The sequence below is a fragment of the Carassius gibelio genome, chromosome B23 (genome assembly GCF_023724105.1).
Source record: "Carassius gibelio isolate Cgi1373 ecotype wild population from Czech Republic chromosome B23, carGib1.2-hapl.c, whole genome shotgun sequence".
Lineage (NCBI taxonomy): Eukaryota > Metazoa > Chordata > Actinopteri > Cypriniformes > Cyprinidae > Carassius > Carassius gibelio.
Genome location: NC_068418.1, coordinates 8,294,114 through 8,354,097, shown reverse-complemented (window position 1 = coordinate 8,354,097; position 59,984 = coordinate 8,294,114). Strand labels below are relative to the sequence as shown.

Here is a 59,984-nt window from a genome sequence, read left to right as displayed (position 1 = left end):
GAAAAAAATATCATTATTATATATATTTTTTTAATAAAATGTTGTAAAAAGTGTATAGTGGATGTTTTCCTTCAACTAGTCCTAAAAACACTTTATAAGAAGAATTTTACAAGTGCTAAAATGTGAAAGCTATGTGGATTCCAGATTTAACCAGCTCCTGAAAAACAACCCCAAAGTGACTTTGCCCACTCATTTGAGTCTCTGACACAGCACTGATTGACACAGCTTGATCTGTGAGCGTCTGGTGTCTGTGTGGCCTGTGAACGCTGGTGGAGTCACGCTCAGCCCTTGTGCGGCAGCTGTTCTGCCTGATTTAGCTGCTAAATCACATCTGCAAACAAGCCCCAACAAACCATTAGATAAGAGCTGAGCCCGGCCACACAGCTGTTACTTCTCCGCTACCACTTCACTCTCATCAGCACATATACAAGGTCAGAAAATCAGTAATTGAGCCTGATTAACCATATTATACTATATCAAGTGTTGTTTTTTTCTTTTCTTGCCAAACATGTTAAATTGAGTTTCCAATTTTAGTCGTTTCCTTGAATGTTATAATGAAGGGCTTACTGCACTGCACAGGGGAAATAATAAAGAGGAAGGGCGAGTGCTGGGCATTGCCAATTGGCTCAAACAAACATGTCTGCATGAATTAAAACCTTCACAGGAATTGTACAGAAAAATTGCATGGCAGAGGCATTAGTACGATTAACAGTACGAGCAGGACTTAAGTCATGTGAAAATGATGTGAAATGTCTTCTGGAGGAAACTGTAAAGTGATGTGTAAAGGTCACAGACTCATTAGATGAAGGTCTGCAGGGAAACCCCTTCAAAAAAATGGACACTTAAAATACCCTGAAAAAACTTAAGGGTTAGGTTTACACTAGGGTTACATACTGATGAAGAACAGGCGGTGACTGAGATGAATGCTGGTCAAGGAAGAGAACGTCCTTTCCTCTAAACTGATGCAGCAGTGGTTTTAAAGGAGGACGCTGGCCTGGATGATGTAGAAGATGTCACATGATGTCCTGATGGGCTTTTTCATGACTACATCAATTATGCTAAAGAGATCATGAAAATTGACAGTGATGCATGATCTGTATTCAGGGCCAGATTAAGACCAAACTGGGCCTGATGCAGCAGTGTCATTCAACACTCAACGTACACGCGCACTCTGGACTGACCAAAAAGTGACGCAACCAGACAGACTTTATTGAACATGAATAATAATAACGACGTATTATCGTAACAACTCGAAATTAACATCAAGCTTTATCAACATTCAATAGCAATTGTCTGAAAAATTAAACTTAATCTAAACCAGATCAACTACTCTTACTACTGCGCTAGTGCTGCTTAGGCCTACATACACTGCTGTTTTTCGAGCCCAAGCGCAAATTCTTCGATCGTGAAGTCAAGGCTGCGCAGCAGCTCATGCTCATAAGCACCAGCATGCTTTTCTGCATTTCTTCTTACATGTTACTTTTTGACTGTTTTCTCTTGTTTTTAATAAATATTTACCTTTTGATAGTTATTATTTGTGTGTAAAAGTGATTTTAAAACGAACAAGATTTGTAGGTTCATTTTGGGTTCATTTTAGCCTAGCAATGTAATTTTAAACCATAAAAAAGCAACCCAGCATGCTGAGTTAAACACAATAACCCAACAAAAAGAGACGAACCCAACGCTGGGTTGCCAAAATAACCCAAGTTATTAGAGTGTATGTATGCATGTATGTATTTACTTATTTAATATGTGCGTGTTATTATTTTAAAAACAAACCAAGCTAAACTGATTTTGACACCTAGTGATTATCTATTTTATGGAAAAGAGCTTTTACATTTTCTTTACATTGCAACAGGTTGGTGGAAACCTGGCAAACACAAGTTGACAAATTGATTATGACAGCTGTCCCTTTTTACGTTATAAAATTGTTTGTCACAACATGTCAGAAACATAATTATTGAATTTTTAATCAGGTTAACTGGTCTCCATGCAATATTTTGAAGATGTACTGTAGCCTACATTCAAGCTTTTACTTCACATATGGTCATTAACGGTCATATATATATATATATATATATATATATGTGTGTGTGTGTGTGTGTGTGTGTGTGTGCTGTTTCAAAAACGTTGTACTGCAACACTAGTTACAAACGAAATAAAATGTAAAATAGACATTTTGGGTTTAAAGAAATCACACTCTTAAAAAATGCTGGGTTAATGTGGACAAACCCAGTGATTGTGTTGTTTTCCATCACCAGTTGGGTTAAATGTTTAACCCAATCCTCTGGGCAGTAACCAAACCGCTGGGTTTGTCCATATTTTACTCAGCAATTTAAAGAGCGCCAAGACTTCGGCGCCACTCAAATAATACAAATCTGAAGTACTACTGTTCTTTACACACCTCTCTGCGATAAATTCACACAAAACTGACTTCTACAGCTCGAAGAAACAATGAAATCTGGCTTGAATGAGTTTTGTCCAGGTGTAAATGCTGTGATTACCTGTTGCTGCGTGATCAGTGATGTGTCGCTGAGGCGAACGGAAACACAGCAGACTCTTCACATTCGCCAAGAAATGACGGAGAAAGTCGTCGTAAAATGAGCTCTGAGTAAACGATAGCCGGTCAGTAGCATGCAAAGTGTGTGAACGGTGTTTCCAGCACTGTTGGTGGAGTTTGCTGACATCCTGAATCCCAGCAGACCCGCAGTGGTTAGTGTGTACTGTGGAGAGTTAGATCTGTAAGCTGCTGTTGGGGGCAGGACAGATGTGCTGCTGTCATTCTCAATGTCTCTACTCATACCTTACTGTCTGAAAGGTTAATGAAAGCATGCAATACTCAATGTGTGGGTGACAGGACTACCAAAAAAGGTTTTGAGTCACACTTTTATTGGGGCAAGTTGTCAGCAGGTTTTAGACGCTATACATGTATACATTATAATACGTTTTTTCCCAAATATTTTTCCTTAATTGTTTCATATTTGCCAAAAAAAAAAAAAAGCTGGTATTGCTGTGCATTGCTAAAATGTCAATCTGTTAAATGAACAGTATTTTATTTAGCGATAACTGAAAATGTGGCAATATAAATTGTATTTAATAATAATAATAATAATAATAATAATAATAATAATAATAATAATAATACGGTCTAATAATAAAATAAAAATAAATATACCATGAGCATCAATCAATTAATGAGTTGTTTTCACTTAATGCATAGTGTGTGTGTGTGTGTGTGTGTGTGTGTGTGTGTGTGTGTGTGTGTGTGTGTGTGTGTGTGTGTGTGTGTGTGTGTGTGAGTGTGTGTGTGTGCGTGCGTGTGTGTAAACGTGTATAAATCAATATATTCTTTAGACTCATCCCCAGGTCTTCTGTCCTGTGTGGAGCACACGCCCCCTGCAGGCCGCTGAGAGATGCTGCATCTGAAAATACTGCCCTCTTTAATCAAGAACCGAGTATGAATTCATGCATTTGACGTGAACTGAATTTCACTGAGAGCAGCACTGCTATATTAAGTCTAGCGACTTGAATTATATGATTCTTAATGGTTTTCCTATTTTGAATATAAAGTGAATAAAGTCATGTTAAGATGACATGTTTGTTTAAAGGGAATTATTAAAGGAGACGAATTGTTGAATTAACTCGTTATTTCTGTTTTCTTCACGTGCAAAAAGTATTCTCGTAGCTTGGTAAAATTAGGTTTGAACCGCATTTAAGACCGCATTGTGAGACAAGAGGATGAATAAGTATGACATTAATAATAAAAATAATGCTCTTGAGTTGTTGATGTTTCTTCTTCTTCTTCTTCTTCTTCTTCTTCTTCTTCTTCTTCTTCTTCTTCTTCTTTTTCTTCTTCTTCTTCTTCTTTTCTCGTAGACCCTGTCAAGATGCATTTCTAATACATTTCAAAAACTTTTGTCATTGTGGGGGTCTCCATGAGGGATGAAAAATATAAAAAATAGTAAATTATGTTTATCTGAAAGTGTAACAATGCAAACAGGTTTTCTGCAAGGGTTTAGGGGATCGAAAATATATTGTTTGGTCAGTATAAAAGTAATAGAAGTCTATGTAAAGTCCCCACAATTCACAGAAACAAACGTTTGTGTGTGATTCAATAAGGATTCAAGTAAAGTGTTATATATTGTAAGAGAATACTATGAGAAATAAATGTAAGAACATCCATTGTTTTCATGCAGGTTTTATTCTCCGCATGAATATAGCCTGTAAAAAAGGTAAATGTATAAGAGCATTGAATATTCTGGCCTACTGGTTGCAGGAGCTGAGGTGTCACTCAGCATCAGTCCAAACAGATAAACACACACATTCACACCAAAGGTTTGGTCTGGCTCATTTCAGGAGGAGGAGGTCTTGATTTACAGTGTGTGACAGAGAATATGACGGCACAAAGTCATTTCATATATTCTCATCTCATCCCAGCAGACAGGACGGGTCCAAAAATATCCTAGTCCATGAATATTTTACAGCAGCGTACTTTCTTCTGTGATGACTTGCTCTCTATTGTTCTCTCTTATTCATTCTATCTTTGCCAGTTTTCCCATGTATGGTGATAAAATAAAGAGGGAAAAGCTGACACTTTAACAAAACAAACCTGTATGACATTGCATTTTCCAGCTTTCCCAGCCTCAGTGTTTCTCTGACAGGATACTGATAGTGTGTCTATCTTCTCAATGCAGACTCATCCATTCTTTCAGAGTGGAGCAACACAATCCATCATGTCTAATTCGATCCATTAAGAGGTGTGTTCTGTGTTTCTCTCCTCACTGAGCTCTCAGATGCTTATTAGATCTGAAGTGGATGATGTGCTGAGTGACCATTAGCAGTCAATGACTGTTTTATTCTAGCAATTTCCACTCTGGCTGAAGCACTCTTCGCTTTGCTCTGCTGTCTGCTTTTTACCTCCAAATGTTTCATAACTTTTAAAAAATATATATATATATATTCTGTGGCAGAAATTGAGACCTCTTTTAAAAACTTTGAATATTAGTGTAACAATCAGTCAAAACATTTTTGTAGGTCCAAAATGTATCTAGAATGTATATATATATATATATATATATATATATATATATATATATATATATATATATATATATATATATATATATATATATATATATATATATAATTAAAATGAAAGGGTTAAAATTGTAAAATAGTTAATGCAGATTATGACTTTTGAGCATGTGAGTAATAATAATAATCATAATAATAAATGAAGGTAAGAGAAGTTTACAAAACTAACATTGAATTAAAAGAAGAATCAAAAAGACAATCTACATTCACCATTTTTAGGTCATATGACATTAAGACAAAATAAAACATATTATAAAGCATGCTTCCCATTTTCGGTTGGTTGGACAAAAAAAGTGGAAAAATGAATAAGAAAACAACAAAGAAAATGAAAAAAGGAAAGAGGAAAATATAAAAAGGAACAAAAAGATGCATCAATCAAACCGTGGTTTGCTTTATCAGTTTATCAGAGCTCTTTCTTCAGTGTCAGTGTTTAAAAAAGAAACATTAAGGGCCTTACAGAACCAAAAAATTAATTAATGAATTCATCTTGGAGCTTTTTTCATATATGCATGACAAGATTATTTATCCAGTATTATACATTTAGTTAAATATTCATGGCACATGCTTCTAAATATATAGGCCAGGAACTATTATGCTGATCCTATTATATTTCTGATCCTTTGTTCTGTATCCGGAGAATTAAAAATATCTTACCTTACATCTATAGATACAGGAAAGTCACATGTTGGGTTTAACTGCAAGTCATCCTATCTCAACAAACGTTAATTTAATACATTGTACTTCCACATCCAAACCAAACATTTCTGTTGTAGTAAGGCACTGGGTCACAGGCAGAAATGAAGAGTAGTTTGTCTGAGCTATCACTGACTCTTCTGCTGTGCTAGAGGTGAAAGGGGAGTAAAGGCCAGAGCCTTTATCAATTACCATCGACTCTCAGCTATATTGATCCACTGTGGTTTCAGCACTTCCTCACCAGACTCGAATAATCTTGAGCAGCTGCATTAGGGTTATATGCAGGTTTTGTGGAGCCATGACCAAGACAGCATGCAGAAAGACAGTTTTTCTAGCCCTGTGGAGGACTGTCATGCACCTGTTTTATTTGAGGGGGCGCTAGTCTGGTAATCGAGTGAAATGGCACAGTGAGCAAGAAATGTGAAGTTTGAATGGCCTCGACATATCCAGCAAGCTACCCTTTTGATCAATTACTCAACTAATTAAGATGCTGCTAATTAACATATTTGCATATGAGTGTAACATTACCCACCCACTGTTCAAAGGACTTGGTTCTGGAAGTATCTGGAAGAACATTTGTTTTCCCCCATAAATCCTAGAGTTATAATCCATGGACCAGCTCAACCAGCCACTAGGTGAATCACAACATTACAAACTTGTATCGGACAAAAAGGCAATGGTTAGGTACATGACTTTATACTATATAACTATAAATATACTATATAACAGCCTTAATGTGGACAAAAACTACAAATCTTACAAGCATTGCTAGGGACATAATAGAATTTAAAACGTTAACACTATTAATTATATATGATTAGTGAGGGAGACTGAATATATACATTATTTACAGAGCTTCATGGGAGTGGGCAGGCCCTAAAGAGTTAATTTTGCTTTAATTTGCTAGTAGCGATTTTCTGATTGGATTTTTTTTTTTTTCAGAATCATGGGTGATGTAGTTTTTCACCACACTGAAGAAAAAAAGATTAATTGAATTGACTTATTTATTTTTTAATTAATAAACTAATTTATTTTAACTACATTTAAATATACAAATTTAGATGATTAACTTTCAACCGTTTCTTTTTTTTTAATGTAGCAAAACATCTAATAATAATAATAATAATAAATAAATAATAATAATAATTGTTTGCAACCACTTACCTTAAAACTATTTTGTATAATTATTATTATTATTTTCAATGCAGTGATTCCTCTGCTTAACATGCTTATTGTAAACGTAAACTGAAATCATGCTGGCTGGTGGCGAAGGATATACGGTAACGTCACTTAACAACATTATCACAGGTTTGTTATAAACGATGTATATCTTATCATCTAAAATCATTCCCACAATAGCTAAAATTTATCTTTAGTTTTAAAGCCCTACTGTTGCACTATAGGACACACATTTAACACACATATTTAAAGAAAAGTGCTCATCAGCGCCCCCTATGCCTAATATGTCATACTAATAATCAACAGACAATTCAAATTATGTATCATTAACATAACCAATGCCAGCATGAAAATCAAAACAATATGGAAGACAGATTAATCCTGCATGTATGGTAAATAAATAACTTGATTAATAAATGAGGCTTGTGTTGAGAGATGCAAGTGAAAAGTCCTTTGCTCTCGAGCGAAGAAGGCATAGTACAAACTGTAATCAGTGTTATTTTACTATAACTTTTATCTAATGTTATTTATTAATATTTTTTATACTTCAGTTTTAATTTTAGTTTAGGTTTGTGCAATGTTTCATTATTTGCTTTTGTGATTATTATTATTTGTAATTATATAAATAATTATTTAAAAATATATATAATATGTATTTAATATTTCTGTAGAGATTTAATATATTTTAATGTCATTTCCATTTATTTCAGTACCTTAAAATTATTTATCAGTTTTAACTATTATTATTATTATTATAGGTTTGTTTCATTCAGTTTTTATACTTTATTGCAATTTTATTTCAATTGACAAAATTGATTTTAATAGTTGTAGTTAATTGTAAGATCACTGGCTGTAATTAATTATGATCAGATCATCTCTCACACCTTCTGTTGCCGGTTTCTTTACTGAGCTGACGAGGAACACAAGATGATGGTTTGCTCTTAACAAGGTGTTAGAAGCTACACCTGCTCTCACAGACTCATTCATCTAGCTGTAAGTTTCAATGTACTGTATTTGATCTATGTCTGATAGGTAACACTTGTGGGGAAAGCATCATAACTCTTCATATGAATGACTCAAGTAACTCATATATTCTAATAATGACGTAATGACTCAAAAAGTGAGTCTCCCTCAGATGGTGTTTTTGGATCAATAGCCATCAGCTGCCAGGACTCCTGTCTACTGCATGCCATCTCATCTCAGACAGTCTGTCGGTCCTCCTCACTAACAACAGGAGAACAGAGGTGTTTGCAGCAGAGTGAGCTCCTGTGGCGGTGACAGTGGGGTGCTAATGGTGTTGGCCAGGTTTGGAGCAGCTGAGATGAACAGATGAGAGAGACGGGCCGGTGGAAGGTGAGATCTCCACCTGTCACGGGAAGCTGAAAATGTTTGCTCTCCCACAGGTTATGCATTGCTCCATAAGGAGTGGATTATAAATAGATGACTTTGCTCTCTCTGTGCAACATAGAGTGCATTTAGCTTCACTTAGGAGCACAACACAATGCATTTGGATCATGGATCTTTCTGCTCGCTAGCATTCAATAGCAAGAGAAAGATGCATGATGGCCTGGTGTACAGCAAAGAGCACCGCCTTTTTAAAACTTTGTAGAAACTCGTATACTGCTTCTACTTTAGACACCATTTCAACTTGCTGAATAACATAAAACAAAATAAAAATCAAATATAAAATGATAATTATATAATAAAAAAGCTAAAATTACACACACACACATAATTTTGGCTGAGCATATGAATAAAATAAAATAAACCCAACATCAAATAAAGAAAAAAATACTCTATACTCAATCTAGATTCACTACTTTTTAGTTCATTATTTAAAAAAAAAAAAAAAAAAGTAATAATAAATAAAAAATGAAATAAAACATGGCAAATAGGTAAGAGAAGGTTTAAACCAACATTGAATTTAAAAAAAAAAGTTAAATAAATAAATAAAACTCAAACAAAATCAGTATTCACCTTTTTTTTCACGTAAAAAATAATTCAAATAAATAAATAAGTAAATAATGACAATTAAGAGGAGGTTATAAAAGTAAGATTGAATAAAAAAGAAAAAAATTATAATCTACATTCACTATTTCTAGGTCATGTGACATTAAGCATGTGAATGATAAAATAAAGTAAAATTATATAAAAGACCAAATGAATCAGCCAGTAACCACTAATAGTTTGATGAATGAATCAACCAACATCACCATCATCCCAAAATTAAAGAGACAGAAAAAAACCACGAGTCATTGTAAGCTTATTATGATTTATAATATACTCATCCTCATAATCATTATTAATAGATCTCTTTACAGTTATAATCTTTTGGAAGGAAAAGATGCATCTCTTGTTCTCTTTCCAAGATTGTCTTTTAGGTTTAGCATTGGCGTCCAGTGGTCCTTGTAAAGTGCATGACATTTATCACATCCAGAGAATGTACTGAGTCCTCCATCTTTCCGTTCTTCTGTCTGTTGTATTATTGTGCTCAGTTTTTTTTTTTTTTTTTTTTTCTTTATCCTAGAAAACAAAAGGTCTGTACAAGAAATGAAAGATCAGGCCTCCTGGATGATAATGTGGGGACAGTGTCACATATACACATAGACACATGCAGACCAACACCTGATATCTCAGCTCATCCGCTGAAGTGCACAGTTCATTATCCGTCACCCTGTTGACATCGAGAGTATCTCCACAGACGTGCTGCTATACAGAAACAGAGCAGATGTTTCCTAAGGCCTTGTTCACACAGGCAGCACAAATTCAATTTTTCGGCAAATAATAGATCAAAATAGATCCAAATCACATTCACAGGTCGTCTGAAATGAAAGTTGGTTGATCAAAATCAGATTTTTGGAAATGTGTTTCAATAACCATGTTTCAATAAATAGAAGTACACTTTAGCATCATTTTTAAGAGAGTATGACTTATGGAAGTAATAAATATTTCCAGTAATATATACTTTTTTAAATAGATTTGTATTAACATGTTTCTAACAAGCTGCAACTGATTACATTTAAAACATATTACATTTTAAATCAAAACATTTAAATTTTTTTAAATTTTAAAACATATTTACATTTTCAAATAACACACTACAGTTCAAATTATATTCGGATACTTCACATGTGCTTTAGTGTTAGACACATATTTTAAAGCAAGACAAAAGTTTATTAAACCAATTATCTAAACAATTGTAAATATTTAATTAGACATTATTACAGAGTGCACCTAAACTATTCAATTGTGTTCAGAAACACTAAATAGTGTCATCTTACACGAAATAATATGTGCAAGTGCAGACATTAATAATATTAATCTCTTCTGCAGGTTCAGATATTAATATAAGCGCAAATATAATTTCTGCAAGTGTAGATGTGTAAAAATGTACTTTTTAGCTTTGAAGTACACATTTAATACAATTAAGCACACGTCTTTTTCACGCGGGTATGAATAGTCAGTTAGTTTTTCTCCTTGTAGTGAACTATGTGGAGTTTATTATATGCTACATAGAAAATGAATGCATTGGATCAATAAAATACACCACTGTAAAAGAAAGTGGCTTAGCATCATGCTAATGCTAAAGTCATTACTATAGAGAGCAGTATAGATACACTTTACTAGAGACTTAGCTAGAGTGTTTTAACATAACCAGTCACTTTAAACACTGTAGCGCAGACACTAGGTCCAAAACGACTGGATTTGTAAAACAAACCGGATTAATGTGCAGTGTGAACAAGGCCTGACTTTCACTTCAAAACAAGATGAGCTCCCCCCAAAACAGCTCTGTTAGAATCTGTTTCTGAATCACATCTGCTCATCTTTCCTCTCAATCTTGGTCTGATCATTCATCCACCCATCCTTATCTATATATACACTGTATTTCCATATTGCATACATGTTCATAGCAAATGTGGTCTTTTTTTATTATCCATAAATCATGCCTGAGTGTGAACAATAAAGCCTGTAATGACATTCAGTTGAATACTGATTAGATATAAAGGCGTGATTTGATTGCTTAGACATTAATATAACGCAATAATCAATAGGCAAAGCTTCTATGATAATTACAGTAGAGGTTATTTTGTGTGTGTGTTTGTGCTTAATGTATATGAAGTTTACTAGTACTACAATACATCTAGATTTGGATAAGGTTTAAAGGATATAATTGCAGCTGTGAATTTTGTCGACTATTAAGAAACTGCGTTACATGGCAGAGGTGTTTTAAAAAAGCTATAGCTTTTGTGTTAAGACAACAATGAAAGCAGCGGATTCTTTGAAAGTATCGTCACAAAGCTGTGTTTGACAGTATATAAGCATTAAAAGTATTCGAAATCTCTAGAGTATTACAAATGTACAGACTGACTGTCGTAGTGAATATATTTCAAAACAATATATTCGCAGTTTCAGACAGAACGAGGCAGCTATGGAGACACTATTAAATACGATACGATATGATTGAGAGCATCAGTTCAGCGTATTTTGCTACTAAACGCTTACGACATCTTATTAAGAATTCCTTCGTCTTGAAGACGATGCCCTGGCAGTGTAAAAGGGCTTGTTAAATTACTGCATACCCTCCTTTGCATGGACATCCATTATGAAAGGGCTTCTGCATGCATTCAGTAATGCACACAGAAAAGCAAAATAACATTGAGAAAGTATGTTTCGTGATGGAATCAGTAAAAAAAAAAACAATCCAATGTGATTATAAACTAAGCTTTTCTTTGAAGGAGTGGATGCAAAATAATTGTATGTAATGAATAAATGCATTAAACTTTGACAAATAAGTCAACGCAATTTTTTTGTACTTCTCAAATCTCTTATAGTCTAATCAATTCATTCAACTTCCAACATTTTTTCTCGTCAAATATCGGATTTTGCTGAGCAATATGTCACATTATACAAGTAAAATGGGTTATGAACAGTTTCATGTTGACTTTAAGTGGCTTATCACATTCTTGACCCAAGTTCTTGTCTCCTATCCATTAAGGCTAAACGTAAATGTTATGGCTGCAATATGACACTCACTTTTCCAAGTCTCTGAGACCCTTCTTAAGCAACCTCTGCTTTCTCTAAACATTTACTTAAGACTGGTGAAAGCAGGTAGCATGGCTTAGCATAGGTTCAAACCCCAACCCTTACTCATTGAAGCTCTGGGCAGGGGAAGTAAAAGTGTTATTAGGTTAGGAAGTCTTGCATTTGGAAAGGATGGAGTGAATGGTGCACAACACTACTAGATATGGCAGTACTGCCTCACTGAGGGCTTTCAAAGTTTTCGGAGAGAATTTGCGTAGCCTTGGTGGCCGGAGGCCTACATCTCATTCGGCCAGCATAACAGCAAACATAGCGGCAGGGAGATCTGCCAAGTATTTTGGCAGTGGAGTGAATCTAATTCTGCGAAAAACCTTGGGCAATTCAACTGGGGTGGTAGGGTATGTAATGTTTAGTTCCCAGAGCTTTTTTACTTCTTAACTCTAAATTGCATAGGTCCTGACTTGGATTTCAAAACAGAAGGTTTTATGCTATTATTTCTTTCTTTAAAGGCCCCATGAAATGGTTTTACAAAAAAAAAAAAAATGCCACGACTAAAGACTGGAGAGAAAAAAGCTCTCAAAAATAAATGCATATTAAATAAATCAAATCAGTTGCAAGTGTAAAAAAAAAACAGTAAAATCTTATTGTATTTGATTTATATGTTGCTTAAAAAAATGATTTTATAAGTACACATGGCTACAATTTAATTGATATAATATGCTAACTGGGGACTAACCAGCTAAAATTAGCTTGCACTAGAAGAAGAGGACTTTCTCATTCTTGGGAGCACTAAATCAGCCAAATAAATAAATAATAATAATAATAAAAACCTTTCCCTAAATAGATTATATAATCAGTATTTTGCTTCATTTTATCAGAAAGGCTGAAAATTGTAATTATGCTTGTCTTAATATCTTAATATACTTCAAAAACTAAAAAAAACACTAGCATTTCAATGGCCTCAAAATGAACTGGATTAAAAGCGGCAAAAGTCCATTTTTATTTCATGAGGTCTTTAACATTAATGCAACAGACAATGCTAGAGAAACCATCTTTAGTTATGACGATAAGCTCAAATGTACCACAAAACCATGAGAATCCATTGTTATTAAATCAGGAATTTAGATTTTGCAGAGTTAGATCTCCCCCATATCCAAATGTCTTAATTGGTGCATTTCACCCTCCTTCCAAACAAAGAAATTAACAACCTTGATGGTATGTATTAGCCTACTAACAAAGAAAACTATTTGCAAAATCTTGCAACCTTAAAACAAAAATAAGCATTTTTAATATTGCACATACCGTTAATCTCACAGAGAAAAATATTGATATTGATAAAGTTATGAATACTTATTACTGGTTCTGTAAGTATCATTCTTACTACATGCATGCTACAAGGAATGTGTACCAGACATGCACCACAAAAGTAGCTGAATATTTCCTATCTCTTACAAAAGCTATTCAAGGAAGCATCAGTTTTATCCAAATTCTCCAGCATCATATTATGAGCAGGATGCACCATGGAATGACACCAAAATGTAAAAAGAACATAAAAATGCAATAAATAACGGCAGTGAACTTCATCTTTGGTGACCTGACTTAGTGAGTTTGGCTGTTGTTGGCTGCACTGTCAGAGTAAAATATCTACACTCCCGCAGCCCCCCCCGTCAGACGCTTGTAGGGGTAGATCATTGTTACAAAAGACATTTCTCATACACATGGAATGCTTGAAAGTTTACAATGCTGGGAAAAGTAAGTGACGTGAGGAAATGATGCAATGGAGGGAAGCTGCTCATGCAGTATAGTGGAATGATGATGATGGAAAAAGGGCGACTTCAAAACAATCTCCATTCCACTTTCAGGTCTGTTTACTTTAACGTGGGATGTACTGAGATCCTAGGCAGAAAACGGGGGGAAAATGGTCGTAGGAATGAAGAAAAATTAAAGCTTAATCAGCTTTCCAGGCCCCCAAGGTTGGTCATGCATGTATTTCTCCGTCACAAGATGGAATGTAACATTTTTAGGTACCGCACATGGTATGCTGTTGCGGCTGGCAGGACAGGCAGCGTTTGTGCATTCACAGAGAGATACATCCTCCATGGTGATTCTTCACGAATATATATGAACTCCTCCATGTTTTAAAGCCACTAATCAATTTGGAGTGACAAAATTCCCAGGTACAAATACACTCAAGGGGTCCTCAGGTTGGCAGTAAATGGGTGAATGGGAGTCAGGAATTGGTCCCTCTATGCTACGCTTGCATCTATCAGGCTACGATTTGGCTACTGTTGCAAGCAGAACGACTACTAGAACAGTCACACAGAAAAGACAAACTCCATGCAGACACTGAACACGAAGATGCAAAACAACGTCCCCTACCAATCGAGTTTTCCAGAACTTGTGACAGGTAATGGGGATGGAATTATGGAGAGGTCTTCTTTACTGATGCATCGCTCAAATGGATGCATTTCAGTTCTCCCATCTTGAAACTCCTGCACGAGGCGTCTGAAGCCTTCAAAACCAGGAGTCTGTACTCCCCTACCTTATCTCACTTTTCTTCGTCAAGGCAGTTCAAAGCGGTTATACATCTGTAAGCATTTTGGTGATGTTAACATAGTTAGTGTTGGTTAGGGTGCAGTTACCAGTCTTATTCTCCTCTCGAAAGTCCTCGTTGCTGTTGTTAACAGCTTCTTGAATTTCCATGTAGTCAGACTTGCTCATGGTTGACCCGCTGCGGCTCTTTTTCAGATCCTCCGAGGAGTCTATCTTGGGGACGCTGGTCACGTTAAGGTACTGGGCCTGTTCCTCACCCTCTGTCTCTCGATGGTAGAAGTAGTTGAAGTTGGAGACTATGACAGGCACGGGCAAGGCAATGGTCAGCACACCAGCGATAGCGCACAGAGATCCTACAATCTTGCCTCCAATGGTTGTTGGAACCATGTCACCATACCCTACTGTCGTCATTGTGACCACGGCCCACCAGAAAGCATCAGGGATGCTAATAAACTGTGAGTCAGGCTCGTCCGCCTCAGCGAAGTAGACGGCACTCGAAAAGAGGATGACTCCAATGAAGAGAAAGAAGATAAGCAGACCTAGCTCCCTCATGCTGGCCTTGAGCGTTTGCCCAAGAATCTGCAGCCCTTTCGAGTGCCGGGACAGTTTGAAGATCCTGAAGACTCGTACTAATCTGATAACCCTCAAGATGGCAAGTGACATGGCTTGCTGTCCTTGTTGGCCATCCTCTGGCTTCTCTGCTAGCTCTGTGCCCAAGGTGATAAAGTAAGGTATTATAGCCACAATATCAATGATGTTCATTATATTGACAAAGAAGCCTGCTTTGCTGGGACACGCAAAGAAACGCACCAGGAACTCGAAGGAGAACCATATGATGCAAAGGGTCTCCAGGATGAAGAAGGGGTCAGTAAAGTAGGTGGAGGTGTAAGTATTTGTTGAGTTGGAGCCCATGGAAATTTTGTCCGGGTCCAGGTCCTCACTGCGAAAAACTGGAAGGGTCTCCAGGCAAAAACTGACTATAGATATGAGGATGACCATGACGGAAATGATGGCAATAATGCGGGCAGGCCCTGAACTTTCAGGGTACTCAAAGAGCAGCCACACCTGCCTCTGAAACTCATTTTCTGGCAGGAGTTTCTCCTCTTCCTTAATAAATCCTTCATCCTCCCGGAAAATCTCGATGGCTTCTTCCCCAAGCTCATAAAAACGTATCTCCTCAGAAAAAATATCCAATGTCACATTGACAGGCCTCCTTAGCCTGCCACCTGACTGGTAGTAATAGAGAATGGCGTCAAAACTTGGGCGGTTCCTGTCGAAAAAGTACTCATTCCTCAGAGGGTCAAAGTAGCGCATTCTCTTTTTGGGGTCCCCAAGCAATGTCTCGGGGAACTGAGACAGAGTTTTGAGCTGTGTCTCAAAGCGGAGGCCAGAGATGTTAATGACCACCCTTTCGCAGCACTCATGATCTGGATCCGGGTCATACGTGTCCTGTGGTTGACCCGGGTGAGCTGCAGCTTCATCGACTGGGTCGCCTGTTGCAACAGTCATGCTGTGAATGAATGCAACCTGCAGTTTGGGGTCGGGATGTGATGGTGTTTCCTCAAAAAATTGGAGGCTTCCTTTCACTCCCTAACACCACCCTCTTGCAAACACTGAAAGAAATATAAAGCAGAAGAAAAGATTACTTAGGCCAACATGCATTCAACATGCTCACTGCAAGAATGCAATAGATATGCATTTATTCTACTCTTACTGTGAGTTTATTTGGCTTCCTCAACACAATGCATAAAGCACTCATTTTGTTTTTGAACTAATATAGCAAGTTATTCAAACACCATCAAATCTAAAATTAAAATGAAGAGACTTCAAAGCACTGCACAAGGACCCAAAGCATTGCTTCTGAGGAAATACACATAAAGTATGTCTCTACAAAACCAGAGCATCTAAAAACACCTATCAATCATTTGGAGAAGTCAGCCTGACCACTTTACACATTGTAGTTGCTTTTATCTGCCAAGTAGATCAATACTTGCCATGGCAAGACTGTATAATTCCTCTTAGGATTCAATTATGCACTGTAAATCTAATAACAGCCTGAGTGCACTTAAATCTTAATTAGATATTCCAAAACCTCCCCAAATGCATTTCACCAAGACAGCAAAACTACTTGAGAAAGACAGTTGAAGAAATGCAACAGTCTTCTACCTTAGTTCCCCATCAGTAGGTAAGATACACACACACACACACAAAAAACACACGCACAGATATATATATATATATATATATATATATATATATATTAGGGGTGTAACGGTATGCAAAAATCACGATTCGGTACGTACCTCGGTTTTAAAATCATGGTTCGGTTTATTTTCGGTACAGTAAGGGAAAGAAATGTAAACATTAAACTGCAGGTTGTTTATAACTATAAACCTTTTTTTTGCAATTTGTTTACACTTTTTTTGTAAACACTTTTTAATAAAATAGAACATATATATATATATATATATATATATATATATATATATATAAAATTAAAAAAGAAATAAGAATAAGAAATAAAATAATGCTGCAAAGTTCTCCACTAAAATAAAATACTCTCATTCTCAAACCAATATCACATAATAAAATATAATGAAATGTATATATATATTTTTTTTATATAATTTTTTTTTTTTTAAATATATATATATACTTTTCCAAAGTGTAAAGTGCAGCAACAACAGTTTCAGTTTTTAGACCTGCTCAGATTTCGTTATAGTGTTGGCCCGATCGGAATTAAGAGCAAAGGTGCTCATGTACGTTTATGCACGTTTAATTTATCAATTAAGGGCTGTACAGTGTATACCTTTTAGGGTTGTAGTTGGAAAAATACATTTACATGCTGTAAAATAATTGCAGTTTTGCTGTATTTTATTTTATTTTTATTTATTTTTTTTTAAATACTGCAGAAGCTCTTGAAATAATTTTTAGACATTAATTTATTTTAAATGTAATGAAGCCTGCATCCCTACTGCTTAAACCTGGTCTCAAGCTGGTCTCTCATCATGCCTAAGCTGTTGCTCAGAAGGTTTAGCAATCAGGCCAGCCGGTTACTCAGTCTGAGCATGCAGCTGAAAAATGCCCCAAAACCATCCAACAGGCTGAGAGAGCAGCTAAGACCAACAAACTAGGATTTCTTTTTACCTGGGAATGTTATCTAAAGCACAGACAACCACGTTAATCATAGCAGTGTGACTAATTAAACATACTCGGTGTGCTATTAAAAAAAAAATAATAATAAAAATAAAAAAAAACTTAGCTTCCAAGAAGTCAGTCAGCTCAACATCCACAGACAGTGCAACACCAATAAGCAACGAGTAGGTTACACAAGCTTACCTGCGAGCACCAAGCGTCCCCAAAGCGCCAGAGAAATCATTTGCCAAATGATTATGTTTACATGACACCGACAGGACTAATAAAACGTCTCGTTGCCAGGGTCAGTGGTGTCTTTCAGCAGCCATTCATTACAGGTACTGCAACGATCCCGGTCCTCCTCCCAACCGCTGCGCGTATGCGCCTCCAGGACAAACGGGAAACATACAGCAGCTTGTCTCAAAGAAATTAAAGAGGCCAAGCGAAGGGGACTCCCTTAAGGTGTTATTTGCAAAGAGCTTCCCATCGAAACGGTCCAGAGATGCTAGGGTCAGCAAAATCTGACGCCCCCTGTGTCCTCACAGTGTTGTCTCGACTCAATTCAGAGATCTGCAAAGAAACAGGGGAGCTGTTTGCGCTGGGCGTCGCCTCAAACATGCTCACATTATACAAGATAGTAACATTTAACACAAGAGACTGAGGAGTATTGCCTGAATACGTGTGGCCGCTCGAGTTTGGTGGCCAAAATGATGCTCTGAGGAGTGGCAACATCTTGTTGTTGAGCAAACGCGCTCATCTTACGGGCAGAAATCCATAGAGCATCACGTTTCAGATGTTCCCAGTCATCATTTCGCTGTTTTTTTTGTTTGCTTTCCCCGTTGCGCAAAGACAGCGTCCGTTTTTAAGGTGTTATCCAATTGCCCGAAAACAAGTTTTTTGTTTGTTTGTTTGTTTGTTTTTTATTACAGGACACATATTCAGAATCCAGGCTCATGCACCCATGAAAAACACATCACACCGGCTGTGATCAGTGTTTTAACCCCTTCAAGCAAGCGCGGGGTGTCTGCAGTGACATGCTTCAGCAAAAGGCTCCTCTCTCTGTGGATGATCAAAGCATGCCCATGCATTACTGTGCTAAAGGCATTCAAGCATTTCGTTTCACTCAAGGCATTGATGCATCAAAGCATGCATTTAAATATATATATCTATATAATTTTTTTTAATAATTAAACAAAAATAAAAAGTCAACCTTCCCGAGTCCCAAAATATCCATCGACTTATACACAGGGATTCCTCGTGCGCTTACTTGTGCTCTCCTCGTTCATGTTAGGGAGTGGCGCGGCGCGAGCGAGCCATTTCATGTCAAAGTCCAACTTTTCGTCTTTTACTCATAATTATTGTGTAAGAGCGAGCGGTATAGGCTGCAGATAGGCACTGCTGCGCATACAAAGGGACTAGAGTGGTCTGTACTGCTTGCCACCACTCCTTACCGCTCTGGAGCGTGGGCAAATTAAAGGGGAAGCGCCTCCTCTGCGCTAACACAGCTGCTGGTGCTTCTGCTGCTGCTGGTACCTCACCACTCAGACTCATCCCAGAGGCTGTGTTATCACAGTCAGTCCCTGCGTCCCAATGTGCGTACTAGTCACCCTATCTGCCCTAAATAGTTTTGAAAATGACTAATATCAGGATGGGTATGCACATTGGGATGAAGGCAATTACATTTTATTACAAATATCCGTATATTTATCGAAAAATGTTTTAAAATATCTATTTATTTAAAATATTATATATATATGCAGTATTTTAAAGCAGACGAATAAGAATAATTTGTAAATATAAAATAATGAAATTATAAGTCGGCATATTACATATTTGTATGCATAATATTATTGTTAATTATAAATATCATAGTTATATACATTAGATATATACATTTTACATAATATTTATTATTAACATGTAAAAATAGTGTTTAGATAGTATAAAAATATAGTATAAAAACACGTTCTATTAAGATAAATAGTACAAAAATATAGACCTATTAAATCAATGTGTAACTGTTTTAATATATTATTCTAAAATACTCTAAATAAATGTAGTAATGTCTTCTCTATACTAATTATCAGTATAAATCCCATTTTTGATTTAAAAAAAAAAAATATGTATTTGTAAAACATGTTCATATATTTTAAAATATATTGTCACAATACGTTGCTGCAGGAAAAAACTTAGGAGACGCAGAGTAGCAATCACAGTCTTTAATGACAAAAACACAGGATAATCTACAACAGGAGCTATAGGCAAACACACATAGAAACAAGCAGACCCGACAGAGACAGACTGGAGGGACTGGGACTTAAATACAGGGGATGATTAATAAAACTAGATAAAAACTAAACGTGGAGTGGAATCATAATAATATGATTATTATTACCATACAAAATAATATTCTAGTCCAACTGACCTTTTATTATTCTATGTATTACTCTACTTTTTTATTTATTTATTCTCAAAAAGTATAAATAAATGTAATATGTGAATATAATTATATAAAAATAAATAATGCAATTAATGTTTAGTTTTTTTTTTCTTCCAATAATGTAATTAAAAACATCTTAATAATACTTAAAGGGGTCATATGATGGTATTTCAAGTTTTTCTTTCTTTTTGGAGTGATACAAGCTGTTGGTGCATAGATAAGATCCCTAAAGTTGCAAAGACTAAAGTCTCAAACGAGATATTCTTTATCAAAGTTAAGACTCGTCCACGCCCCCTAAAACACCTCATTTAAACACACCCCCACATGTCTACATCACTATGTGGGAAGATTTTCATAATGCCACCAAAATGTTCACTCAAAGAAAGAAGGGGTAACTTTATTGTTGCTGCCACTGCTGTCGTCATGTCATGGAGTCGCTGTGTGTTTCGTTGTGAAGGCGAAACTACTTTGTAAGGCCTTCCAAAAGAGGACAAAACTAGAAATCAATGGGGAAGTTGTATTTACAACACTGTTTCAGAACAGTTCAACCCAAACATTCAGATGTGTGCAGCACATTTTACAGAGGACTGTTTCCTGATCCTAGGAGAGAAGACTACAATGTCGCTGTCCTGACTCACAGTCTGTAAGTATGTTCTCATATTTAAAGGATTTGCAACCATGATTCAAACGTGAGTTTTGAGCAGCAAAGAGTAGCACTGGTGCAACAAATGCCTCATTTGTAATGGATTTGATTGGTTTTGTTTCCTCATGCTGGGATTCGGCATCACAGTGTGGTGAGGGGTGTAACATTTCCGTCACACGCTTGAGGAATTCGGCCAATCACAACGCACTGGATAGCTGGCCAATCAGAGCACACCTCAGTTTTCAGAACGATGAGCTTAGTAAAAATCAACACATTTCAGAAAGGCAGGGAATAGAGGAGAAACACTAATGTACATTGTGTGGAAAATAATGTTTTTTTTTTTTTTTTTTTACCACAAACACATTTCATTACACCAAATACACAAAAGAATGCTCTTTTTAGCAACGTATATATTTATAATTAATTATTTTATATTTAAATTAATATGTTATGATAAATATTATGTAAAGTTTTTTATTGCTAGATGTCAAATTAATAATTTATTATTAAAATATAAAATATAATTAAAGGGGGGTGAAATGCTATTTCATGCATACTGAGTTTTTTACACTGTTAAAGAGTTGGATTCCCATGCTAAACATGGACAAAGTTTCAAAAATTAAGTTGTACGTTTGAAGGAGTATTTTTTTTCGAGTATGGCTCTGTGTGACGTTAAATGGAGCGGAATTACCTTATATGAGTCCTAAGAAACTTCTGCCGGAAGAGCGCGCTCCAGTATAGCAGAGCACTGAGAGCACAGACGTTCACTGATCAGAGCGAGAGCGTCGCGAAATTTCACAAAAGAAGTGTGTTTTTGGTTGCCAGGGCAAGACAACCCTGCACAGATTACCAAAAACAGCATTAAGGGACCAGTGGACGGAGTTTATTTCTACAGAGCATCAACGGAGTTGTGCAAGTGTTTTTGTTTGTTCCCTGCATTTCGAAGATGCTTGTTTTACAAACAAAGCCCAGTTTGACGACGGACTTGCACATCATTTATTTCTTAAGGATAATGCAGTCCCAACGAAAAAGGATCACGATTGTGTGTTGGAACCGCAGGCGGTGAGTAAAACTGCTTCAAATATCTCTGTGTTGTTAACTTAGCTATCGGCACGTAAGCACATCAAGTAAACAACATGCGATGTTGTCATCAAACTGCACTTTCCACATGTACAGCTTAAAAAAAAAAAAAAAAAAAAAAAAAGACGACATAAAGTGGAACTTAGTCATTTTCCAAAACCACTAAGCAAATATATACAGTTTCAGTACATACCACATAGCATACCGCCTTTGCTGATGCTGCTCTTGTTAAATTTCAGCCTCTGGATCTGTGTCACAGCTTCCAAACGCTCTCAATGCAAAAGCCTACTGGCGCTCGTGATTCTTTAGCTCCGCCCACACGTCACGCCTCTAGGCGCTTGTGTTTTTCCGGAAAAAATCGGTACAGACTATCTTTCTCTTATAAATCTAATAAAAATAAAGACTTTTTGGAGTTGTGAAGGATGCAGTACTACTCTATATGTACTCAAGATTAACAGGATATTGAGTGAAAACGAGCATTTCACCCCCCCCTTTAAGTGTCGTGAGCTACATTTGGACACTACTAATAGGCTTTTTGACATGTACTACCTTGAACATCCTAGCAACTGCATATACAGTACTAAAATAATTCAAAACAACTTCAGAAATCATTCAGAAATCATATAGCAATGTACTGTAAACCAACCACACACAATACTGAAACAGTAACTTTTACACAAGCATTAGCATCACGATTTCTTTACACACCATAAAAATCTATTTTTAGACTTACATGTAATAAATAATTACTGAACATTATTATTTCATTACTTGTGATTGTAAGTAGCACACCTTTGAGAAACAAAGCAGCGGCATGCAGCAACACAGACCTAAGTCCTCTTAAATATAAGCAACATTTAACCTCGATGTACTGGAGTTGAACTAATATACACATATTTCTCCTCAGCTCTTAACATGTGAATAATGATGCCCTAATCATAATTAACAGCACTTTTTGTCCCTCATACTTGCCTGACTCACTAATGAGTCCATCTATCTCTGCTGCTCCAGCTGCTCTCTGTCTGGAAGCTGTAAAGACTGGATTTCAAGCCTCCATGTAATACATGAAGAACAAAGAAGGGGAAGCTTGCTGCCACTGAGTAGCATTTTGAATCTGGCATATGCATTTATACTCAGTATTTAATCATCTTAGCTTATGTTTTTTTGAATATATGCATTTCAGACTTGCTAGAAAGCTGTGATAATTCGTATACAGGCTTGGTTGCTGCTAGACCTGAATATGTCTCTGTTTCTAAAGTGAAATGAAGAATGGGTAGCGCTGAGTTCCAGTGGGTTCGTCAGGGAGGTGTTGCAGTCTCTCGGGGGTCTGTTGCTGTGTTTGTGCGCGCGAGAGGATAAACTGTGTGTGCCTGCATGCACATGCATCAAGAGCAGCTGATTGCACGCTGCCACTGCATGTTTGCTAAAGCAGCAAAATAAACAGCATCTGATGAACTGAGCCAAATATGTAGCCTTATTGATAGCGCTGGACTTATGTGATGAAGGTTTGTTGAAAGTGGGTGTTATGGCTTGATGTTTGGATAAGGAGATGATGAGATCAGGGGTTATGGTGACTGACTGATTTGTCCTGAGGACAAGGTTGAAAGTTGAAACCACCCCCATTTATATTTCCCGCTCATCATGGTGTTCTGAAAGAGTAAGGTGTTTTTATTGTTCATTTAATTTTTATTTGTTTGTTCTTTTAAACTTTAAATAATATTTTTATATATAATCTAAAAAGAAAGAAAGAAAGAAATACTGATATTGATATTAATTAAATAAAAGGCTACTTTAGCATATGCTGTTTTAATTTAATTTAATTTGTATTATTTTGTTCTCTTTTAAACCCTTATATATGTCACTACAACTGGCATCACTTAATTATACCGAATGTGTACTTTTAATGTACTTAAAATCTTTAAAGTTTTTAGAATAAATCAATTGAATTGAATAAAAGGCTACTTAATTATATGTGAGATATATTTTTACATCAAGTGTACTTAAAGAGGAGCACAAGTTTTTGTGTGTTGACTAACATAGTAAACCAAGTGCAAACTATTGATTGTAATTTCAATTATAATGTGCAATTACATTTAAAGTGTAAAATTTGAAATTCAAGTTAAAATATTTTAATAAATCTAATTTGCAATGCCATCATCTGCAATTATTAATAAGTTTTAACAGAAATTACATTAAAGTATGCTTTAGTTTACCATATGTACAGTATATATATATATATATATATATATATATATATATATATATATATATATATATATATATATATATATTAGTCTGTCTCAGAGTAAGCTACAGTCCCCTGTATGACCTGTTTTCTGAAGCCTGGTATTAGCCTTGTTTGAAGAACAGATTTAAATATATAATAGTCAATGAGTGCTATTCTGCTTATTCAAAGTAATGCATGAATGTTCATTCATACAATAATTTTGTTCACAGCACTTTGCCACCAGTGACTCCAAAACTAGTACATTCTTAAGTTTGAAAAAGATTTGGAATATTGTACAAGTTGTAGGCCTGTTTTTATTTTGTCCCTTCACACACTGTCTAACAATCGTAGCCATTTTACCTCCTTTTCCACCTCAAAATCAGAACGCAGGAGAATAATAATGAAAGCAAAGCACTCTTTACCCTCAATCTGTCTTCCCATCCTGACAAATGGAGTTGTAGTTAATGGGTGCATTACAAATGGATCTAAGCACCATCTGGCTGTGCAGGACTCAAGCTAGTGAACTTCAGTTCCTGAAATTCCAGAAATGATGGTTACCTCTTTACAGTGTGATATTGTGTTGTTTCAATTCAGCTGAAATAGATTCTCTTTGCAAAACAGCTAATGGTAACATGCTAATCTCAGAGGATTCAATTTTCCGAACTGAACTTGGTCACGTCATGGTCCATTTTAAACCTATACTTAGTTTTGTTTATTTGTATAACCGAAACTGAACATCCCTTCTTCATTGCCTTCCATCTCCACACAGATTCAGCTATATTCATCTGAACTCACTCTGTAGGGCTGTCTGCAGTCGTCTTTGTCGGTCTGCTAATTATTTATGAGGAAACATGCCATTAAGAGGAAAGCATTTAAAATGCAGCCCCTTCCCCCAAAACAAACAGCCTAACAAAAAGGTTTGCATTGCATTAGTTTGACCTAATTGACTTAATTTGACTTCTCTCAGCAATTTTTAAGACTTAATGCAATCTTGTTTACTGGGTTTCACTTTTGACGCTGTGACTTTATAGTTGTAAATTGCAAAAGATTTTAATTATTTATAGGATAAACCACTTGAAAAGACTTCAGTTCATATTTTTGATTAAAACCATTATTAGCTGTAGTTTATGCATTATTCAATGTTTGCTCCCAACCTCCCAACACTATTTTGATGTGTTATTCAATTAAATACCTTAACAACTGTTGTGTTACTCAGTTAAATACCTTGACAGCTTGGGAGTTTTCACATCAGTTCTGTGTGATTTCGCACACCAATCAAAAATATAACTGTTAGCAATAGATCGAAGGGATTGCATACGTGTATTTTTGTGACAGCATGCGTGTTTGCAGGATCGTGCCCTTTCGAGCTGGGACCGGTTTGCTCAGGAGACCCTGACGCTTCACTGTAGCAACCAGCGCAGGAGACTGCAATACACTGTGACTCAAACTAGCTTTAATTCTTCAACCAAACACACTGCAGATCACAAAACACTTACCAATACTCATCCCTTTATGTCTATACAGCAAACTAGTGGGTTTTATCATTTATTATTCAGCAATACAATTTCCTAAAATAGCTCAGATTTAAATGTCTTCACTTTTGCTCTTCATTTCCAACATAAACACAGGCGGATACGCTCCAGCTGTTTCTCAGAGCAAGCGACATGCTAGTCTAATTTAAGAAACACCACGTAGGATGGAGACTGGAGACCTTTTAGCGGAGAATCTCTTCGTGAGATAATATCTGCACAACATGACATCACTTCCTCCACTTCAGCTCTCTCGAAGGTGCCCTTCTCCTGATATTTTTAGTTTAATGTCTGGGCAGTGGCTCCATCCCTCCCCCATCATGCATTTCAGTAGGTCTGGGTTCCACTTGCAGCCAACCTGGTGTCATATTTTGCACGACGCCTCTCTGAATGGATAATTCCTATTGATTTTAGATGAGGGTTCACTTCCCTCCTGTTCCGGCAAGTGGAAAAATCTATATAAGGCCTCCCTCCTCATTACCTGTAGAGCTTTTGCTGGGAAGGACAAATACATTGACTGGAACAAAACAGCCTGGGTTGGTCAGATCAATTCGGCTTTCATGAATAGACGCAGATTCAATACATCGCAAACACCGAAGGCACACGCTTTTATGCATATGCATGCCCGCCGTTTTGCGTGGGAGTGAACACATTGGTTCTGCTGACACATCAAGGTCATTAGGCTCGATTTGCTTTTCCTGTTGTCCTAGGACATGAAGCCACTTTCTCTAATGCTGTGACAGTGTTTCTGAAGCAGGCCTCTCTCTCTTTCTCTCTCTCTCTCTCTCTCTCTCTCTCTCTCTCTCTCTCTCTCAGGTTGTACTTATGCCCAGAGGAGACAGCAAGGAAAGAGCACACCTGCCGTAGCGACAGAGAGCACTCTCTCACTCATCACCTCTGGCACAGTATTAAGATGTACCTGCTCCCCTCGCTGTGCTCTAGGTCAAACAAGAATAATTTAGGGATGTGCAGAGCAAGCAAACTACAGCAAACTGGGACAGAAACTTCTGAAAAATCAAACCAGATGGCAGGACTAAAGGTGAACTGAATTGTCCTTTACTCCCTGTTTAATTGCTTTAAATACATATTTATAACAGACCTGTATTTAACAATTGTTCTATTATTAAAGCTCAGAGGCCTGGGACCAGTTCTCACTATTAACTATGGCTTTTGCCTCAATAAACTCCTACTGGTGATTTCCTGCGTATTAAAGTAGTTGTTAAGTTTAGGTATGGCGTAGGATTGAATGATCTAAAATGTGGCTATGTGGAATAAGGCATTAATATTCGTTTTATAAGAATTACTAAACAGCCATTATGCTAGTAATGTGCATGCTAATAAGCAAATAGTCAAAGGGACAGTTCACCCAAAAATGAAAATTCTGTCATTAATTACTCAGCCTCATGTCATTCCAAACACGTAAGAACATCTTTGGAACACAAATTTAGATTTTTTTGATGGGATCTGAGAGCTCTCTGACCCTCCATAGACAGCAACACAATTGAGACGTGCAAGGCCCAGAAAGCTAGTAAGGACATCGGTAAAATAGTCCATGTGACATAAGTGGTTCAACCGTAATCTTACAAAGTTACAGGAATAATTTTTGTATTAATCAAAAATATCTTAATTGTTTTCTGAAAATTAATGAAGGTCTTATGGGTTTGGAACAATATGAGGATGAGTAATTACTGACATAATTTCAGCGCTTCTCACGACCGATCCGTACAGTACGTTTTTTACAAGGTGGCTAATGCGTACGACCTCACGCTTTTGTATGATTTGTCTAGACCCCAGTGATGGGTAGGTTTCGGGGCGGGGTTAGGTGTAAGTAATTCGTACAAATTCATATGAATTTTGCAACTCATAAAATACGTACGATTTAGCAAAAATCATATGCATTTGTATGAATGAGGTCAACTTACCTCATGAAATATGTTTGAATTGCCGTGAGATTGGGCTTTAATGCATCCAAATTTTTGGGTGAACTTTCCTTTTAATATTGAGAATCGGTCGCTAAACTAATGTGTCACCATTAATTCAAATCAAATTAAATTTATAAAAAAACATTTCACAGAAAACTTAAATGATACATATCTATAATATATTTTTAAAGGTGGCCATTTCATGTTAATTTATCCTTCACCCTGAAAACAACAAGGACAAGTCACTTACATAAATAAATTAAATGGGTAGCTATCAGTAAACTGAATCTGTTGAGTCTCTAACAAATAATAAAGTTAACCTGGATACACATGTGCCATTTCAATTCACTAGATTAAAATTTTATACACTCCCATGTGAAAAAGACATTGTGGCGAGTGGGGCGGGGCCGAGAGGCGTGGGAACGAGGAGTGAGGCCAGGTGTAGTGATTGGAGATGAGCTACACCTGCGACCCACCGCCGGTCTCGAGTCCCACGTAGGAGATGGAAGGATATAAAACTGGAGCGACGACCGTCAAGGACGAGAGAGGACCAGGCCTGGACTTTTAGTTGTGTTTGCTTTTTATTTATGTGCACCAGTCGTCCGTGAGGGGCTGGTGCGCTGTTTTGTGTTTATTTGGAATTATTAAAGTTTCATTTTGATTGTGCGCCGGTTCCCGCCTCCTTCTTGCTGATGATTAGGAAGTTTTTTATTACAGACTTATTAGCAAATGTTTTAAAGAGTAATTTTATGGAAATACTATATATATGTTAATACATGTTATATATATTAATTGCAATTAAATATACATGAAAATAGTGTAAATTTGAGCTAAAATTAAGAATGCTTTTTGAGTTAGCTAAAACCAGTTCATCTTTATATGTAATATCCTAATTAATCTAACTAGACATTGCAATGGTTAAAGTGTACTGCTGAATGTACTGACAAGATTTATGATAAACTAAAATATATTTTAATAGATTTCTATGATTTATGTTAAACTAAAATAATTATATCCAAAAATTATATCTACCTAAAATTTCTATCCAGACTTGTACAGTATGTCCTGTTTGTAATTACACACTTGTAATGATGAAACTACAATTAGGCAATTTAAGAAATAATAAATGCTATCCTGAATAACACATTACAGTTAAAATTATAATTAAGTAGTCTACACAAGCTTTAGTATGTTAGTCGAGCCATCAAAAAATAAAAATAAAAAAAGTACTTATTTAAAGCACAAAGTAGGCCAAATTCGAATTAATTAAAAACAATCCTTGATAAAAAATAAAAAAAAAAAAACTGCTTGATTTGAGAAAGCATTCATGTTTGTAACACACACGCACGCACACAATATATATATATATATATAATTAATTTATATTCAAATTCCTAAGCGCCAAGAAAACAATAGTGTTTATTTGAAAACAGTCCAGATTAACAGTATATAGCCTTTTGAAGATCTGTTTCATCAGGACAGGTTTGTTTAGTGTACTGTATGTGCATGAAGCTTTTACAAAATGCCACATGTCTTCCCAGTGAACTCTGGGATATGAGCCATGAGAATATCTGTTGTAAATGCCTCTGGGGATTTCTGTGTGCTGGACCATGCAATGGAAAAAAGGTAGAGCCAGGCCTGGAGGACAAAGGAAAACCCCTTCAGCTCCAGTATAAGCAGTTCTCTCTTCAGCAGAAAGTATCTCAGCAGGATCCTGGAACAATCCCTCCAGTGTGGCATCCTGTGTGGAATAAGCCGGCAGTGTGGGATGGACATGGAGAAGACCATCTGGTTTGAGTCAGTTAGGACTCCATAAGAGGATTCATAGGAGGTGTATTAGTGTGTGTGTGTGTGTGTGTGTGTCTGTGTGTGTGAAATGACGGATGGAGTGTGTTATGGAGCAGGTGTGAGCATTCAGACCCGGTGGAGGGAATAACCGCTCAAGGCACATTCACTGTAGGCTACTGTAAGCATGGAAAATGACTGACGGACCTTGGTTTGGTGGCGATGCGGTGCATGGGTACGAATCGCACACAGATGAACATTTATATAACCAACCCTCAGATGATGACAAATGTAGGTTCATGCAGTTATTAGAAGCCAACCATTAAAACACCTTCTACTCAAGAGAGCAATAGAAGGACTCCATCTGGTCACAGTGTGACAGCCTTTCCTTCAACTCCCTCTCTGAAATGGTGACAGTCCTCCAACCGATCTGTGGCCACAACATGACAGCCATAGAAACTATCCACTCAAGCGTCATCAGCAGTAGCCAGGGCTTCCATTCCCTGCATGACAATAAAATTTGATCTTCAATATCATGTTTAAAATGAACACTCCAGAGGTTTGAAGTATTCAGGTCAGAAATTAAACAATTAGGGAGGTAAATAAATAAATAAACTTCTGTTCAAATGTTTTGGGGTTTTAAGCTATTTATTTATTTAGATTATTCATTTTTATTTATTTATTACTTTTTATTAATTTATTAATAAAATTAATTGGATTGTGTCAATAAAGACATTTAAAATGGTACCAAAGATTTCTGTTTTAAATCTATGAAGTAATCCTAAAAATGTGTCATGGTGTCCACAATAATATTAATATCAACATAGATAATAATCAGCATTTTAGATTGATTTCTGAAGGATCATGTGATACAAGACTGGAGTAATGATGTTGAAAATTCAGCTTTGATCACAGCAATAAATTACTATTTTAAAATATATTAAAAGGGAAAACTAGATTTTAAATTGTAATGTTATTTCACAAAATGACTGTCTCTCTGATTAAATAAATGTAGCCATGGGGAGTTTAATAGTCTTCTTAAAAAAAAAAAAAGATCTTACAGATCACCAACTTCGAAAGAGTCATGGTGAAAACATACAGTATGTTTGCATCTTTAGAATAACACCTGATAAAAAAGAAGAAGAAGAAGCACAGATTCAGCTCTTTCAGAGTATCTACAAGAGAAAACACATCATGATCTATACACTTCAGAAAGTCTGCAGATATATTCTGCTATTTCATGAGATATGGACATTAAGGACAAACCTCACCTAGGAATAATTCTTATTTTTAGCAGATGATATATATATATATATATATACATATATATATATATATATATATATATATATATATATATATATATATATATATATACCTCTTAAGTCATTCTAATCATCTTACTTTATTCTTCTTCTGTGAAACGTAAGAGGAGATATTTTGAAGAATGTACCAGTCAAACTTTTCCATACACTTACAATAAATGTGGCTTCAAACCTTTGTGAAAAAAAAAATAATAAAAAAATCGCAAAGCAACATAACAGTAGCATTAAAGTGCCAAATGCCACATTTTAAGACATATTATTGATACTTTGTGTAAGGAACAGATTAAAATTGCATTGCATTCACATTCTCAGCACATTCTTCTAAACATCTTATTTTGTATTCCTCAGAAGAAAGTCATACAGGTTGGGAACAGCATGAGGGTGAGTAAATGATGACAGAATGTAATTTTTTGGGTGAATTATCCCTTGGGTGAGTTTAGCTCTTGGCTTCAAAAAGCATGAACTCCTCACGTCATGAAGGGAATTGTATCCTGTTATTTTAAAATAACCGATGTAGAGTAAAGAGAGAGTCATCTTCATCTGTATTTAGATGGGTGACTCATACCCTGCAGTGGCATGCGCACGGGTGGCGCCCCTCTTTTCACACTAGTATTAATATCATTACAGAACGCGACAAGGTATCATTCACAGATCCACAAATGTTTTCCCATCAAACTAAAATGAAACAGAGTTAAACAGAACTGTATGTGCTTTCTCAAACGGTCCTTTTTTTTCCATTTGGACTAAAAGATTCTTTGCAGCAATTGAATTTCATGCAACTGGGCCACTGCAGTATGCATGGCTTTTTCAAAGGCACATTGACTGTAAAACACTGAAAAAGAAATAGCACAAACCATACTGTACTTTAATAGTGCTTTCCCTCTTGCTTGTTTTTTTCTTTTCTTTTCTTTTTTTCTTTTTTTACCACATCTTCAATTAAGGGTATCAGTGTAGCTTTGCATTCTGCTGTTGCATCATAGTGATGCTCTAATTAACATCTTAAAAATATATTTTCAGTCCTGGAAGCAGATTGGTCAATAAAACAGAAGCGTTATGACACAAGGCACCTGATCACTAAAATGTCTGGCAGAAGGATTGCATGTAATGAATTTGCTTAATGTAAAGGTTTTAATGAACATTCTTTATGTGAAGTAACTGTTACAGAGGCAACAAGGCCGTTGAAGCTGTGCTGTATTGTGAATATTGTCATTCTTGTATTAAAACCAGCTAAACAGAACATAAAGTACACTTTTATTCTGCAAGGCCACATTAAATTGATCAAAAATGACATTGAAAACATTTATAATCTTAGCAAATATGTTTAATCATTAAAGAACTATGAAAAAATTCAATGAAAAAATGAAGCTGCTCAACTGTTTTCAAAACTGATAATAAGAAATGTTTCTTTAGCAGCAAGTCAGCATAAAATGATTTCTGAAGGATCATGTGACAATGAAAACTGGTGTAATGGTGCTAAAAATTCAAAATTCACAGTTATTTTGGATTGTAATAATATTTCTGAATATTACTGTATTTGTGAGCAAATAAATGCACCCTTGGTGAACATGAAAGATCTCTTTAAAAAAATAATAATAATCTATACAAATTTATGAACAGTAGTGTGCTGCCTACATTATGTACTGTACTGTTAGAATACTAAGCTAATTTTGAACGAATATCAATATGGAAAATATGCTTTTTTTATTATTATAGTCTATTGGTTTTGAGTAATTCCCTTGACCTTGCCAGCTCCCTTGATGGGGAGACCCTGGCGACGATTTTCCGACTCTGGATAACTAAGCATCAGCTCAAGAATCTCTGAAGAGTCTCGGATCCTGATCCGGAATCCCCAGTCATTTTTCAGTCTCCATGACACCGGCCTTTTCAGAGATCAAGCCCACTGGCCACGGCTCAATCAAGCCTGCCAACCACGCCTTTCAAAGAGAATCGAAGGAGGAAAATGCGGTCGGCTCCCGACCCAGAGCTCGCTCCAGTGTTGGTCCCCAAGGCTCCAGTCACCGAGTTGATCCCAAAGAGGGCTCCAGACCCCACATTAAGCCCAGAGAGGGCTCCAATCCCCCAGTTTAGCCCGGAGAGGGCTACAGTCCCCAAGTTTGGTTCAGAGAGGGCTTCAGTCTTTGAGTTTAGCTCAGAGAGGGCTCCGGTCCCCGAGTTAAGCTCAGAGAGGGCTCTAATCCCCCAGTTTAGCCCAGTGAGGTCTCCAGTTCCCGAGTTTAGCCCAGTGAGGTCTCCAGTCCCAGAGTTAAACCCAGAGAGTGCTCAAATCCTCCAGTTTAGCCCAGTGAGGTCTCCAGTCCCAGAGTTTAGCCCAGTGAGGTCTCCAGTCCCAGAGTTAAACCCAGAGAGTGCTCCAATCCTCCAGTTTAGCCCAGTGAGGTCTCCAGTCCCAGAGTTTAGCCCAGTGAGGTCTCCAGTCCCAGAAGAGTTAAACCCAGAGAGTGCTCCAATCCTCCAGTTTAGCCCAGTGAGGTCTCCAGTCCCAGAGTTTAGCCCAGTGAGGTCTCCAGTCCCAGAGTTAAACCCAGAGAGTGCTCCAATCCTCCAGTTTAGCCCAGTGAGGTCTCCAGTCCCAGAGTTTAGCCCAGTGAGGTCTCCAGTCCCAGAGTTAAACCCAGAGAGTGCTCCAATCCTCCAGTTTAGCCCAGTGAGGTCTCCAGTCCCAGAGTTTAGCCCAGTGAGGTCTCCAGTCCCAGAGTTTAGCCCAGTGAGGTCTCCAGTCCCAGAGTTAAACCCAGAGAGTGCTCCAATCCTCCAGTTTAGCCCAGTGAGGTCTCCAGTCCCCGAGTTTAGCCCAGAGAGTGCTCCAATCCTCCAGTTTAGCCCAGTGAGGACTCCAGTCCCAGAGTTTAGCCCAGTGAGGTCTCCAGTCCCCGAGTTTAGCCCAGTGAGGTCTCCAGTCCCAGAAGAGTTAAACCCAGAGAGTGCTCCAATCCTCCAGTTTAGCCCAGTGAGGTCTCCAGTCCCTGAGTTTAGCCCAGTGAGGTCTCCAGTCCCAGAAGAGTTAAACCCAGAGAGTGCTCCAATCCTCCAGTTTAGCCCAGTGAGGTCTCCAGTCCCAGAGTTTAGCCCAGTGAGGTCTCCAGTCCCAGAGTTAAACCCAGAGAGTGCTCCAATCCTCCAGTTTAGCCCAGTGAGGTCTCCAGTCCCAGAGTTTAGCCCAGTGAGGTCTCCAGTCCCAGAGTTAAACCCAGAGAGTGCTCCAATCCTCCAGTTTAGCCCAGTGAGGTCTCCAGTCCCAGAGTTTAGCCCAGTGAGGTCTCCAGTCCCAGAGTTTAGCCCAGTGAGGTCTCCAGTCCCAGAGTTAAACCCAGAGAGTGCTCCAATCCTCCAGTTTAGCCCAGTGAGGTCTCCAGTCCCCGAGTTTAGCCCAGAGAGTGCTCCAATCCTCCAGTTTAGCCCAGTGAGGACTCCAGTCCCAGAGTTTAGCCCAGTGAGGTCTCCAGTCCCCGAGTTTAGCCCAGTGAGGTCTCCAGTCCCAGAAGAGTTAAACCCAGAGAGTGCTCCAATCCTCCAGTTTAGCCCAGTGAGGTCTCCAGTCCCCGAGTTTAGCCCAGTGAGGTCTCCAGTCCCAGAGTTAAACCCAGAGAGTGCTCCAATCCTCCAGTTTAGCCCAGTGAGGTCTCCAGTCCCAGAGTTTAGCCCAGTGAGGTCTCCAGTCCCAGAGTTAAACCCAGAGAGTGCTCCAATCCTCCAGTTTAGCCCAGTGAGGTCTCCAGTCCCAGAGTTTAGCCCAGTGAGGTCTCCAGTCCCAGAGTTTAGCCCAGTGAGGTCTCCAGTCCCAGAGTTAAACCCAGAGAGTGCTCCAATCCTCCAGTTTAGCCCAGTGAGGTCTCCAGTCCCCGAGTTTAGCCCAGAGAATGCTCCAATCCTCCAGTTTAGCCCAGTGAGGACTCCAGTCCCAGAGTTTAGCCCAGTGAGGTCTCCAGTCCCCGAGTTTAGCCCAGTGAGGTCTCCAGTCCCAGAAGAGTTAAACCCAGAGAGTGCTCCAATCCTCCAGTTTAGCCCAGTGAGGTCTCCAGTCCCCGAGTTTAGCCCAGTGAGGTCTCCAGTCCCAGAGTTTAGCCCAGTGAGGTCTCCAGTCCCAGAGTTAAACCCAGAGAGTGCTCCAATCCTCCAGTTTAGCCCAGTGAGGTCTCCAGTCCCCGAGTTTAGCCCAGTGAGGTCTCCAGTCCCAGAAGAGTTAAACCCAGAGAGTTCTCCAATCCCTCAGTTTAGCCCAGTGAGGTCTCCAGTCCCCTAGTTTATTCCAGAGAGTGCTCCAATCCTCCAGTTTAGCCCAGTGAGGACTCCAGTCCCAGAGTTTAGCCCAGTGAGGTCTCCAGTCCCCGAGTTTAGCCCAGTGAGGTCTCCAGTCCCAGAAGAGTTAAACCCAGAGAGTGCTCCAATCCTCCAGTTTAGCCCAGTGAGGTCTCCAGTCCCCGAGTTTAGCCCAGTGAGGTCTCCAGTCCCAGAGTTTAGCCCAGTGAGGTCTCCAGTCCCAGAGTTAAACCCAGAGAGTGCTCCAATCCTCCAGTTTAGCCCAGTGAGGTCTCCAGTCCCCGAGTTTAGCCCAGTGAGGTCTCCAGTCCCAGAAGAGTTAAACCCAGAGAGTTCTCCAATCCCTCAGTTTAGCCCAGTGAGGTCTCCAGTCCCCTAGTTTAGCCCAGGAAGGGCTCCTGATCCCCTGTTAAGCCCAGGGATGGCTCCAGATCCCCAGTCCTCGGTTTTGGCCCAGAGAGGGCCTTGGAGACCGTTATACTCTCCAAGTATTTTTTTGGACTACCTTCTACATCATGGCATGGGACGCGCCTTCCGGGAGGGGGTAGTAATGTCAGTGTTGTGGACTTGTGTTTCCTTGTTTTATTCCTGTCTTAGTTCCTGTTTTCCTCTTTTGGTCTCGTTTCCTGTTCCTGTCCTTATTGTGTTTATTTGATTCCAACTGTGTTTCCCTTGTTTCCTCGTTATGTTGATTAATTACCTTGTTTCCCCCCTCGTTACTGAAGCCCTGTGCTTTGAAGTATTAAGCATCCAGTGGTATATGTCTTCATGTCCTCCTGCATTCCTGAGCAGTATCCTGTTTTATTTTGTATCAATAAAGTCTATTCGTTTTTTTGAGCAACTCCCACCTCTCATCGTTTTCTCGTTGTGTGACAGTGACAGTTGTGATATAACAATAACACATTTGTGACAAAGTCAGATTGTGAGATAAATCAGAATTGAGATGTTCAGTTCCAATTGTGAGATATACTGTACACTCAATTATGGAGAAATGTACTCACAATTATGAGAACTAAATTCACATTTACAAGACTCACAATTGTAAAATATAAATCTGCCATTGTGTTATTGAATCACAATTGTATGATATCGTAAAATTATGAGACAAAGTCACATTTAAAAGAAAATTGTAAAGTCATTATTGTGATCGGTGTTGGGAAGGTTACTTAGGATATGTAATTATTTACAGATTATAAATTACCCTATTTAAAATGTAGTGTAACTATTTCAGTTGTTTTATAAAGTAATGTAACTGATTACTTTTGGTTACTTCTTTAACTGTTAATCATTTTCAAATATTTAAAGCAGGCAGGGCAACCTTACAGCAGTACTCAAAACTGATCACTGTCTGAGTGTAATCAGACTATAGCACCTGGGTTTTACTTTGATCATTCTGAGGTTAAATACAGGTTTAAAATCATAACAAGAAAACATTTTAATGCATAAAACCGAATAGGATATAAAACATTTTTTTAATATATATATAAATATATAAATATGTATCTATGTGTGTGTGTGTGTGTGTGTGTGTGTGTGTGTGTGTGTGTGTGTGTGTGTGTGTCCTATTCTTTGTCCAAAATTCCAGAAACATTGGTGTCTCTTCCTTTAGAGTGGTGAATGCAATTTCAGATAGAAATCTATAGAAAAGTATGTATTAAAAAAAAACACACACACACACACATTCAGATGTTTGCAAGCATTCAGATGTTACCCTTAATAATCGTTAACATTTTTATAAGTGACTAATTTAATTACACCTTTTTTTCTCAGTAACTGTAACTGATTATAGTTACACTTTTGTAAATATAGCTGCAAGCAGCAATTATGGGGCCAAGCACTACAGAAGGAAGCCTCCGACCAACTGCAGGAATGAGTAATTTAAACCATTTTAAGGTTATTTTAGTCAAAATGGCTGAAAATTCAATAATACAACCACTAATAATATGATTTATTGGCTTATCACTTTTGACCAATAAGTACCAAATTAATATGGCATGGTCAGTGTGAGGTATATTTGTATTTGGTATCAATATGTAAAATATTTGCAGAGATATAGCCTCAGATGCAGTTTGGCACTATTAAAATTTTAAATATATTCATATATTTATACAATTTATAGCAGTGCTGTACAAAAACTATTAATTTATCTACACAAAATCCATAACTTTTTGTCTTCACAGTCTGAAGATCATCTGACTCAATTTTGGTGAAAATCTAACCAATTAATGGCTAATGAATGGTTTATTACTCGACCAATAGGTGGCGCTGTTACCAAATTAATGTGGCATGGTCAGGGTGAGGTGGTAATTGCACATACAACCTTTGGTATCAATATGTAAAATATTGGCAGAGATACAGCCTCATATGCAGTTTGGCACTGTGCCTAAAATTTGTAGTAGCGTTGAACGAAAACATTTTCACTTATCGACACAAAATCCATAACGTTTTGTCACAACAGTTGAACACTTCACCACAATTTCACCACTTGATTTTGTTGAAAATTGGACCAATGGTCGAGTAGAAGTTTGAAAAAGTATGTTTTTAACATACATTAAAGTGGCGGACAGGAAATTCGGAATGTCTAAAGGAAAATTGGTATCTTTATCATCGGCATGACCCGACATTATTTTCACAACGGGAATATTTTGACACCAGTCTCATTACAATAGACAATCAAACTCGGGACAATTTGATTCATTATGCAATCAAAAGTTATTAGCATTTTTGGACATTTAACAATTAACAGTTAATGAATGGTTTCTTACTCTTGACCAATGGGTGGCGCTGTTACCAAATTGATGTGTCATGATCAATTTGAGGTGACAATGGCACATATATAGTTTGATGTAAATATATCAAAGCGTTGCAGAGATACAGCCCTCAGATGCAGTTTGGCATCTTTCCAGCAAATTCGTTGACGTGCTAAAAGAGAACTGTTTTCGTATATTGATACAAAATCCATATGATGATTCGAGTCAAATTTATTGAAAATCGGCCTATTATTAGCATTTTTATAAATTTCATATAACTTTTGACCAGAAGGTGGTGCTGAACTCAAACTTTTTGAGTATCATCAGGGCATGGTGTCAAAGATGCTTACCAAGTTTCGTAACAATAAGTGAATGTATTCGTAAATTATAGCATTTTATGAAAAAAAAATCTAAATGGCCGAAGCCCAAAATGGCTGACATGGGAAAACTGGTTATCATTTGACTTGGCATGATGCATCAAATCTAAAGAGACTATTTTTGTCTCGTTACAAAAATATCAATTTTTCATATCTCCTGACCACTAGGTGGCACAGTACTTAGACACTGCAGGTAGTCTAAGTTCATGCTTGTTATAGCACACACCAAGTTTGGTCTCAACATGTCTACCCGTTGCGGAAATATAGCCTCACATGCATTTTTACTTACTTTTTGTAGAATGCTTCCGCATGTTATTCAAGAACGGTTGAAAGAATCATCTTGAGTTCCATAACTTTTTGCCAGCATGGTCTAAAGATAATCTGGTTCAATTTTTGTGACAATCAGTGCCATGGCCTTGGACGAGTTCGAAAAAGTAGGTTTTACGAACAATTAAAAATAGCTAAAAACCTAAACTTTGCAGTTTTTGAATTTTGGAGTTCATTCAACTCAGCGTGAGCCAAGAATTCAGAGGAAAATTGAATGTTCATTTTCTGCAACTTTTGAAAAGTGAGTTTGAGTTAGAGACTCTAAATTTGCTATGGTGCCTTGAATTAATAACAATATCATTTTTATATATAAGTTGACATTTGTGCAGTCAGATTGTAAGACATAAAGTCATTGTAAGTTTTAAATTCACACTGTGAGAAATTAAGATATAATGCCAAATAATGAGAAACAAAGTCACATTTACAAGAAAAACATCAATTATAAAATACAAAGTTGTGATTTTGATATATCCATAATCTTTATGGGTTTCAAATTAATTATTGTGAGATATAAAGTTGCAAGGCTTTCATGCGGTGCATCACAGTATCTACGAAAAATTTACCAGCCAGACTTGACCCAAAGACATCCACTTGGGACCAACAGTTAAAAAATAGATATATAAAAACAAACAAGGTTTCTTGTGAAAGAACAGCCCCTAAAAATAAGCATAATTCAAAATACAGCATGGCCTCTTGTACATCATTGCTCTCTTGCTCTTGATGCAATATTTCAGACATTGCATCAACACAACAACCTTCTTGTGATGATGACGAAAAGGTTTTCACATGTAAATAATGGCCATGTGGCATGTGACACATGAACAGATGGGACCAGAGAAAGACACAAGTAACCGACGCCACTCAAAAATGACAGAGGCAACACGTTTATGACTATCAGTTTATACAGCAACGTCACAGACGACATCACAGCCTGACGACACATGACAACTGATGGAGCTAGCATAACTAGCACAGCCCTCCACACTGCTGGGCTACGGCGGTGGGAGCGTGTGTAGGAGCACTTATGTGGAGTTTAGAGTCTTACATTTAGCAGCAGAAACAGCACATCAACACAGGAGTCCATCTTCTTCTGGTAAAGAGACAGAATACTGACACAGAAAAGGCAAGTGGTGCGCTGGGGCTGTTTAGCCAGGGGGAAATCAGTGCCCGGAGGCTGGACGAGGGGTGTTTTTTGAAGGCACCTCCTCCCAGAAGTGTGGAGGAGCAGGGAACAGTCCACGAGCACCTACATTTGGCAATCCGGCCTCCAGAGATTAAACTCCTTTAAATCTTCATCCGCCTCTGTCTCCTTCCTCACTGCTGTGGAAAAGAAAGGGGAAAAAACAGGATTAGACTAATGAATGATCCAATGTGAAACTAACTAGGAAAATAAATAAATAAATAAATAAATGACCAATTGCTAGGGTGGCTTTTAGGGCATCTTTAAATGTTTACTATATTGTTTAAGGTGGTTACACTGACCCTCTTTTAATGTACAGTATATCTACATGATTTTTACTGTTCTCTAGGTACGAATCCTGATGCCTGAGCTGTAACAGTAAAGCTTTCGTCAACAAGTCACTCGGTTTGAGGTGTCATTTATGTCTGGAGCACAAATGACCATGAATGAGTTAAATTCAGAAAACCTGTCCTACTTGCATGAGTGAAAGTAACAAACAACACTATATATAAGATTTCGCTTGGCAACATTTGACCAAACTATCAAAACTGTGTCAGTACTGGAGTGTGAATCTAACTCTGCGCATTATTTCTTCACGGTCGTTCGAACTGACCCAGAAACAGGAAGTAGATCTCGCTTGTCCTGAATGCGGTCCAAGAGGAGGACTCATTTAGGTCTATTATGCAACGTGGAAGACGAAAACAGCAAAGCCTTTTAAGCCCAGAAATGGCTTTGAGGCTAAACTAGTAAAGAAGAGTCACACAGGACACACTAATGTCCAGAGAAGAGTGGAAGTGTGTGCAGACAGCATGAGATTGGCTCATAAGACAAGGAGAAGCCAGACAGGAGCTGCTTGTGGATGCAGCCGTGCAGAAGAGCTATCTAATGCTCCCCAAGAAACACAGCTTGTCCTAGATTCCTTGCCATGACATGCGCAATGTTGCAGAAGATCAGATGGATGGTTGTTTGCATGTCTCTCTGCATTGAAACGCAATGAAATCTAGAAGCCGGGCCTCACAAGCTTGTATCGTATTCTCGGGTCTCTTTTCATTTTAGCACAGAACGTGTCTGATATCTTCATCTGATGACATTCACACAGTTTGTTTCATCCTGAGATTACTTCATCTGCTGAATCAGGAAAACAGCCTAGTCGACTGAAAAGACAATCACAAGTGAGCTGGGCCTGAAGCAATGAGAGATATGACATCTTTTACAGGCTGAATGACAGATTTGAATATGATACCACACATCAGTGGCATGATATCAGAACAAGTGCAACAACTTGCTATGCTGTTTTCAGCTGGGATTTTTGTTGTCTTCACATGAAGTTCATTAGCAATTCACATGCCAAGTGCAGCTTTAAATAAGTCACCATTAATGAAAATAGCATAAACATTAATAAAAATGGCATTGGTGATATAAATGTTAATATAAAATGTGTTTATATTAATATTGAATTATACAGTACATGTATACATGTTTTATACCTGTGCATACATAAGAAGCAGGGTTATTATAGTTCTTATAAAGTTATATTAATTTATATTATAGTATAAAAAAATTACTTGGGTTAACTAAGTGTTAACTAGTTGCCTAGGTAATATTTCTCTCTCACTCTCTTTTTTTTAGTTGCTAGTTATTCTAATTTATGTATACTGTGTGTGTGTGTGTGTGTGTATGTATATATATATTAGCAATATATCTTGTCTTTTCTTTAGTTTAAGTTGATGTAAAATAACTAAAAGTAAAATAAAAATGATAGATAAATAGATCTGATAATGATATAGACTACACACACACTTGCACAGACACACATATGCACCTAGGAAGCAGGGTTACCATAGTTATTAATATATTTATATTCATTCATATTAATATTGATATTAATGTTTACTTACTTGAAATAAAATTAATAAAATAAGCATCAACCAAAATAAATGCTTATAAAAGGCTTATTATACAATTTTTACTTATTTTAAGCTAGTTGTGTGCAACAATTCCTTTTTTTTAAATTGATTTAATAAACGTAAGCCGAAATAACAATTATATTAATAAATTTTATACAACAAAAACAAATACAACTTTTTAAAACTGAACTAAAATGAAAATGAAAATGGAAAATCTAAAAATTAAAACGAATTTAAAGATATGTAAAAAATAAAATAAAATGTACATTAGAGATACTTAACAGATTATATAGATTTCAGTTATTTAAGAATTAGACAGTTGCTCAGAATGGACTGTCATGATGCAATAAAAGCCACTGTATTGTTCTGAGCCACAAGGTGGCAGCACTGCAATAGTCGTGACATCACTGACACTTTTCAAATCAATGTCAAGTCAAGGTGATCTTAGGTGGGGCAGTTTGTTCTCTCTTACAGCACATGCTTGGATAAAACAGCAATTAAAAGGCAATTGTTTAGTGTGTAATACCATACCTAACAAACAACATCACCAGATTTGCTTCTCATATCTTAAATGTCTTTAAAGTGCTAAAAATGGAAACCACCAGTGTTCGTGAAAAAATTAAACAATGAGGAATCAGCCAAAACTAAATTAATGCAAGCAGTAGAAACCAACACATACCGAACAAAAAGTATTAAGTATTATTTTGTCATAATTAGGTTATATTTATGACCTAATATTGAGTGTGAATTAATATGACTGAGAATAATGAATGTGGTGTAGGATTCACCTCTTACTTAAGACAAAGCGGGATTTCCATCCTGTGAGAGAATAGAGATGGCGGGAAGCGTTTGGTGAAGATACAGCATCCCCTTGTGAAAGATCCGTGTATCACATCCATTAATTATACACTTGAGTCTGTGCCTGCTGGACACATGTATTGCACTTTATCCCAGAGTGTGGATTAATAGTTGGGGTCTTCTGGAGATAGTTCAGGACAATATATCTGTTGTATTGTTGTTGTTATGGCCCTCTGGTTAGATGAGTGAATCCATGTTAACCAGTTTACAAAATCCAGCAACACTGTGAATCTTCAGCCAGACTTCAAAACATTCTGGCAAAAAAAAAAAAAAAAAAAAGAAGCCATGGCAACAAAAGCGGGTTACTGAGGAACCTATCGTTGCTATGGAGACTGCATAGCTCCAACGTGATTAGAAGTATCCAGTCGAAAGCGTTTTCAGTCTCTGATCTTTCCCCTCCCTTCAGTGAGTTTAGTAAGTCTCTGAATTTGTGCTCGAATCAGAACCATTTTAGATCTTTGAACTATGCAGGAATAGTAGCACAAACTGAGAATAAGTTCACATATAGCATCTTATGCATCCTTCACTGGTTGTTGATATGGAACAGGCTCTTGACGAGACGACGATACACAATAGAAGCACACAAAATTAGTCATTTAAGACACGTATTCCAACAAGTGATATGTTATCTGAGAGACACTTGTCCATAATGGAAGAAAATACACAATGCCTTTAAATGGGCTACCTCTAATTTTGGTAAAAACTCCTTAAACTGGGCAAAGTTTGCAGCAATGCCAAAGTAGACTATGCAATGCAATGAGTGCATTTGAATAGAATAGCTATTTACTTGTCATTGACAAAATATTGACTTTGTGGCAAGCCGTTTTAACATTTCCCCATGAGCTATACTGCCATGCAAAGGCAAAAGACTGTGACTGTTTTTAGTCGAAAATGAGTTATTGATATTTTTGGAACATTCTTATACATCCTTTTCCATGTGTATAAGTATCTTGAATTAATTTATTTTTTTCTCCAAGAAAATAATGGGACATCTCAACTGTAACTTCTAAAAGTCCCAGAGAAACCAAGGCAGAACACCGTATAACAGCAGTTACCTCTCTTTCACTTTGTTTGGACCGCTCAAATTGAGTTACGGCGTCCTGCCTTTGTTTAACTGCACATCAAAATGAAGTTATGTGCCAGTTTAGAGTTATACGCTGGTCTGCCTTTATTACATTTTAATTACAGTGTAGACAAACAAATTAGATAGATCGCGATCTACCAAACAGCTCCATATGACAAAGCACTGTAAAGACAAGATACCCTGGCAGCGATATGTAATCATGAATAACCTTTAAAGATTTTTCTTTTCTTCTTGTAATGCAGATTATTCACCAGGCTGTCACTTCTAGTTGGATGGGTGTGGACTCGAATGCTGTAGCTAACATGATCAATCATAAAATCAGTAGCCTACTAACAGTTTGTGATTAAATCCATATCCTACCTTTTCTTTCTGGAATATATTTTTGTCATTGAATTGTATGTGGTTTTGTGGTACTGAAATTAACTGTTCACTTCCATATTTCTAATTGTTGCTGGTATTTATTCCAGTTTAGTACATCTTTGTTAGATATTAGTACTTTTTTACGAGGCACAAATATATATTCCATCAGTAGGCCTATGTAATATGTCTTACACTACATCATTGTATATATTAGATAATTGCTAATGCATAGATAAAGTACAATAAAAAATAAAAATAAAAACAATTATAAAAACAAAATGTAACTAGTTGGAAGTGAATAGTTGATAACCCAACACAATTCAATAACAAAAAAAAGTGTTACCAGTAACAATAAAATAATCACTATTGCACTGTGGATAATAATAATAATAATAATAATAATAATAATAATAATAATAATAATTATTATTATTATTATTATTATTATAAATACACAAAAATAAAGTACTTATTTTGGAGGGAAATTATGTATTTACATTTTTTTTTAGAAAATACTATTTAAGATTTTCTACTTGAAAAAAATAATGTTTAACATGTTTCTTGGAATTACCAACAGTAAAAATATGGCATGACATATTGTTTTAATGTACTAAAGAATTATTATGTGTGTGTGTGTGTGTGTGTGTGTGTATAAATACACACACACACAAACACACACACACATTGCATTGTGTTTTCATTTCACAATGTATTGCATTGTGTTTTAGGATTAAATGAAATTTCTTTAAAAATTAAAGAATAATATCCTGACAAAAAATTACCAGTACATTTGTTATTAAATAAAATATCTGAAAATAGTTAAAATAGCAACTGAAAGCTGTGCTGGATTACTTAATTGTAATCAAAATTACTAGTGAAATAATATCAGGTACTAGTTAGTTTTAAGGAACAGATGTTAAAGCGGCTTGCCACACGGATGTCACATATTTCCTATATGAATGAACGTACCCTAAAGACAGCAAACTGATGGAAACCCGATAGCGGCTTCCTCCTCACAGTAAAATGGTTCAAATTAAACAGGTGATAAACACTGCATGAGACTAAACACGTAACCATTTCCTCTGCGTCGTGGAAATGGAGGGCGACACACTCAGCAGCACTTGACTGTCATGACACGAACCCACAGCGTGCCATCATCAGCCTACACGTCTGTGAACATCTTTTTAATGTTCACGCAGTTCTGGTTGTTCTCAGCGGGGAAGTTGGGCTGCTTGAAGGCTCCCTCCTCGATGACCATGTACTCCGACTTGCTGAGCGAGGACGTGCTCCGGGTCTTCTTCAGCTCCTCGGAGGAGGACAGAGGCTGGCAGCTGCCGACGTGGAGGTACTGCGCCTGCTCCTCGCCCTCAGTCTCTCGGTGGTAGAAGTAGTTGAAGTTGGACACGATGACTGGCACTGGCAAAGCGATGGTTAACACGCCCGCGATCGCACACAGGGAGCCGACGATTTTGCCGCCTATGGTGACCGGGTGCATGTCGCCGTACCCCACGGTCGTCATGGTAACCACCGCCCACCAGAACGCATCAGGGATGCTGCTGAAGCCCGAGTCGGGATCATCCGCCTCGGCGAAGTACACAGCGCTCGAGAATAAGATGACCCCGATGAAGAGAAAGAAGATCAGCAAGCCCAGCTCCCGCATGCTGGCTTTGAGTGTTTGCCCCAGAATCTGGAGCCCTTTGGAGTGCCGCGAGAGTTTGAAAATCCGAAACACGCGCACCAGTCTGATGACCCGGAGAATGGCCAAGGACATCGCCTGCTGGCCGTTGCCTTGCCTCTCCGCGAGCTCGGTCCCCAAAGTGATGAAATAGGGTATGATGGCCACGATGTCAATAATGTTCATGATGTTCTTGGAGAACGTGGCTTTGCTGGGGCACGCGAAGAAACGCACGAGAAGCTCAAAGGAGAACCAGATGATGCACAGAGTCTCCACCACGAAGAACGGGTCAGAGAAGGGACTGGTGAAGAACGGGAGAGTTCCGTTCGCCAGCGGCGCGACCGTCGTCGGGTCCCTGTCGTCCCGGAACTCGGGGAGCGTTTCCAGACAGAAGATGACGATGGATATCAAAATGACCAGCACCGAGACTATCGCGATGCCCCTGGCCGGACCCGAGCTCTCCGGGTACTCAAACAGCAGCCACACCTGTCGCTGAAACTCATTAGAGGGCAACGGACGCACCTCATCCTTTATAAAGCCCTCATCTTCTCGAAATTTCTCCATGGCCTCCTCCCCGAGCTCGTAGAAGCGTATCTCCTCGGAGAAAATGTCTATGGGAACGTTCACGGGTCTCCGTATGCGCCCCCCAGACTGGTAATAATACAAGATGGCATCGAAGCTCGGCCGATTCCTGTCAAAGAAATACTCGTTTCTGAGGGGGTCAAAGTAGCGCATTCTCTTCTTGGGGTCGCCAAGTAAAGTCTCGGGGAACTGGGACAGGGTTTTGAGCTGCGTCTCGAAGCGCAAGCCTGAGATATTGATGACAACTCTCTCGCAGCACTCGTGGTCTGGCTCGTAGCGCTCCTGAGAGTGGTGCCCGGGCAGCGCCGCCGACTCCTCCAGCATGTTGTCGCATGCAACAATTGTCATGATGTCTTCGGTGTAGCCGTGGTTCACGAGGTTGCTGCCCCGGTGCTTGCTCGAGGAAGGCGGTGGCGAGTGGAGGAGGCTGAGGTGGTCGTCCATACAGCTGTTTCGGCGGAGGGGCAGTGGAAGCCGCGCCTCCTCCACAAGCTCCGCGCCGCGCGTCCTCTCGCACTCGATCCGCTCCTCCCGCCCGCGGCAAGCGTACTGTGGTATATAAACATGACTGTTCCCGCCCACGGTGCGCGGATGCTCATCACACATCCACACGGCGCCCAATCGGAAACCTGACAGACATAAACATGAACCCCAGACGCGCGTCACCGATGCCCACCGATTATGGGAGGACTGTGGGATAACGCGCATCGGCGGCAAGTGCAACCTAAAATGAAAATATTGCATTCATTTCATTACGCGCATGAGGGAGCATATGAATTAATAGTTCACCACCGGAGAGATTAATGTCTTAGAAATCATCCATGCAACCTGTAGGACACGCGGAATCCGAATTAGTAGCTGTACATGCTTTCAACGAGGTCAGCTTTTAAAGCAGTTTAAAGAAGGAGTTAATCTTGAGCAACAACTGTTTTTTGGCGCCCTCTTACAATTTTAAAAGAAATAATCAAGTTTTCTGTCAAAATTTGGTTTCTAAATCTGTAATAAATCGATTGATCAGCCAGTTGTTCGTGTTTATTACCCTGCTGAAACAACCCCGTTACAACGATTATATCCCCCAGTGGTTTGTTTTGACATAACCTCCTTAAGTATCTTAAAGCTTTTAGCTGTGTAAGATCTCCCCCCATAATTCGCACCCTGTCCATATGCAAATATTGTTATAATGTTATCAATAAACGGCTTTATGCTGCATTGGTTTTCTCTTATGTGCTTGGATTGTATGTATAGCAAAGGCGCGGACTTCCATTCAGCATGTCAATGAGAGCGCGAGCCCCCACCCTCATAAAGATGAAAGGACGAGCACCAACGTCACTCTGATTGACATTTGGAGCGCAGCAGGCACTTCATCTTTTATGCAAACACTCTCGATGTTGCAGACCCGTTATGTTGCATTAGTTAATTTAGGGAAAGGAGGAGTTTTGATAATAATTGTTTGTTCTGACGTGTGACGGGTGTTGGCAAAAAACAGCAGCCTAATTGATTAGAATCAGATTTAGAAATATGTTGTTGATTTAGAAATCTGTTTTATGTTTTATTGTTTGTTCACGCTTTATACCAGATAATGTTATCAATTTGGACGCTACAAGGCAAGATAATGTGATGCTGCTTTTTTTCACCCCTTTCCAAAACGTGTTTGTAACTTGCGCGTGATCTGAGACAAAAAGCCAGGATAATGTATCGGCGCTGTCCATAGTTCTGAAACCAGGAGAATCATCCTATAATCTCTTTATTTAATCCCAGTATATCACGTCTATCTCAGTGATCCCCTAAGGTTATCAACACATTTTAACACTGTATTATCTTAAAGAAAGAAAGAAAGAAAGAAAGAAAGAAAGAAAGAAAGAAAGAAAGAAATAATATAATTAAAATAAAATCAATTTAAATAAAAGAATTCAAATATATTTATGGGTCAATGATATGATGCTCATATCTTGTTCAGATCGATCAGGTTATCCAAAAATAAATTTAGACGATTTTTAAAAAGCCATTGATTGGAATAAAGAAAATGTAAATTATTTTAATAAATATATTATGACCTACTGTATTTAAAACAAAAATGCAAAATCAACGGAGATAGTCAAATGGAATATCTTGAAACTCATTCAAGATTCAAGGTGATTCAAAAGTCATAATATTTCAAATATAACATAAAATGTAAAATAAAATAAAAGTGTATGCTTAAGAGCTTTTCTGAAATCATGAGTAATAATTCTGACATTGTTTTCAAGCAATTTTGAATTATTATTATTATTATTTTATTTTTTTTACTTATTTTGATTTAATGACTCTAAAAATGTCAGTGCTGTGGCCATCAAAATAATAACAATTAAACCTTTTCTGTCTTCATTTACTCGTCTTTATGTTGTTCCAAAACCTGCATGCATTTATTTTTTTCTGGTACACAACACAAAAAGACAATCATACAGTCTATCTATCTATCTATCTATCTATCTATCTATCTATCTATCTATCTATCTATCTATCTATATATCTATCTATCTATCTATCTATCTATCTATCTATCTATCTATCTATCTATCTATCTATCTATCTATCTATCTATCTATCTATCTGTCCATCCGTCTGTCCGTCCGTCTGTATTTATTTGTCTCTATCTCTCTATCTGTCTGTCTATCTCTCTATCTGTCTGTCTATCTATCTATCTGTCTATCTGTCTGTCTGTCCGTCTGTCCGTCCATCCATCCGTCTGTCCATTTATCTATCTATCTATCTCTCTATCTATCTATCTATCTATCTATCTATCTATCTATCTATCTATCTATCTATCTATCTATCTATCTATCTATCTATCTATCTATCTACTCAGTAGTAGGTGAGAGTCCCACAGGTCCAAATGTGTCAGTATGAGGGAGGCAGAAAGAGTCTTTGTTTGTTTGATTCTGTGTCTTCCTCTCACTCACTGGACTGCTTCCCAGAATCCGCACACTTCTCCGAGCTCTAAGGGGTTGTTCCTTTTAACACAAAAAATAGAGCTCATTACCCTGGACATTTAGAAGAAAAGCAGCTCTTCTTCCGCCTGCTCTCTGTAGTCTGGCTGTTTGGCTGGAGATTTGTTTTCTACAACAAAACCATATTGATATTTACAGTCCAAAGACATCAAAACTTTTACTGGCACATCTTTAAAAACAAACAAAAAAAAGCTTCTCTTCTGTTTTCCTTAAAGCTAAAAGTAATGAATTGGTGATATTGATTTGATTCTGCTGTGTTTTGAAGGTCTGCCTCAGTCAAGAGCCCTTTTTAATAGATTGTGTATTTATGTAAAAGGTTTGAATCCTTTAATTAATTTAATACTCAGGTAAAACTGAAAGGACAGGTACGTAAAATGTCAGTTATGTGTGCAAACAGTGGCTTTAATCCTTATGCTCATATGAACTCTTAACTGTAAGCCTTAAATATTTGCTCCAATGTTTAACTTTGTTGTTTGACTCATTCTCATTCTTGTAAAGTGTTTATCATAACCGACAAGAACACCGTCTGAAGCAACCTGTTCTCAAACACCCGTCTGCATTTTGCCATCCACCCTTGTTTGAGGTGTCAGGGTGGAGTTGATGTCCATGTCTAGTGAGTAGCTGCAGATCTGAGGAGACTTCATTAGTGCTCTTGTAATGGTTAGGTAATTGAATTCTTCTTCAAACTGTTCTCCAGTTACACTGTTCTGTCCTCCTACTCCTTCAGAGAGTCTTTTGTGTAAGCGCAGTCTGTCCTTGGGCTTGTTTTCAAACTCTGCGTTCACACGTCATTCTTGACGCATTTGCCAGGCAGATACGACACATGCTCGTGGATGCTCTTACATACTTAAAACACAAGCACATGCATTGCTTTATGGTTGCTAATGTGTTCTAAGAAGTCACATTAGTAACATTTTGGTGAAATTTGGTGAAAAATTAATATGAGCATTGGCGAAAAGGGATTGGAATTTTCCTATTTAAATGACTGTTTGTCTGTGAAATTATGGCGAACAGCAGCAAGTGTGACAGCACAAGTCAAAAGAGCTAAGCCTCATGTCTCTGATCTGTAGATGTGGTTCGCCTCCTTCCATCAATGTTATTTTTTATCCATTTCAAGGTTCTGATGACTTGGAAAAGCGTAATGATAAATTTTCTCAATATGCGGCACAATTCAAAGGAATATTTCAGATTTAGTTAAGTTAAGCTCAATCGATATCACGCGTTGATGACAGCTTAAATAAAAATAAGATAAAATGAAAAATAAAGTAGCAAAATGGAGGTTATGGTCAGGTACTTGAAAGTAAAGCGAGCCAATTCTGGAGGATTTAACAGCAGAAATGTGAATCTTACAATTTTATGAAAGCATTTGTTCTTCTGGTAAAACTTATATAGAAATATTGGAGCTGTAAAGCAGTTTATATTGACAAGGTTGAAAAATGAGATATAACTTTTCATATGAAAAGAAGTGACCTTTTGACACTAAAACCATGTTCACATGCACACAGTTTACATCTTGTAGTGTTTTTGTCTATATTGGCTGGCCTCAAACACTTTTTTAGTACCAGTTTTTTGTGTTATAATTATTATTAGTTTGTATATTTATAAATACTTGTGCATTATGTGTTCTTTACAGGTGCAGAAATGAAAACTCCCAAGCAAAGAACTCACTAGATTAAGATGTGGAAAGACATGCTGCACAATGAGCAACAACCAAGAACAGTATTCTCTGATTACCTTTAAAAATTATTCATAGTAGCAGTTAGGTAATAATATATATATATATATATTTTTTTTTTTTTACCAAGTACAAAATGTTTAATTCCAAAACTTTGTCTTTTACCAATGTGTTTTTCAAAACACCTTTTAAATTTGTAAAGATTTAACCTTTATTTATTAAATATAGTCCAAGTGTGCATATAAATGCCTCATTCATTCAAGTACTGTTAAAGCTTGGGTAATTTTGCAAAATGTGTTAAATATTTTATCTACACTTATTTTATAACTGCTGTTTTTGTTTTGCTGTAATTGCATGGTTTGTTTTGTATATAAACTGTTTTGTAAATACATCTTCCTCATGCTAGCTTGATCAAGTGGGTTACTTAGTGGACTTTTAAATTGCTGTTTATAGATTTGTTTAGTCATTTTATTTGTGTATTATAATCTATATAATTAAAATGAACGTAAATGTTTTGTCTAGGTAACGTTAATGTTTTTAATGAAATATTAATTATTATTACCGGCTTGGATGAGGCAGTGTCGGTGAGTTATGGCCTCACATCTGATCCGCTTGATTCGGCCCAGAATCTGAGAGAAAAGAAGAGTTAAGAAAAGTTTTCACTAGTCTTTAGTGTAGTCAGAAGTTCACTTGACAGTAAATAAGGATCTAATCCTAAAGTAAATACTATTGTTTCCCGTTGTTGGTGAAGTGTTTCTGATCACCAAGGAGAGGCTACGCAAGGTCCTAAAGATGGCAGCTGCAACAAAAAAGTCATGTGACTGAAACCCATGAATAGTGCTATAGTATAGGCAACATGCTTTGTTTAGTGAGAGAGGCAAGCCATCAACGTCACTTAATCAGACACTTTGTCTAATGAACCAGCAGAGCGACGGCCATCGGATGGACTTCTCCAGAACGTCCAGATGGCCAGTCCGCCCCTGGCCAAATATGTGATCTGATTGCATTATTTAGAGAAACAGCCACTTTAAAATGTTACGGAGAAAGTCGAACAGTATCTAAACAAGGCAAATAGACTACAAAGACTAATGAAAAGAGGAGAAAACAATATTGAACCAGCACTAACATATTTTTTTATTAGTTTTTAATAACTACTCATGATCTCCTTTACTAGAATTTATCACGTTTTAATGTATGCTTATTTATTTTGTAAAATGTACTCTAACTTGTTTTAGAATTGATATTATATAATCTGTTGAGGGAATAGATTTTTGGGTTGGATAGATCGAATAGATAGACCGGTTCTAAATGTGCAGCCAGTTGTTTCTTCATAACAAATGCTATACTGATTAATTTAAAAGTCATTATTGGCCTGGTAATGATTAATAGGCAAGTCTTATTACAACAAATGCTACAGTTAAGAATGGCTTTCAGATGATAGCACAAAGATGATTTCACAAAAATTATTATATAAGCAAACAAAACAAATAAATAAAACTACGTCATTAATGCACACACACAACCAGCATGCTGCGTTTGAATGTGGAAAGCACACACACACACACCAGCACATAACCCCAGGTCAGCTTAGAGATTCTTAATTGTGCAGGAAGGACTTTGATGCTGTTTACGTGCAGCTGTTTCCTTATTGAATTGATTTGCATGACAGAAGACCATGCTATCCATTGTGCCTGTACACCTTATTTAAGCAGAAGGAGAGATCCGGTGTTAGAACAGTGATAAAGGACATTATTAACATTTAAATTATGTAAAGCAAGAAAACACACACACACACACACAATCCATGTTTAGTTGCATTTTTCAACAACAAAGCAAAAGCATGTGCAGAACGTGTAACATCCAAGCAATGCTGCAGACTTTGTCTTCTAAATTCATCTCGTTATTCAGGCCATGGTGCTATAAAAAAGTGCCAATCGTGTTGTGCTGAGAGAAGAGCGATGGGACAGCCACAGGGGTTTTGAGCAGGGTTTCCACTGGCTCAACTAAATATAGATGAATCCGAGGTCTTATTAACCCGCTAAATGAAGCTACCTTGTGCACTGCGCTATATTCTGTGTTTTAAACAGGTTCATTTCTGAGATGCATAAGGTCTGTTATCTGCAGTGCTTTTGAATTATCTGCGTTAACCATAACTGCAAAACTGCATTGCTGAATTCACATATTCATACTTTTTTTTTTTTTACGTTGCTCTCTTTTTAAATCATATGAAATGTTCCCTTGTTAAATAAAAATGAAAAATTACCCAGATATGTTTTAAGTGACATACTATATTCAATAGAAAATAATTCTGGATATCCTCAGAAAAAAAATAGATGAAGTTAGCAGTTGGCTTTCTTCTGCTTGTCTTGCTCTGTCTGACGCATTTCGCACAGATTTGGGTCACAGAAAACCAGCATTGCTGAGGCCTGTTTACTGAAGCCAGGAGTCTTTGTAAAATCAATCTTTGCGTTTTGGGAGATATATTGTATATTAATATGTAAATTAATTGCAACAAGTTAACTACATCAGTTGTCATATTCATTACATTTGAGGAGGCATTCCTTTGCTTCCCCTGACAGAACTATTTTTTATGAGTTAAATTACATAGGTCTACAGTATATGGTAATAATTTGTTACATCACCGGCTGGAGTGACCATGAGCTCCTCCAGAGGGCACTCTACCTTACACAGTTGTCACTCCCTTAAAACTACATTCCCTATAATCCTTTATGGAATTACATTTGGTTCAATAAAAATGAACAAAACTTTATAAAACTGAACGTAACCTTTTCAGAAACTATCAAAAATATGCCATTACAAAAGAAGAAAAACACAATGAAAATGAAAAGAATGAACTCAGTCACACAAATTTAACAGGCTCTTCAAATATGCGTTTTTTTTTTCACTATCCAATCAGAGTAGACCACTGTTAAGCCCGCCCCCACGAGAAGTTTGTGTCAAAACACCAAATGAAAAACTGCGAAACGTAAGCAAAATCTGTGGCAATGACTTCAGAATCCACGATTAGCGAAAACGAATCTTTGAAAAACATTAACAAAGAACGAAGCATATTTGAAGAGCCTGCTAAATTTGTGCAAATGGTAAATTTGTGTGAATCCTTAGCCTGGACTCTTGATCTTTGATTGCATTCACCTGAAGTCATGGGCTAGTGGTTAGAGGGTTTGACTCCTAACCCTAGGGTTGTGGGTTTGAATCTTGGGCCAGCAATACCATGACTTAGATGCCCTTGAGCAAGTCATCGAGCCCCCAATTGCTCCCCGGGCCCCCTGCATAAAGGGCTGACCACTGCTCCGTGTGTGTGTTCACAGTGTGTGTGTGCACTTTGGATGGGTTAAATGCAGAGCACGAATTCTGAATATGGGTCACCATACTTGGCTGAATGTCACGTCTCTCTATTTCTGTGTCTTGTTACCTCATCAGTCTCACTCTACCAAAGCCAGGATTTTCACTCATTCATTGCTTAGTCTTGTGAATGTAACACTGCTGTTCTTAGTTCTAGCATTCTGGTTATTCTGTCATGGTTTTGATCCTTTCCTTGCCTTTCTCTGTCATACTTTTGAAGTTCTCTGCCTTGTACTGTTTGGACCAACTATCTTGTGTATTGACTTTATGCCTGTTTTTAGCAGTGGTGGAAAGGGTACTAAGAAATTGTACTTATAGGTAAAAGTATTACTACTTAAGGAACAATTAACTTGGGTTCGAGTAAAAGTACTGAAAAATAATATGATTAAATAGTAAAAATCAAGTTTGCTGAAAAACTACTCAAGTTACTGCGTTACAAAGTACTTTAGTATTATTTTTCTATTTTTACCCAAAATGAGACGATGTGAGCATTATGAAGCAGGATTAACCCAACCAAATGCATCAGATATCACTACAGCTGAATAACTTACAGATAGAGATGCTTTGACTGATGAAACGTGGAAAACAATAATCCCACAAGTGCAATTCAATGCTAATTTACTTAGCTTGTATTACAATATAGAATTTTATCAAAAAAATATTTTGTCTCACTGTAAGAAGCAACTTGGAACTACAGGAGCTAACTGTTTCAGACACGATTGATGTGATTTTGGAGCAAAACATGATATTAGTCTCATAAATTGTCATATTTGACGCTTTGTAAAGCAAACATACGATCAATCCTTTTTGCCATGAGCAACTGTTTCTTATCTAATTTTGAAAAGTACTTTCAGGATTATGTGGTTGTTTTTAAGAAGGACAAAAGCAAGAAAAGAAAGCCAAGTTAAAACCAGTTAAAAATAATGTGGAGTGTGAGTAAAGTTGGACAATGATTGAATTTTAATGATTCCAGTTCTTGTCAATTCCTAATTTCAATTCCAATAAGGTATAAAAAAAAAGAGAAAATAAAGAAGAAAAAAATCTTAGATATCTTATTGCAAAATATTTCCTTGTTAGCTTAATACTTAGAATGAAAATCAACAGACTAAAGAACACAAGGACGTGTGGGCAAATTTCCGTAGCACAAAAAAGGGGAAAAAAAGAGCATTTTATTTAACATGTTAACCCATACCTTGGCTTGGGAATCCAAAATCTATTCCAAATTCAGGAATAGGATGCTTAAGCTCAGGAATTGTCTAGTTATTATAAAATTAAAATTTTGATTCTTCTTATTGATTGCTTTGTGCGCATTTTATTATAATTTTAACCCATTCAAGCACAAGAAAACTCATGTATTGTTTTTCTGTCCTGCACACACTGAAGAGTAGCCATCGTTTCAGAAATGAGGGGGACAAAAAAAAAAAAGAACACCTTTTGACTTTTATCTAATTGACAGGCTTTATTTTTTACACTGCTTGACGATAACCAATCATTCGTATTCCATAATATACCATTCAACGGAACTGTGTGCATGTATTTTAGACACTTACATTGTTCTTGCTCCATTCATGCAATAATCCTATCCACTGAGTTTTACAGTTACTAAATGCTGTGTGCTCTGGTAATATCGACGGTATGTCCCATTTCAGGAGCTGACAAAATTAAAACATTTATATTGTTGCAATTACATTCCATGATACCTATCGGGAATATCCATATTTTGTTAAAAACGCAATCTATAAAACTCAATTAAATATGTATTTTAAAACAAAAACTGTAACAGTGCACAAATAGTATTTACCCTACAGAATACAAAACTGCAAACATTTTATGATTAATTGGTATTTAAAGTTTATTTCAACTGTAAAGTAGAAGGACACTTGCCACCACAAATGAAGAATGACCCGGTTAGCGTTTACACTAACTGAACCGTGCTCTGGCCCACCTCTTCCAACCCAGCCTGGGATATATATATATATATATATCCTTACAAGTACAATATGAGCTGGATTATTTGTGTCCCCTTCAAAAAGTCTGCTTGAGAAATCTTATGTTTATTGTCACCCCCACTGTTATACGAAATTTACGCCCCCTGCTCTGAACAGTTAGATCAACATTGATGAGAGATGGCGGATTAACTCCGTGAGGGTTAAATGTTGAACTCTGAGGCAGTGTTATGGGCAGTAAGAATGATATAAACACCAGGATAGTATGGAAATGAACTCTCACAGTGGTGGTTTTGCTGTGTATATTTACACATAACTTAATTACGTAAATGTCAGTAAATTACGTATTTTAGGTAATTTATTGTAAGTTATGTATACAGATCGTATGATTTATACAATGTTAGTTGAAAAGTGATTGTAGAATGTGTAGAATTACATCACAGAGATGATGACAGTCTCACAATTTTTGTTTACAACTGTTAAACTGCCAATAAATAAATAAATACTACTAAAGCCATTGTGGTTTGTCTGCCATTGGGCATCAATATAATGAATCTTTGATAGCAAGGAGCAAGTGCCCGTTTCCACACAAGAAAACAATAAACAAACCAGGTGAAGAGAAGACATAGAAGGAGAAAGAGACGGCAGGATTGAAGAGATTGGACAAATGAACTGAAATTTGCACCACATGGTGCTGCGCTCTGTTCATGTGATGTAACATCTCAGGTATTTATGCCACGTTTAGTCAGGTATGTGGAGCAAAGCTGGAGAAAAGGAGCTCCTGAAACAACTCAAATGCTCCCTAAATTCAGTATGAGATCTAGTGAGTGTCTGCTCTTCATCACAGACTCTCAGGCATATTTTGTTGGGAATTTTTCTGCAGTGATGCAACTACATTAGTGCAGCTGTAGCTGTGGTAGTTGTTTTCATAATATTGTAAGCATTAACAAGCTACTTTTTCTGAGTCGCAGTGTAGTGCCAAAACTAAACACAGTAAACCGTTTTTAATGTCACATTGTTTGGACATGCAGTTTTTCTGCCAAGAGAGACAATAATCAAACACTTTCTCCTAATATGTCCTCTCTCTCATGTGCATGGGACAACTGATTCATTGTAGTGAATTGTTTTGTTCGAATGATTCATTTTAAATGAACTGAAACAAAACAACTGGGACATCAGTGGTTCAGCTATAATGTTATGAAGCTATGAGAATACTTTTTGTGTGCAAAGAAAACTAAAATAATGACTTTATTCAACAATTTCTTCCACATGCAAACAATATGGGATGTGACAAAATTATATATTTATGCTATGCATTTCTTTCTTTCTTTCTCTTACTGTCTTATCTGCCTGCCATTTCCTGCTCCACAGCCCTGGCAACAGATGATTTTAATCCATCTTTTTACAGCGTTTTCTTTTGCTAGCTGAATAGGATGCCGACAGTGATTTCTGTTTTGAAAGGCTCAGCTGTTAGTTTCTCAAAGCTCTCCCTTGAAGAGAACACACATGCTCTTGCTAATTAACATAGCAGACAATCAGCCTCAACAGCAGCTGCTGACAACACAGTCATCTGTGGCCGACTAAGAGCCATTAAAGAGCTCTGTTTCTGAGCGGAGCAAAATATGTCTTCAGGAAAACCAAAGCCAGACACCAAGACAGACGTACAAAATCATACCATAAATGTTTTTTTTTAATTATTATTATTATTATTTTTTTTATTTATTTTTTTTTTCAAAGGGAAGGCACTCGGTGTTAATTTAGCATAAATTGAAACATGTTACTGGTCCTGCATTATTTGAGAATGATACTTCATTTCTCTGTGTTGTTGGTTAGAGATTTTTTTTTTAAGCGATCTGATTAACAATCTTTATATAAGGACTTTAAAAGTATGAAAAAAACCCATAGACCTAAATGGAAAAATGGACTTAATAGAAGCAGAATTGGTCACAAGTTGCATTGTTATCAACATAGTTTAGCAATTCACAGTTTCCAGAATAAAAGATAGTTCACCCAAAAAAGAAAAAAAATATGTCACCAGACTGTGCCTGCCTCAGCTGAATATTCAGGCAGAATTATTCCTTGTAAGTTTTTGAAGTCATCATCTGTGCCATTCCGAATAGGGTATTCGGGCTTACCCCTAATTATTAAATTACATATTTGAATTTTACATGCAACATAGATAAAGTCATAGAAAGTAACAGCTACAGGCAATATTGTAATCCTAAAACTCATGTCCTATTGCAAACTCTGTGCATACATCATGGTTAATGCATGCTCGAGTAGTTGATTGTTTCCGACAGCGCCAACTAGTGGTTGAAGTAGTCGATCACTTAATTACTTGACTAGTCTATGCATGCCCTATTACTGACAGATCATTTTTGAATGTACTATTCTTTTAAGCATGTTGAGAATGCACCCCAGGTAAAGGCAATCTTATCAACAAACAGGTAAAAGTTCACTTCAATAATAAAAACGTTGCATCGATGAATTTTAAATTTGGTGTTTAGAAAAATAGGGCAAACTGAAAGTGGAACATATATATTAGTAATTCCATAGCCCCACCTATTTTCAGCACTGTGTTCATTGTCTTCTGTCTTCGGGTTAAGTCAAGTTAAGGTTGTATGAATTTATGAATGAACCACTTGTTTAACAATTTTCCTGTTCTATCGACATTTGCTATGACATTTTCTTCAAGCATTGTAATGCTGTCCCGGCATACAGGAAACACAAAGAGAGATCCAGGTGCATGTATGACATTTATTGAGGGGTATCCAAAGGGTAAACAGTCAAAGCAAGGTCAAAACCAGAGAATCAAATCCAACAAGAAAACAGACAAAACACAAAACTAGAGCAAGACTACGGATATGTGAATAAACAAGGACTCCGTGACAAATACTTAGACAGACCGGGTATAAATACACAGGGAGAGACAACGCTAATGGGGAATTGACTGAGTGCAATGATTGATAACCCATGACAGCTGGGTGCAATGATTTAGGCAGAGAACGCTAGGAATGTGGTTAATGAAGTGACAGACACCGTGGGGAAGGAGGACACCTAGTGGATACCCAGGGAACACAAACCACGCACCTATAGAGCGGCTCCCAGACGCTCCACGACAAAACATAAAACAGAGACCAGGAGGGAGGCGGACAGGTGGAGGCTCAGGGGGAGGGACGGAGGACCAGAAAAGAAACATGGGAAACAGACACCAGAAGTGTAAACACAAAACAGGGAGACCAGGAGGGAGGTGGACCGGAGGAGGTTCAGGGGGAGGGACGGAGGGCCAGGCTAACAGAGGGGAACAGACAGAAAACAAAACAGAAAACAAAAAACACGAAACATAAACCCATGAATGACATCACGTGGTGCCCACCAGGGCGGAGCAGAAGACCACCACAACCATGTGGTCAGGATGAGAGTCCCCCAGGGCGGAGCAGAAGACCACCACAACCATGTGGTCAGGGCGGAAGCCCCCCCGGTCGGAGCAGAAGACCACCACAACCATGTGGTCAGGGCGGAAGCCCCCCAGGGTGGAGCAGAAGACCACCACAACCATGAGGTCAGGATGGAAGGCCCCCAGGGCAGAGCAGAAGACCACAACGACTGTGTGGTCGGACCAATGGGAGGATGAAACTCTGGTAATCCCGTGGTGTTTATACTGGATTCCAGAAGATCGGTGCTGACTTGACACTGCTCATGAAGATTATTGGTGACCTGCATTTGTACATGAAGAACATTGGTGACTTGCCTTTGTTCATGAAGATCACCGTTGACTTGACTCAGTCCTTGAAGATCACCAGTGACTTGACTCTGTCCTTGAAAATCACCAGTGACTTGACTCAGTCCTTGAAGATCACCAGTGACTTGTCTCTGTCCTTGAAGATCACCAGTGACTTGACTTGACTCTGAAAGGTCAATGGTGACTAGCCTCGTCTCTGGAAAGTCGATGGTAACTAGCCCTGACTCTGGAAGGTCAGCGGTGACCAG

General features: G+C 37.5%; 2 protein-coding genes and 1 long non-coding RNA gene across 4 annotated transcripts; all 3 read right to left on the bottom strand.

Annotated features, from left to right (window-relative positions):
* Positions 1–9,221: 9,221 nt before the first annotated feature.
* Positions 9,222–19,269, bottom strand: LOC128011536 (potassium voltage-gated channel subfamily A member 2-like). 2 transcript variants are annotated; one of them, XM_052594043.1, is made up of 3 exons: positions 18,962–19,269; positions 17,899–18,264; positions 9,222–16,172 (listed from the first exon to the last, which is right to left on the bottom strand). In XM_052594043.1, exon 3 carries the CDS (start codon positions 16,066–16,068, stop codon positions 14,587–14,589), a length of 1,482 nt encoding a protein of 493 aa, XP_052450003.1. In that variant the 5' UTR covers positions 16,069–16,172; positions 17,899–18,264; positions 18,962–19,269; the 3' UTR covers positions 9,222–14,586. The 2 variants fall into 2 exon arrangements, with proteins under 2 accessions (XP_052450003.1, XP_052450004.1); XM_052594044.1 differs by having other exon boundaries at positions 17,899–19,269.
* Positions 19,270–39,261: 19,992 nt separating this feature from the next.
* LOC128011546 (uncharacterized) lies at positions 39,262–44,082 on the bottom strand. The gene is made up of 2 exons (XR_008182584.1): positions 42,253–44,082; positions 39,262–39,697 (listed from the first exon to the last, which is right to left on the bottom strand). It is a non-coding gene; the product is annotated as an uncharacterized LOC128011546 (long non-coding RNA).
* Positions 44,083–44,251: 169 nt separating this feature from the next.
* LOC128011534 (potassium voltage-gated channel subfamily A member 2-like) lies at positions 44,252–46,771 on the bottom strand. The gene has a single exon (XM_052594041.1). It carries the CDS (start codon positions 46,765–46,767, stop codon positions 44,929–44,931), a length of 1,839 nt encoding a protein of 612 aa, XP_052450001.1. The 5' UTR covers positions 46,768–46,771; the 3' UTR covers positions 44,252–44,928.
* Positions 46,772–59,984: the final 13,213 nt, after the last annotated feature.

What these genes read in the sequence shown, in the direction of transcription:
- LOC128011536 (XM_052594044.1), bottom strand. Translation starts at nt 16,068, where the DNA reads ATGACTGTTGCAACAGGCGACCCAGTCGATGAAGCTGCAGCTCACCCG.
- LOC128011534 (XM_052594041.1), bottom strand. Translation starts at nt 46,767, where the DNA reads ATGCAATATTTTCATTTTAGGTTGCACTTGCCGCCGATGCGCGTTATC.